Genomic DNA, 72,089 nt, shown 5'->3' with positions numbered 1-72,089 from the left:
GCCTCATTAAGCACAGCAGGGCTTCCTTCTGAGTAAACATGGATAGAATTGCAGTGCATGAGACTCCGGCAGGGTCAAACCTAGCTGAAAGAATGAAAATCTACTGGGGACTTAGTGGCTACTTACCTAACTGCCATTGTTTATTGTGCCAAAGTTGCCCGCTTTTCCAGCATCCAAGGGATCAAAGCAACTTAACAGCGTGAAATGTAAAAGAAGCAGCTATCAATAACAGCTAATTAAGCAAGAGAATGGCATGGACAACAACAGTGTGACTAATTACTTTAGCCACAGTTGTGTGACAGTCATCTCCCTCCCCCAAGAACGCTATGGAAAGACACTGTCCCCGGAACATTCTGGAGAACACAAAACAGTGGTCAGAGCAGTTTCCTTCTTGGTATCAGTGGACATGCCAGGCCAAAGTATTTATCTTCTTGTCTTATCTCTAGTTCTTTGAATACCCCGATGGACATCATGAAGTCTTTGGGATAGAGAGATGGCCACTCTCCCAAATAGAGGACACCATCATGAATAATCATGAGGTAAAGGCAAAAAGAGTACAAAATCTATGGTTGATTCAAATTATGGGTGCATTTCACCACATGGCTTCCATTCATACTGATTGCATGAATTATCTTCATTATCCTTTGCTATGGTATATCTCCAGACTGTGGCCCATCAGATATTGTTGAACTACAACTTCCATCATCCTTAACCACTGGCCATGCTGGATGGATCTTGGAGCTCTGGAAGGCATCAGGTTGGAGAGGCTGGTTTGATGTATGAAATTGCCTTTGCCATACTTTTAGGGAACCTCGGGATACTCTCATATAGCATTTAGAATTAAACTGGGGTGGGCCCTAGCTGGCGCTCCTTCAGGAAATGTGATTCCATCCAACTCATAGACATTACATTGTAAGAAGGTGGCTGAGGCATAAGGCAGAGCAAGAAATTTACTCTGGATTTGTAGTTTCACATTCTAATAATTTTCAAAAGGTCTGCCATCTCTTCTTGAGTTACAGTAGGTGCCCACAGCATGTCATTTCCGGCAACAACTGAAGACATTTTTGTTTCGACAAGCTTTCCCAGCTGTTTAAAAATAGTTTTAGGTCTCTGCCTTGAGTATTCTTTTAAAACTTATCTTTAGCTTATATGGGATGTGATTCAAGGTAAACTAATTGTCTGGCTCTACTTCAGCAAACAGTTTTCTGTTTCTATCGAACCAGCTTTGCAGAATTTGTGGGTCTCTGTATAAACTGAATAGCAACACCATACAAGTTTTATATCCCCCAGAGCCTTTATAAACCTACATTGCATTGTTTTTATTGTTTTAAAACCCATTTTTAGTTTTTAATATGGGATTTTCAATTGCCTCAAAATTTATATGAAAGGGAAGTCGTGAAATAATTAAATAATAACAATTGCCTGGCTCTACTTCAGGAAAGAGTTTTCTGTTTTTACCGAACCAGTTTTGCAGAAGTTGAGGGTCTTTGTATAAATTTAAAAAACAACAATAAACATGCTATATGTTCTCTGTGGCTTTTATAAACTCTTCAAGAATGTATTGAGTACAAAGTTACTTGAATTACTCCCTCTTCAACAGTCTTAGCTTGATTTAAGACCTACAGGATAAAGCAGCTGTATGATCTTGAAGCCACCGCATCTGTTTACTATCCTTATTTATTCTTGTTTGATTCGTGTTCTAAAAAATCACTTCTGAGAAGTTCTGAGCTGTGTAATTCCAATCAAACACTTAACAAGCCTTGGGGCACTTAATTCTTATGACATACTTTGCCTCCCTTCCCTTTGAAAACTTCGTTTTGCCATTGGCTGTTCAGTGGAGGCATTAAATGTTCAACTCTGTCTTAAGCAGCAATACACTGGATACCTTTGTTCATTGTCCATAAGGCACATTTATTGATTTGCATTTCTTAATTAAAATAGGAGAGATCTTTCCCACCAAACTAGTTTCCTAGCAACATAACTTCATTTCATTAGACTGGTCTGCAATTTTGCCCAGACTGTGTCCTCAAAAATGTAAACTACGGTAGTTGTTTCCTCCTATTAATATTTTTAAATGTAAAGCTCCATTTCCAAATCCCCATTACCTAAGTTACATGGTTTGTTTATTTTTAGTGCTGTGACAAAAAGTTATCCTGCATTTTTTTCATCCATTCTTAATTGATTAATGAGAAAAGAAGTTGCATTCAAAAACAGGAACAGAAAATGTCAGTGAAATTCTGGAGGGTTTTGGTGCTGCTTAACTTATTTGCCAACAAAGGTCCGTATAGTAAAAGCTATGGTTTTCCCAGTAGTGATGTATGGAAGTGAAAGCTGGACCATAAAGAAGGCTGATCGCCGAAGAATTGATGCATTTGAATTATGGTGCTGGAGGAGACTCTTGAGAGTCCCATGGACTGCAAGAAGATCAAACCTATCCATTCTGAAGGAAATCAGCCCTGAGTGCTCACTGGAAGGACAGATCCTGAAGCTGAGGCTCCAGTACTTTGGCCACCTCATGAGAAGAGAAGACTCCCTGGAAAAGACCCTGATGTTGGGAAAGATGGAGGGCACAGGTAGAAGAGGACGACAGAGGATGAGATGGTTGGATAGTGTTCTCGAAGCTACCAGCATGAGTTTGACCAAACTGGGGGAGGCAGTGGAAGACAGGAGTGCCTGGCCTGCTCTGGTCCATGGGGTCATGAAGAGTCAGACACGACTAAACGACTAAACAACAACAAAACTTATTTTTGAGGTGACCAAGGAGAGTTTGTGAGCCTCCATTGTTGTTACAACAATGGCCACACTTTTAACATGGGGGGGGGGAGGTGCTGGTACTGCAAACCCTTGAGTACCCCAGAGAAAAAGCTCTGAATCCTTCCTGACCCAGGATTTTTACAGACTGGAGCTAACTGAGTTGTCCCACATTGGATGCAACAAACCCTGTGACCAAACACAGCAGAGGCCTTAGACATTTCACTTTCTGATCCAGAGTCTTGACTGTACAAATATGAGATCCAGCGTAAGGCATGCCTGGCAGTGAAAGCAACATCTGCCTCAGAGCTTTGCTCTGGTTTTATCTTTAAGTAACATATGTTAATTAAGTAGGTCAGACAAATGCATTAAACATGCTCACCAGTTCAGCCTCAAGTGACAAGCAGGCAAATCTGTGTAGCAAACCTACTTGCACTGGCTAACAAGAGAGAAGTCGCTGAACTAGAAATAACAGGAGTTCAGATCAAATTCTTCCCACTGAATGTTGCAGAGACGAATGAATATGCAAGCACTTGAAAATCTAGTACCTGTAGGGGACTTCTATTATCACTCACAAAGAGAGGTGTGGGAGCCTTCAGCGCAGTCACTGCTGAGATAAGGAAACTCTAACAGACCATTTACGGCTCTCCGGAGTGTATGCTGGCAGCTTAGCCCCATCTAAACCAGCACTACAGGAAGATGAGCTGTAAAATGAAGGTCAAGATCTCCTGAAGAGAAAGGACATCTTTTGACCTCTGCCCGCCTCACTTTCCACATGTTCCTTGCAAAGGAAATGAATGGCTGATTAGGAAGTGAAAGGCCATTAAAGATTTCCGTGTCTTTTTATTCCTTTAAATTGTAACTGTGTTTAGGTAGTTGTTTACTCTGTTTCTGGCATAAGAAACTTCCACATTATAATTCCACTTTATTCTGCTTAGCAAGTATGCTGCTTAGCATACTTTCATATTCTGAACTTGTGCACTGCAAAGTTTAATTTTTATGCACACAATCTTACACTTTGACCTCCTTACTTGGAAACAAGTTTCCATCAAATCAATGGGACGTCTTCCAAAAGAAAGATCTTAAATCCCGCTAAAGTTGGGGCCTTTCTGTTGGATATTTACTGCTGTCAAACCAACTATTAATGTTTGGCCACATAGGTACATGAAGGGGCTGAGGATCACAGAGCTGTAAACTTGCTAGAGAGAACTCTGTGACTTCATTTCCCTTTTATGCCCTGACAGGAAGAGGCATAACTTAATATGCTCCTCCCTGCCTAGGCACACTATATTTTCCATCATGTCTATAACATGAGAGCATCTGTAAGTCTGAGCTCCATCTCAGACTCCATTTTTAACCTAGACTTTAGTATACATATGTTAGTAACTCAATTAGCATTTTAACCCTGCCTACATCAATCTGCTGTTATTCTTGAAGACGTAAACTTAGTGAGTAAATGTTATTCACTCCTAGTGCTCCTAGATGAGAGAAGTCACAGGATCAATCTCCCCTCCAGAAGAACATTTTAATTTTAATTTGACATTTTAATTAAGATCCTAGGACATTTTAATTTGACATTTTAATTAAGATCCTAGGAGAACCCAGGAGTCAAGGCACCACCATGGCCTGTATTATAATTATTAAATCCAGAAATGGGATAAAAAGAGGGGACAAAACACTTGATACAGTACTTTAGGAGTCTTTACTTCAAGGACTCTTCAGAGAATGCTTTTCAACTCCATCCTATTCATTGCTGCTAGGCTCTCTTGCCTACATTCTTTGAATGTCAGAGTAAGTGCTCCTAAGGCCTGAACTTGCACCTCGACCATTAGCCATACTGGCTGGGGCTAATGGGAGTCATAGTCCAAAATGTCTAGGGGGCTACACCTCATTTAATGCTTTAATTATATATTGCCTGAATTCTGTGTGAACCACCCGGAGAACTTAGCTGATGGAGCAATCAGCAGATGTTCTAAATAAATAGAAATACAATAAATATCTTACGTGATTGATGTGAGAATAAGGAGTGAAGTGCTCTCGGCATATTACAAGTGCAATGGCAATTAGGAATAAAAATAGTGTTATGCAAGCTGAACAGATGCTAACCAACTATTGATAGCATCCCTGTCCTAGAAAACCTGCCCTTTTCTCAATGGGGGCAGCATGCCACCCAGACAGAAGGCGAGGAGAAAACAAGAGCCATCTTTTCTGAGAATAAATGAATAGTGCTGTGGTTGAGGTTCCAGGCAGGGTTGGTAAATCTAATGGTCATCATTTTAAACCTCTCTTTCTGTGGCTTGAGTGATTTATGTTCTCTGTTTTTCAAGCTCAGGGATGGATGGATTTGAAGAGAGATCCTGCTGCACTCACATGGAAGCTTATTCCATTTTCCTGTTAATTTCCACCCTATATTTGAGCTTGTGGGAAAGTTGTGTATAGTAGGAGAGGATATATTGATTAAATATTATCCTTCCTAACTCATGCTAGTGAATCATTCATACACACACACACACATACACACTCATTCCCTGTTTACATAGCAAGAAGCTATTTGCAGATTCATTTGAATCTCTTTAGTTACGCAGTCCAATCTGGCATGCCCAGATTGGAGTATATTCCTGGTAAGACCCCTTTGATTCCCTCCTAAAAGAATAAAGACACAAGAGTCTTCCTTATAAGTAATGACAAGTTTACTCACATTCAGTTCACAGTATGATCCCTGAAGGCAGGCTTAGCTTGTAGTTAGAGATATAGTGTGGATTACATCCTTGTAAGGATGGGCCCATGAGCTGCTGGCAGACAACACCAGATTCATCAGGAGCAGGAAGGGAGTGCATCAAGAGAGAGAAATGGCTGCTTGACTGGACCTTTTGTGGGGTCTGCAAGGGTCACATCCACCTACCTGGTCACATACAGGGGGAGGATGCTCCAGACCAGGTGTAATAAGAAACTCTACCTTGACTGGAGTTACTCCAGGGAAACAAGGAATATTGTATTTGATTGCTCCAGAGCTTTCATACAGTGTAATGAAATACAACACATGTTTAGCACACATTTCTGTGTCGTTTGATTCCAGAAAATAAAAGGTCTGTTTCCCGCACCCTTCACCCAGAAAATCATGGGAGTAAAGTGATGAAGTTTGGGGCAATATACCAAAATACAGTTCTTTCCTGCTGTTTTCATTGAGGGGGGATCATGGGAGAACAGAAGCAGGCAAGTGTGCAAGGCGTGAGGGAGTAGCAAAGTTGTCCAATGACATTCGCTCTTGTGTCATGCCACACCCATGGGTGGGAATGAAATTTAGCACAACGTGCCAGTAGATTGGTCAAAAAGCCACAGTTCCGTAACACAACAGGTACTGCAGGGTGAAACGAGCATTAGAAAATGGGGCAGAAGTGCTGCTATTGTACTCAAAAATACTAACGCAATATTCCCCACATCTGAATGCTCCCTTGTCTGCCCACAAAATATGCAACTTTTTGTTCCTGGCCTTCCATCCAGACCAACTCTTTTGCAGTGTTTAATGTGGGTACTGCTTGCAGCATTTCCGCAAAGTACAAATCTTCGTGCAGTGTTCTACATAAATGGGAGGAGATATAAGAGTGGGAGAAGGAAGATTATCCATTGGGGATGGGAAGAATCAGAGGCTTGGTGATGGAGAAGCCTTGGGGGCAGGTCATGATCACAAGGCATAGGCTAACCAGGCTTTCAGGACCATTCCTTCGGCATCCCTCTCACTTCTGCTGTCAAATCAAGTTACAATAGAGAGAACTAGGGTACATTACACAGTAGACATGGATTAAAAAGGGTTTCTTAGATTATCAGGACTATATATCAGGGACTCTCCTGGGGATGCTTTCTTTCAAACTACATTCAAATACGAGCAACTCTTAGATACTCAGTAAGAAAGAATCTCATTAACCGTACATAAAGCCCAGCAATTCTAAGGGAAGGTTCCCAGCGCCTTCTTTTAAAAATTGTGTATCTGCATGAAAAATGAGTATTTCAATTCATGATTAAATAACATGTACAGAGGAATATAAATGGCACTATTAAAAGGTAATTTAGATTAGCCTCAGTTGAGCATTTGGCTTGATTGGACTGTTATATCTTGTCATATATATTTAGATAAAATAGACTAATCAAACAAAGAGCACAACTGAGGCTGTGGCAGAAATGAGATATTTTCGGTGTCCGAATAGCTTGTGAAATGCAAGGTCTGAATGACAGACCCTATAATATGAAAGTTGCAGGTATCATCCTTTTTGCAGAGAATGCCATGTGTTCAGGTGATTCCTAAGAAACATCCTGTTAATCATCTAGTTTGTCTGGGGATGGGTTCCATCCTCATTACTGAGTCCTGTCCTTGAAGCCAAATCAATGCATTCAGAACTGTCAATTCCTCTGGTTGTTTTTGAAATCTGATTTCTTCACAGAGCACTGTGCATAAGTAGTTTGCGCCAGCCAACTCATTTTTCCCTCCTCCACATTACCCATGAGAATGTAAGCACTGATAACATGTTACCAATGAATAAATAAAAGCTTGACGGGATTATTGTACAGTAATTCGCATCAAGTAGGGTTGCCATCTTTCAAAAAGTGAAAATCCAGACACAAGAGTTGTTGTGCTTTTTTCTTTTGCCTTTTTTTGCTTTTTTTTTTTTTGCAAAATCTCAACAAAAAGAAAGAGTTTTCCAGCTAATTTTAATGAAATTCACCAAAATCTACACTCTAGCATCTGGCAACCCTTTTCATATGAGGTTGCTTCCACTTGCAGACATGAAAGCTTTTTTTCTGTTTTTGTTTTAGGGGGCCTTTTGTTGCTGATTGCACTTCCCGCTGCAGTTGCCAGTTTCCTCCTCCTCCAAGTCAGTTATTTGTTTGTTTGTTTGTTTGTTTGTTTCTACCCTGCCCATCTACCTGGGTTTCCCCAGCCACTCTGGGCGGCTTCCAACAAAGTATTAAAATACAGTGGTCCATCAAACATTAAAAACTTCCCTATTGGGCTGCCTTCAGATGTCTTCTAAAAGTCTGGTAGTTGTTCTTCTCTTTGACATCTGGGGGGAGGGTGTTCTACAGGGTGGGTGCCACTACCGAGAAGGCCCTCTGCCTGGTTCCCCGTAACTTGGCTTCTCACAGTGATAGAACCGCCAGAAGGCCCTCGGCATTGGACCTCAGTGTCCGGGCAGAACGATGGGGGTGGAGATGCTGGGCTGAGGCTGTTTAGGGCTTTAAAGGTCAGCAACAACAGACTTGTGCTTGGAAACATACTGGGAGCCAATGTAGGTCTTTCAAGACCGGTGTTATGTGGTCTCAGCGGCCGCTCCCAATCACCAGTCTAGCTGCCGCATTCTGGATTAGTTGTAGTTTCTGGGTCACCTTCAAAGGTAGCCGCATGTAGAGCACATTGCAGTAGTCTAAGCAGGAGATAACCAGAGCATTCACCACTCTGGCGAGACAGTCCACCAAGCAAAAGCATCTTGATTCAATTGCATTCATTCATACATTTGTTTAATGAATTTTTACCTCACTTGTCAGCCAGAAAAGCTCCCAGAGCAGTTTACAAATCCATAAAAATAAAAAATGGGGAGGTACGGAGAAAACAAGCAAACCCAGGCACCAGGGGAGGAAGTCAACTTTGTGCTTTTTTGATGGTTCCCCCAGTGCTTGCTAGATTGAATTATTCTGACCCCTCCTCCATGCTCTTCTCTTGACCCCGCAGGGCAGAACTGAGCAAGGCATGGGGTATGCCTAGGAGGAGAGGGGAAAATCCCTGTTGCATTTGCGGGACCCCCTGCACTAGCATCTTCTAGGGCACTGGGATAACTGAATGCAGGCCTAAATGCTGAATGTTGCAAGGTGGTTCTTATGACCAGTTGGCCTTGTATTATGCTGGCAGGTAATATACACAAGATTTCTCCATGCTGGTCACGTATCTTTGGAACTCCCTTTAAAAACCACCTTCTGAGGACATTTTTATTCCACTCTGCATTTATTTGACTTAGGCTGAAATTTATTTCTTCCTCGATGCTGCTGGACATTAGCAGCTAGTTTGGTGGCAGCAGCAGAACTCACCTGATGTCCTATCAACAAACCTTCTAAAATATTTATGCCTGTCAGTCTCCGTCCTGACTCTGAATTGATTTCATGTATGCGTTGTTGTTTCCAACTGTTTTAATATTTGCAGCGTTTTAGAAAATTGTTTTGATATGCAGTTAATTTAATTATTTTAATAGATGTCGTTATATTGTAAATGGCTTTGAGATGCCTTATGGAAAGCAATTCATAAATGAAATTAATAATAGTGGTAATAATAGTATGATCCAAAACAGTTACAATGGTTGCACATTCTACTGTCAAAAGTTGGAATAGCTCAATGCCCAGTTCACAAATGTCTGTTCAGTGCATTCTTTGTGTTATGCCAGCGCAAGATTGTTGAAAATTACTGCCAAGCTGAAAATGTCCTTGGAGATTTTTCTCTGGCAAACGTTCCTGCCTTTCAGGAAGGAGAAAGAGCTACGTTTGTGAGGCCTTGCCCTACTAGTGAGCGACTTGCCTAAAAAACACAAAGACGTTAGAGAATTTCCACAATGAATAGTAATGCCTTCCCCTGCACTATTCTGCCCTTCGTGGGATTGTTGTCCCTTTTACATGGGAACTTAGTTTATCATCATAAACCCATCCTTAGAACTATAGGCTCAGGGACAGCCTTTTCCATCAAATGAACAAGACTAGATAGCCTGCAGCTGGATTTGCAGCTGCAACCTACCACTTAAGAAAAGGTGCCGTCAGACAGAAGAATGCAACAAAAAATATGACTCCAGCTTTCATCGGAAAGACCTAAAGTAAAAATATGTAGAGAAAAGATTACTGGAACTCATGTCAAGGGGGTGCTGTCGATGAAATAAAGCGCCTTTCTGCATTAGGCTACATAACAAAAAGAAAAGAACAGGGAGGAATATATCCAAAATGTATTGCATTTTGGAAAGGTGGGGTGAAACCCTGAACTAGTGATAGAAATGTTTTGACAGCACTCTTTCCCCTAGGGATGTGGGCTAAGACAGTGATTTTTTTCCCCAATAAAAAATAGGTGACAGAGCTCACCATGAAGTTGTTACAGTAAGTCACCAGGCGACTCAAGGCAGCCCTGAATAGACACTGGTTTGACAGTAGCCATGTTCACTGCCCACAGAGGTGCTAAAAACTATGGCAAACTAAGCGGGGGAGTAGGAAAGGGGTGGAGAAGCTACTGCCCACTCTCCTCCTGCTCTCCTCCCCTGGGTCAGGCCTGACCCGGGGGGGCGGAGCTGCACCAGACACAAGCGCTGGAGCCAAGGCACAGTTCCTTGTGGCACAGAGCCAGGGTCTGATGAAGGAACCTGCTGTGGGGGGTGCCTGTTTGCGCCCCCTCTCAAAATTGCATCCGGGGCCCCATGGCACACACATACCCCTCTGAGCAAGCTGTCTCCCTAGCTGGTTTGGGTCACCCCTGTTTCTGGTGCAGGACAAATAAATGCACCCCTGCTTCCCTTGTCATCTTAGATTCAGGCAGATGGCTAGGGAGCCAGTATGGTGTAGTGGTTAAGAGCGGTAGTCTCATAATCTGGTGAACCAGGTTCGAGTCTCCGCTCCTCCACATGCAGCTGCTGGGTGACCGTGGGCTAGTCACACTTCTGTGAAGTCTCTCAGCCTCACTCACCTCACAGAGTGTTTGTTGTGGGGGAGGAAGGGAAAGGAGAATGTTAGCCGCTTTGAGACTCCTTAGGGTAGTGATAAAGCGGGATATCAAATCCAAACTCTTCTTCTTCTTCTAGGGCAGCTCAGAAGTACCTTCTCACAAATGCATGTGTGTGCAACAGTAGATGCCTGGCTGGAAAAATTAAAGCCTGCCACCACTACACAGGAGATGCATTGAAGAAAAGAAAATATGAATTGGAGTCACTGATCTATAAAAAGAAGCCAGCTTCCACTTTGACTTGAAATGTTCGTTTTGGGCTTCTAAGAAGTACAGTGGTGCCCCGCAAGACGAATGCCTCGCAAGACGGAAAACCCTCTAGACGAAAGGGTTTTCCGTTTTGGAGGTGCTTCGCAAAACAAATTTCCTATGGGCTTGCTTCACAAGACGAAAATGTCTTGCAAGTTCCTGCGGGGTTTTTTTCCTTCCCCCCCCCTTTTCCCCAAGCCGCTAAGCCGCTTATCAGCTGATCCGCTAAGCCGCTTAACAGCTGATCCGCTAAGCCGCTAAGCCGCTTATCAGCTGATCCTCTAAGCCGCTAAGCCGCTTATCAGCTGATCTGCTAAGCCCGCTAAGCCGCTAATAGCGCTAATCCGCTAAGCCACTAATGGGCTTGCTTCGCAAGACGAAAAAACCGCAAGACGAAGAGACTCGCGGAACGGATTCTTTTCGTCTTGCGAGGCACCACTGTATCAAAGGCAAGAAGTGGGCAGGGGGAGTCCTGACCCACAACGGCGCCCACCTGAGAGGTGCCGGAACTGCACTCCAGCATGCTCCAGTTGAAAAAAAGCACTGGGCTAAGGAAGGATTGCTGGAAGATGTATGGGACAGGGTGGAGTGGGGTGGAATAGTATAACATATACAGTCATACCTCAGGATAAATGTGCTTCAAGTTAAGTATTTTTGGGATGCGCTCCGCGGTGACCCAGAAGTAATGGAGTGTGTTACTTCCGGGTTTCACCGCGCGCGCAGGCGTAGATGGTCAAAATGACATCACGCGCATGTGCAGAAGCGGCAAAATGCAACCCGCGCACATGCAGATGCGTGGATGCGGGTTGCATTCACTTCAGGATGCGAATGGGGCTCCGGAACGGATCCCGTTCGCATCCCAAGCTACCACTTTATGATTGAAAAATGTCATAGATCACTGATTCAGAAGGGGATTTTTTTTAAAGTTCAGTGGGTAATGCCATAACCCACCCTTCACCGACATGGCAACCTCCAGGTGATTTGAACTAAGACTCCCATCAGCCCCAGACTAGGGCTGGTGGCCGTCGTCATCTGAAACACCTGGAAGGTTGGCGAAGGCTGGCATAATTAAACGCCAAAAGGTGCAATACCATTTAGCTCATCACAGGCAACTGTTCTCAATCAAATCCACATTATGTAAGAATGCTATAGCAATGATAATCACGGCTCATCATTTTGCAGCACTTACAGAACGTAAATTGCTTTACAATGCCGCTCATACATCTTTAGCCCAGCGACGGAGTCATCAATTTTCCTGACATTACAGATGTAGAACTGAGGCTGAGACAGAGTGAAGTTGAAGTGAGACAATGTAGCAATTACTGTATCGGTACCCAATGCCTGGGCCAGGTAAAAACAAACAAACAACCCAACTATCAAAGCTGAAGTAAAGCTCTCATTCTGCACACCAAGGATGGAACACTTGTGGTCCTCCGGATACTAATTAGACTCCTGTCAGCCCTAGAAAGGTCAGTGGTCAAAGACGATGGCAGCTAAAGTCCATCTAGAAGGGCCATAGATGCCCCATTGCTGCTTTAAACATTTACCTGAACACAATGGAATTTACATCTGAGCAAACATCTACATTCATGACTTGAAATATTTTGCCCTGTGTAAGGGCCTTCCATACTGGGATTTCAAGAGTCTTGAGGGATGCTACTGTAATATCTTTTGAATTATGGTGCTGGAGGAGACTCTTGAGAGTCCCATGGACTGCAAGAAGAACAAACCTATCAATTCTTAAGGAAATCAGCCCTGAGAGCACACTGGAAGGACAGATCGTGAAGCTGAGGCTCCAGTACTTTGGCCACCTCATGAGAAGAGAAGACTCCCTGGAAAAGACCCTGATGTTGGGAAAGATGGAGGGCACAAGGAGAAGGGGACGACAGAGGACGAGATGGTTGGACAGTGTTCTCGAAGCTACAAACATGAGTCTGACCAAACTGCGGGAGGTAGTGGAAGACAGAAGTGCCTGGCGTGCTCTGGTCCATGGGGTCATGAAGAGTCGGACACGACTAAACGATTAAACAACAACAACTGTAATATCTCTTCAGGTGAAGGATATTGTCCTGCTCATTAGATTCCCAGAGGCATTTAGTTGGCCACTGTGAGAACAGGATGCTGTTCTAGATGGACCTTGGTCTGGAGCTCTACTTACGCTCTCCTCCCACTCTTTTTCTTTGGGGGGGGGGAGCTCAGGTGACTAAGAACATTTGCCATTGGTTATTGTAGCTGATAGTCACATGGAGTCCTTTCTGGGGGTACTCAGGGGTATGCAGTACCAGACCTTCTTTTTCAAATGTGGCACTTATTGAAACAACTTCATGGTGAATATCAGCATCTTTTTTCTTCAAAAAAAAAAAAAAAAGCACTGGTTACATGGAACTCGGGGAAATTCAGTGAACCACTGGTTTGGTCAGTTCTGATGCTTTAAAAAATCCACTTTTTGCCTAATCAAGAGAAATACATTACATTCAGAGATTTGGCTTAGCTAAATAGAAAGTGAAGATAATATGTATCAAAATAAATGTCCCAAACTGTCAAAATGCGCCTTTATATTAAGATATGACTTTAAACACATCTTAAAGACATGTGCACCGAGTTTGATAGCTTGCTTTTTGTGGGTGTGAGGCAGGTGCCAGGAGGGAGCCAGCAGCAAATCACGTTGTGCAAATGGGAGTTAACTCTTTATTAGCAAACACAAAATCGACACAGGAGTTTCAGGTATAATGAGCACAGCAGCTCACCTCCGGAAGGTCTTGTGTCCAGGAAGCAGTAGCTGAGACTGAAAATCCCTGCATCCCCACAGCTGCCTAAGTCCCTTCCTCTCCAGGGCTTTTCCCAAGCAACTGGAGACTGGAGGGGCAGAGGAAGGGGTGGACCGCCCTGGGTGCCCTCACTGAGGGGGGTGACATTCGGCGCACCACCCGCCCATGGCTCCCAAGCCTACCCTGAGCCATCAGGGTAAGAGGGGAGCTGTGCTGCTTTGCTGGTGGCATGCCCCCCCTTTCCCCTTCATTTTGACAGCTTGGGGGAGGCTTGGGAGTCACGGGTGGGCGATGGGCTGAATATCTGACATTGGGGCTCGCTCCGCCCCTGTGGGTGGCTCGCTTCACCCCTGGCTGCAGGGTGCGTGTGCCATTCCGGGCACCTGAGTGGCTATCCCGCACCTGGGAGGGCACCCTCCATGCCACGCCCCCCTCAGGAGCGTGCCATGCCCCCCCTTGGGAGTGCATTCGCCCTGGGCAGCACAGGCATATACTCCACCGCTGACTGGAGACTGCACCTGCACGGTGCCAATTCTGCCATCCAATTCTCACTCCCCCACCTTTTTTTTTTTTTAAAAAAAATTAGGCTTATGCATAGGTTCCCAAAATGGCAAGCAAGCCAATGGGTTTCAGATAGCCCCTGACAATATGTCAAAACGGTGAGTTTGAAAGAGCCACAAAAGCAGTATGTTGTTGTCGTTTAGTCGTGCCCGACTCTTCGTGACCCCATGGACCAGAGCATGCCAGGCACTCCTGTCTTCCACTGCCTCCCGCAGTTTGGTCAGACTCATGCTGGTAGCTTCGAGAACACTGTCCAACAATCTTGTCCTCTGTCGTCTCCTTCTTCTTATGCCCTCCATCTTTCCCAACACCAGGGTCTTTTCCAGGGAGTCTTCTCTTCTCATGAGGTGGCCAAAGTATTGGAGCCTCAGCTTCACGATCTGTCTTTCCAGGGAGCACTCAGTGAGCTGATTTCCTTAAGAATGGAGAGGTTTGATCTCAAAAGCAGTATAGAATAGCCTATTGCAGACTATTGTAGCTCTCTTCTTCCCCCTCCACTCCTTAAACGTGAAATCTCTTAAGATTTAGGACAATTTGCATGCCACCAACTGCCTAGGACTGAGAGGGAGCTCTCTTTGGAAAATACACTTTGCATCACAAAGGTGACGACCCCATTCTCTGGAGGGAAGCATCCTATTGATTTTTGTTGTGCTCTGGTAAGCAGATCAGGGGCAGGGAAGGACTGTTGCTTACCTTGAGGAATTAAGCTTTTGTTGGACAGCAAAAAAGTGGCAATCCATTATGTATAAGATCCTTCAAATCGGTACTGCAAAATTGTGCAATAAGTACTTTTGGGAACATTTGCTTTTCTTCTAGAGAATAGGACAGAAAAAAGCAACCTTTTTCATCTTCGACAGCCACGCTGATTTTGATAATATTTAAGGCCTGAGGGGAGAACTCTAGTGTTTTAATAAAAAGGAAAAACTTGTCTAACATGTTTCGTTTCCCTTTTTTTTCAAAGGGTTGTCTTGAGATCACACGAAGGTAGCATTTTTCTCTCTGCTTTGTTTCTATAAGACCAGAAGGGCTGGTATTGGGACCTGTGCTTTTTAACTTGCTCATAAACAATCTAGAGCTGGGAATGAGCAGTGAGTTGGCCATGTTTGTGATATTAAATTGTTCAGGGTCATTAAAACACAACTCAATTGCAAAGAGCTCCAAAAGAACCTTTCCAAACTTAGTCAATGATGAGTAAAATGGTGATTAATATTATTATTATTTATACCCCACTCATCTGACTGGGTTTCCCCAGCCACTCTGGGTGGTTCCCAACAGAATATAAAAAACACGAAAAAACATCAAACATTAAAAACTTCCCTAAACAGGGCTGCCTTCCGATGTCTTCTAAAAGTCAGATAGTTGTTTATTTCCTTGACATCTGATGGGAGGGCGTTCCACAGGGCAGGTGCCACTACCGAGAAAGCCCTCTGCCTGGTTCCCTGTAGCTTCACTTCTCGCATTGAGAGAACCGCTAGAAGGTCCTCGGCGCTGGACCTCAGTGTCTGGACTGGACGATGGGGGTGGAGACGCTCCTTCAGGTATACTGGGCCGAGGCAGTGAATACAATTCAGTGCACACAAGTGTGAAGTGATACGTGTCAGGGCAAATAATAATAATTCTTAATTTCACATATGCACTTATGGGATCTGAACTGGTGGTGTATGACCAGGAAATGAGATTTTGGGGTCGTAGTGGGTAGCTTGGTGAAGATGTTGATCTAGTCTGCAGCAGCTGTGAAAAGGGGAAATCTCATGCTAAGCAGCATTATGGAAGGAAGTGAAAGTAAAACTGCTGATATCATAATGCCGTTATATAAATATATGGTGCAACCGCATTGGGAATACTGTGCACAGTTCTGGTTGCCTCACCTGAGAAAGGCTATAGTAGAGTTGGGAAAAGTTCAGAAAAGAGAATCCAAGGATCAAGGAAATGGAGGAATTCCTCTGTGAGGGAAGGTTGCAGCATTTGAGACTTTTTAGTTTAGAGAAAAAGCAAGTAAGAGGTGACATGATGGAAATTTATGAAACGATGCATGGCATGGAGAAATGGATAGAGAAAAGTTTCTTTCCCTTTCTCATAACACTGTAACTTTTTAAAATTATTGGAAAGGGTTTAATTATAAAGAAATAAGCTGATGCAAAGAAAAAGAGAAGAAAATAAAAATAAAAAGGCACAAAAAGGTGCAGAGGGAAAACCCATATATGAAAAAGCACCTAACTCATACATTCTTTTATAAATTTGATATTATTATCCCAATGCATATGTAAATATTAATAGTCTGCTACATTTTCTAAAACTTATTCCAAATATTGCCATATTTATCCAAACAAAGACTAAGCAGTCCATTCATAAGTTGCAAGGGTTATCATATTGTCTATCCATTTAGGAAAGGGGAACATATCCTTATTCTTCCACTTCATCAATATCAGTCTCTTGGCTACCATTGGAGCGCGTAGAATTTGTTTTCATCACACTAGAACTTATGGGCAAACAAGGAAGCTGAAGGTTGGAAGATCCTTCACAGATAAAAGGAAGTACTTCTTCATGCAGCGCCTAGTTGCATTTGCAGCCACAGGAGGCTGTGATGGCCAACAACTTGGATGACTTTGAAAGAGAATTAGACAAATTTGTGGAAGAGAAGGCTATAAGCCATGTTTCCAGCTGCCAGCTGCTGCAAATTTCAGGTGGGCAGAGTGTTTCTGTGTTCATGTCCAGCTTGCAGGCTTCCCACAGGCACCTGGCCGGCCACTTGGAAGACTAGATGGGCCACTGGCCTGATCCTGCAAGCTCAAATTATGTTCTTTTAAAAATTACATACATCAGACAATCCAGCTACAAAAGGATTCCTTGTTTACCCTAATCAGCAGTCACAGGTTGTATTTTATGCTTGTAATTCTGAAATTGCTTGACAGAGACAAAAACGTTTTTAATGTTTAGAATTAGATATGCAAATATTTGAGCAAATCTGATGCGAACAGGTGTTGGTGAGATGGATGGATGTCTCTTCATGTGCAAATATTTACAGCTGTCCCAACTTTGCAGCTGAGCATTTATACTGTGCTTCTATTTTGGAATAGGCCAGCCAAAATGGGGGCTTCAATTTGACTCTCTCTCTCTCTCTCAATATGTTTCCAAAGCAAACAAAGTCTGTTAACATTTTTTTTTTGTGGGGGGGAATCTAGGCAACCCCAGACAGAAGATTAAAATTCAAAAATGGTCATGCTCTGAATTGTGCAGTCAGAGCCACTGTTTAGAATTGTTGTTAAGCAGCAACAATGTGGTAAATTAGTCATCCGCCATAGAAATGCTAGAAAGAATGTAAAAACAGAATAACAAAAAATATCAATGGTCTAAGAAAGTATTCCCCAATCAGACGGCCTCCAGGTTTTTTGGACTACAACTCCCATCATCCCTGACAATTGGCCACAGTTTGGGGAAGCCTGGTCTATGAATATGACATAAGAGGAAACACTGAAGTAAATGATTGCTTCTTTCCATCCTATTCCCTTCTTCAAAGGATGAACTGTTCCCTTCCATCTTTCTTTTGAAATGTGGGCATCAGAACTGAAGAGTATTCTAGTAAAGGACTCCAGCCCAAGAGCTACTGTCAGTCAGATGGGACAATATTGGGCTAGTTTGACCTGGCATAAGGTCGCTTCCTGTGCTCCTGTTCTGTGAACATCACCATACTCACTGCCAAGCCCAACACTGAATAGAGTATGGTAAGTATCTCATTATTCTTCCTTGTAATTCCCCTACAACCCTTTGCTTTTGTTTCAAAGACATTGTAACTTCTTACCATTAATGATGCCCTCAACCCTCAGACCTTCTCTGTTTTTCCTTGGTAAACAAACATTCCCAAAGCTGTTATTGTACCTTGGCTCGTTCTGATGAAATGCAGGGCCTTGCAGTTACCCTTATTAAATTTCATCCCATTTATTTCTGCCCATTATCCCAAATTATTGAGAGTCTTGAATTATGCTCTTGTCATCCAAAGTGCTTGCAATCCCTTCCAGTTTCATAGTGACAACTTTAGTAGTGTGCTTTCTGATTAAGCTTCACTGGACCTGTAATAGAGACTTGCTATATGCCGTTTCTTATAATCATAGACGCGGGTGGCGTTGTGGGTAAAACCTCAGTGCCTAGGACTTGCTGATCGTATGGTCAGCGGTTCGAATCCCCGCGGCGGGGTGAGCTCCCGTCTTTCGGTCCCAGCTCCTGCCCACCTAGCAGTTCGAAAGCACCCCTAAGTGCAAGTAGATAAATAGGTACCGCTTTATAGCGGGAAGGTAAATGGCGTTTCCGTGTGCTGCGCTGGTGCTGGCTCACCAGAGCAGCTTCATCACACTGGCCACGTGACCCGGAAGTGTCTGCGGACAGCGCTGGCTCCCGGCCTCTTAAGTGAGATGAGCGCACAATCCTAGAGTCAGACACGACTGGCCCGTACGGGCAGGGGTACCTTTACCTTTACCTTTATATGCCGTTTCTTATAATCATAGAATCAAAGAATTGGAAGGGACTCAGAGGATCATCTATTTCAGCCCCCTGCAATGCAGAAATATGCAACTGTCCCATACAGGGAACAAACCTGCAACCAGCTGATGGATGGTGAATTCAACCTTGCTTTCTACAAGGATCAGCTAATGATTAAATTCGCTACAGGGAACTCAGTCATGCAGCTGATCCACCTCCATCTCTACCTGCTCCAAATTTAATGTCATGTGTGACATCAGGTGTGGAGTAGGTGGGCATGGTTGGTGGGGGTGGGGGTAGAAGAACCTTACAAGCCAGACTGAGACACAATCTGGGCCAGATTTGGCCCTTGGGCTGGAGGCTCCACATACTTGCCTTATAAGTTAATAGCAGCACTTTGCTTTGGACTCAGAAATATATTTGCAGTTGTTGCAACTGTGTATTATGATCCAACCACTTTGTCCCTGTTCCTAGTCTTATCTGCTGTATTTTGCACCAGCTGTAGTTTCCAAACTGTGTTCAAAGGCATCCCCACATATAGCAATTTATTCCTAATTTATTCTACTAAACAGAATGCCTGAGATGTGAATGACTGGACTCTTCCATTCCCATGCACATTGCAATAATCTAGTTCATAGGAACCAAATCATTACACAAGGTACATACATCCATACTAGCTCCTTGTTGCTAGCTTCTTAATTCTTGTTTTAAATGCAACTGCTACATCGACAACATTTGCCCTTTGGTTCGCTGTCAGGATCCTGGACACTGAACTTTGCATCACACATAGGATCCTTCTGACATCCTCTGGCCCAGAAGAAAAGATTCTCTTTTACAAATAATTGCTCAGAATTTCCTTGGAGCGAAACGCAGGCATGAGCAGGTTCTGTGGTGCGCTTAATACTCTACTGTCTCCTCGGCCAACTGTACTTTGATATAATTCCAGATGGCAGTTTCATACTTGCTCCTTTATGATATCCAATCCTCATTGTGCAAGGTGATTATATTACAAAAAGAAAATAGCAGTTGAACAATTACATCTCAATTACACATGTTTATTGAGCGACAAGGGAGTCATCACTAGCTACTTCCTGCTCAGTTTAGCTCAGTTATTAGTGATAAGTACCACAAGAGGGATTTCAAGTGTATGTCAAATAACCGATCAGCTTTTGTGAAAATGACAGCCCAGAGTTCCATAAATGTTCCCCTGTTGGAGATGTTCATAAGAAGAAATGTGGCCAACTAACAAAAACAACTTTTTTCTCTTCAGTTATTTCTGCTTCCTTTTCCCCATTGTTGATCACAAGCAGAAAGAAGAAGGAATCAACATTTTAAGCTAGCAATTGCCGACGGGCAGAACAGGATGTTGTTGTTGTTGTCCTTCTGTAGTTATTTTTGCTCTATTGGAAACACAGCAGTTTAACATGGCAGCCTGCTCCTCTGCCTGTATGCGGGCTCTGAACAGGGGGGAAAGGGAGGGAGAGGGCGGTAGGCTGCTGATTATGGATGAAAATTTGTCTATGAGCTGACTGCATTGCAAAGATCTGGAGGAAGGGAAGAAGGAGTTCCTATAGACCAGTGATCGGGAACCTGTGGCCTTCTAGATGTTGTTGACTAGTGGAAGGAGAACTCTGTTAAGAACTCCTGCAGTGACATTGGTCACCAGGGGAATTCAAAATAATAGGGAGCATTGGTGATGGTAAGTGTTGGTTATTTAGTGGAGGGGAAAATACATCTATCACATATGGTGGTAGTGCCAAAAGGTGAAGGAATTATAACCTACAGCAAGAAACATAATTAGATAAAATTCCTAAATTGATTTTGCATTAGATACCTGGGTATGTCTATTCTCTGTTGAACTAAAAATGACATCCTTATACAGGGCAAAGGTTGCCTATATCCTAACCATGACAAGGATTTTGTACACTGAATTAAGGGGAAAACCTCAAAAACTGAGGGCAGTATCCACTGCAGGAGTTCCTTTAGCGCGAGCAGTCTTCTTCTGCCTTAGGGTTAGACTCACCCCCCCTCTTTCTATCACGCATGTGTGTGAGATACACACACCACAATACACAGTTGATATCATTAGAAGGCATTTATAAATAGCCAGGATTGACGTTACAAACAAATGCTCCCCCGCCCAAAAGTATCATACTATATTGTTTTAACTAATTAAACTATGCAAATCCATAATTCATAGTTGGTAGTGTTCCATATCTTCTGCTGCACTCCATAAAGTTTTGCCAGTTCACAAAGAATTCATCTAAGCACAAGTATGCAGTACGGTGCTACCTCGGGTTAAGTACTGAATTCGTTCCGGAGGTCCATTCTTAACCTGAAACTGTTCTTAACCTGAAGCACCACTTTAGCTAAAGGGGCCTCCTGCTGCTGCCATGCCGCCGGAGCACGATTTCTGTTCTCATCCTGAAGCAAAGTTCTTAACCTGAAGCACTATTTCTGGGTTAGCCGAGTCTGTAACCTGAAGCGTATGTAACCTGAGGTACCACTGTACCTGTGAGAATCTAGGCCAATTTCATAGTTCTTTCCTACCAAATAGAGTGTGTTCCGTCATAATTGAAATAAAACAGTGAAAATACTGGGGTTTATACAGGTTCTATTCTGCTGTTCGATATCTCCAGCAGATTTTCTTCCTCTTTGATCCCAGGCTTTATATCTTAATCTTCTATCACCAGTTCTTCTTGATCCCTGTCCATCTCTAATTCTTCTTTCTATGATGTGTATTATGAAAGAATCTGAAGGGACTTGAAGGTCATTTTGTCCAGCCCTTACTCAGATGCTGGGCCCTCCAAGCCCAACACCCCTAAATTATCCAGATTAGTGGACCACAAGCAGAAAGCAAACCTGAGTAGGTTGCACGATATCAGACCTCCCTATAGGATAAGTTCTTGAATGCAACTATTTTCACTTCGCTTGTTAATTATTATTATTTTCAGTTCTAACCATCAGCCTTTACTCTGCACATAACAGAACTCTGCTTTTGCCACTGAGTTTCTTTGGACAACAGGCAGGCCCAGCCATTAATTCAGCATGTGCTATTTGTGTTAAAATCGGAGAAATCAATGGACATAACATTTGAGTCAATAAAAAGGAACCCAAAAAAGGGCAAAGTAATTGCTCACATTTTTGCTTGATCAGGAAAATCAGCATGGAGAAACAGAAATGTTTTTTGTGGGACAGCTCAAGAACAGCAGACAGAGACAAAAATAAGGAAAAAATCCTAAGGGAACTTTATATTATGTTTGCTTGAATTTCACGTAGGTTAGCTTCATCAGTACCCAAAACATTGCTGAAGAGATTTATGTCTCTGAACCTGATCAGTAACCTTTTAAAAGCTCCACTCACACATTATTTGACCAAAGAACAGAGGAGGTAGCAAGTGTCACCATACTTTCCCTCGTTGTGCAATTTCTCCTGGTCCCTCTCATCTTTCAGGTGAACATCTATAGCGAGGAGCTTTCGGTGTCTGGCTTTTCAGGATTCTGAATCATACAGGGAGCCTCCAACAGATACAAAATTGAGGATACAAAACTGACTTGTGTGAGTGCTTGCAGCGTGTGGAGAGGAGTTATCACCCACTCTCCATTCATCAAATGATTACTCTGATAATCAGGGAGGGTACAATTTGCATCCCCACCAGAATACTGGGATGGATGCAGAGTTTTAAACCTCTCTGCCCACCTTGCCCTGTGTCTTTTTCATTTTGTGGTCACCACCAAAATCTGGGGTGAAATTTTGCTTAGGCTTCCAGACTCGGGGATAGCCAGCCCTGACCTATAAGCACCAAGGATAAAACCCTATTAAAGTTATATAGACCCCTGAAGTTCCTCATCTCTCTATTCTGCTAACAATAATAATATTTTTTATTTTTATTTTTTGCATTTATTAAACCAGGGGTGTGAAATTTGTTTTGGGCTAAGAGCGGTATTAGCATGGCAGGAAGTGGTTAGGAACCACATTCCAATAGTGGACAGGACCAAATCCAAAAGTGAGTGGAACCACACCCCCCCCATCTTAACAGATTCACAGACTCATAAACACACAGTGACAGACATTAACACACAAAACTACATGTCCTGGAAACAGAGGCAATATATCTGAGTCAACCCACTAATGTTTCTCCTTATTTGTGAGTGGATGTATTCTTAAGTGCCTGCATAGTCCTGGTGGAGTAGAAAAGTTTCCCTGCTTCCTTTCCACTTTTCTCCATAGACTTTTACGAAGAAAGTTTGTTCTTTTAAAACAGCAGATCAATGCAAATATAATGTCAGCACACAGCGGAACTGTAAGCCTTGCTTCACACCTATTCAAAGCCTCAGATTCTAAAATGCAACCGCATCACTAAAATTGCATCAGCGACTTTTTGTATATTTGCAAGGAGCACAAATCTACCTTTTTGCTGAAATGTTTTATCTCTGCGTTCTGTTCCTGTCGCAATAGATCTCCTTGTAGAAGCTGCAACTGCACAACCTCAGAGCCCTTTCTCCTCTCAGCTGCCACCAACCAGGAACAGATGACAGGTGGGAGAGGACTCAGCAGGTCAGAGGATATCTTGAATGCCTCTAACACGCAAGCTTCTAACTTTGTTTTCACAGGTTTAGCTCAGTTTACTCTACAGCAAGGAGCAAGGGCAGCGTCCTTGGGCAAAATATCCCTTGAAAGGAGGCAAAGTAACAGAGAGAGTGTTTCATGGAGGAAATGAATCTGTTAAGCCTTCATTTAAGCAGAGCATTGGCAGCACATGGTAGCCTCATAGAGAGGCCAGCCTGGAAACAGAACATTTCCAGCATGAATTAAGTTCAGTAGAGCAGCTCTAAATGTCTGTTTCTTCATTTGTGTCAAGCGATAGGCATACAGATGTGCCTCATCTTCTTACTTACATTGTAAGTATAAAAATTGTGGAATTGTGGCCACTTTAAATTGTACAACTATCAGAACTAGGAATCTTATCAGAGGGAGAAAATCCATAGATCTCAGTGAGATACAGCAGATTTCCTGAAAGAATGTCTCTTTTATAGCCACGATGGCTTTGACACTTTCCACATTGTGCATTATAACACCAGCTTTGATGGTCTTCTGAAAACCAATGCTATTATGAGCTGCTATAAAATTTAAAACTACAGTGGTGCCTCGCAAGACGAAATTAATTCGTTCTGCGAGTTTTTTCGTCTAGCGAATTTTTCGTCTTACGAGGCATTCGTCTTGCGGGGCACCACTGTAATAGCATGGGAATTTAGGGCTTCTTTCCCTTTACAAAGGTTATAGAACCATTTTAGCTAGGGAGGGGGCAGATTTTTATTGGACATCTCCGCCTCAAGGGCCAACGTTGACAGATGGATGGGGCAACCCACCTGCCATTCATATGACATCATTATGATTGACAGGTGTGTGGCCCTGCTCAGCTGCCAAAATCCCTTGCGTGGGGTTCCCAAGTGCCTAACAGCCATGTCACCCTCCCTGGATCCCAGGGCTGGGTTGGTGTGTGGTGGGCTCCCTTCGCCCTCCGACCTGCCCCCCTCCCCCAGTGCCAATAAAGTACACTCTGCTGCCAGGTAGCTGTGGTTTCTCATGGGCCAAATGAGATTACAGGCCAGAGCTTCCCCAGCCTTGGGTCACAGCAACGGAACCTTTTCCATCGCTTTTCCAGGTTGCAGAAAAACAGTGCGTGATGACTGCAAAACAAAGGGCAGACGTGAGCTGGTACCGTTTGCACCAAATGCTCCAGAACTCTTTGACCCCATGCTGTTGTCTTTTTCTCCCTGAATGATGCAGGTGGGTTTTCCTCCTCGCCTTCTCATTCTTCAGCCTTGCTTGCTCCGTAGCAAGATCTAATAAATCAAAGAAAATCCTCGCAGCAACACGCCAACATAAACAACAGGCGCACAGATGGTTTTATTTGCTCGGATTGCTGTCATTTGCGGTGACATAATTAGAAGTCTGTCAAACACTCCAGTCTGAAGAACGCCCTTCGCTGAGAGCAGATTTCACTCAAGGAAATGTGCTTGGTGTCAGGCTGCAAGCAGGACTGTGGCTGCATACACCCTATGCCTTTAAAGAACGCACAAGACACACACACACACACACACACACACACACACAACAACAACAACAACAACAACCCCAAAGTATTCTGGGCACTGTAGTTTGTTAAGGGTTACTGGAAACTGTAGTTCTGTGAGGGGTAAACTACAGGGCCCAGAATTCTTTCAGGGGAAGAATGTTATCTGAATATGCTTTAAAGGCTTACAATCTCAGCAGTTTCTGCAGCAAAATGCAAGCAAACATCCATTAGCCAGCAGACTGAGGAATGCTTTTATTGTGTATGTTTTGGTTTTCCAGTCCATTTGTAAGGTATCTTGAGGATCATCAGTTGATCAAAAGGCAGAATATAAATCTTTTAGATAAAATAAATGGGGGCTATTGAAAAGTAACTTGATCTTTTGAGCTCTGCTTCTTTCATTTGTTTTTAAAGCACAGCACCGAAAAACAGGAAACTTTGACCTCATCAGTGCTGTACATTTAAAGTACTGTTATACCATGGCTTCCCCCCAAAACTCCTGCCAACTGTCGTTTGCTAAGGGTGCTGGGAGTTGTTAGGAAACCCCTATTTCCCTCACAGTACTACAGTTCCAGAGTTCCCTAGAAAGATTGGTAATCCACTTTGCAAATTGCAGCTCCAGTGTGCACATATATCCAACCGTCCAGTCAGTGCAAGGATTTATGCTTCTGCAACAGGACTCCCCTCTCCCCAAATCTGCTCTGGATGGCTGGAGAAGTCCGAGAAGAGATTTAGGGGGATCATGAGAGGAGGAAAGTCGCATTGCGCGAGTGCAAATTCTTGTGCTAACAGGACAGTTACTTAATCTCATATTGAATACAAGCCAGACTTCCTTTCGCCATCTGCAGTCTCAATGAAAATGCCTCCTGCTGCTCTAATCTTAGAAATTAGTGCTCGTGATCCCATTAGGAGCTCTTTTTCCTAATGCTAATAGTGGTGGGAGTGGGAGAGGAAAAAAATATATATTTTTTTTGCCAGAATTGGCAGCTGGGATAGAGAGGGAAGGGTTATTCTCTCTCCCCCTATGGTTTCCGTGAAAACCGCCCATTCCTATTCTTATCCAAATAGAGACCCCTGATGTAGAAGCCAATGTCACATTTAGTATCATGTCTAATTTGACTCCCAGACAGGCGGGAGCAGATGAGCCTTAGGTGGAAGGATGCACTCAAGTTTTCGCAGGCGGATACAACTTGCGCTCCTCTCTCATGTCAGGAGCGCCGGGCAGCTCATTAAGATGGCTTTGTTTTGAAAAACCAGGCATGCTAAATTGGCAGATCCCTACAAGTTCAATTCATTACTCCAAAAGGCAATCATTCTCAGTCTATTCAGTCTATTTAGGGTAGCATAATACAGGCGTTTATACACTGCCGAAAAAGTTATTTGTACTGATTTGGGATTCATTATGAAGTGTTGTGTAGCCTACAACAATACTGATTGTGGTTTTCAGCCCTCACAGTGGAGTGGTGGGGGGAGAGAAATATACTTTCTTAGAAGGAGCAATGAGTAAAGCAAGCAAAACCAAGCCTTGGGGAGGGCTACTGGTAGTCGGTCTTTGGCTCCTACATGTTGCATAGCCTTCCATTTATCATAACAAGAAAAGCATTGTGCTATAGGCTTGGCATAATTGTGCATCTGCCTGAAGGGTAAAAGCAGGAAGGGGAGACAGACTGTCATATGATCAATGTACTTGCAGTTGAATACCGTATACAGTGGTACCTCTGGGTGCGAACGGGATCCGTTCCGGAGCCCTGTTCGCAACATGAGCACAACACAACTTGCGTCTGCGCGTCTTGCGATTCGCCGCTTCTGCACATGACGTCATTTTGAGCGCATGTGTGAGCAGCGAAACTCGGAAGTAATCCGTTCCATTACTTCCGGGTTGCCTGAAAGAACGTAACCTGAGCCGAACGTAACAAGAGGTATGACTGTATATGATTTTGCTCAACTTCCTTGCTCTACTGAGAATCAGAAATGTTTTCCCATTTTAATAGGATGTTAAAATGCTAAAATTGAATCATCTGGAGATCTAAAAGCATTCATAAACTATGTACAGACCAGACCAGTTTATTCTACATACTAGTATGACTGTACTAATAAAATTAGTTCAATATTTAAGTATCAGCCTTGTGCAGTCTGGTAGCTGTTGTTTTTTAAATCTGTGCTAAATGAACATTGATGCTTCTCTGTAACAAAGGGTTTCTGCAACCGTCTGCCGGCATGATTACCCTCGAGTCCATTGCGAATTGATGGATTGCTGTCTAATGAGAGAAGGTCCTCCGCCTTAAATCACAAAATGAGTAAGAAACGAGGAACCATTTCCAATCCCAGGTTGCCGCGAATAAAAGCAATTGGAAAAGGAAAAGCTCAAATCCACAAGAAAATATCAAGAGGAGGTACAATACAACATGAATATAATTATTCTAGTCTTTTGATAAAAAAAATTAGACCCTCCCATGAACATTATTATACATGCTGGCCCTCCTTCCCTCTAGAGTAGTATTACATCTGAGTTCGAAATCAAACAAAGGCGTCATAGAAATTTCTCTGTGAAGAAATCAAGTGCATTTTTCTGTTACAAAACACAAGCTGATTAATGTATTGTTGGTGCAGTCCCTAAGCCTGCAGTGCCAAACATCTCTTGCAGTGGAATACTTAGCAGTGCACACACTGAGAATTATACGTGCTACTTATACAGGGATGGTCATTTGATGAGTGAAAGAAGATTTGCTCAGTTGACTGCCCATTTTTTTTTAAAGGATCATTGTTATGACAACAAAGAAGAGAGTAATCGACAGGTTTGGTACCTGAGAACTACAAAATATGAATCAGACAAGATCACTTTGCCAAAAAGCTAACTTTAGCCAATTACAGTGGTACCTCGTGTTATGTACTTAATCCGTTCCAGAGGTCCATTCGTAACAGGAAACAGCTCATAATATAAGCCGTGCTTTCTCTAATGGCGCCTCCTGCTGCCACTGCACTTCCACTCGCATCCCGGGACAAAGGTTGCAACAAGGGGCATCTACTTCTGGGTTAGCGGAGCACGTGACCCACAGCATTCGTAAGGGGAAATGATATGTAACACAATGTACCACTGTACTAAAACCACACATATGCACACAGGAAAAGCCTTAGGATGGCAAACATACATAGCTGTCTTGTGTTTTATCCTCACAAACACCATGTGAAGTACAGTACTGGGTATTTGAAATCTGAGTCCCTCAGTTCATAGCACATCTTATCCACTTAAATATTTATTTACTTGATGCACATGTACTGAATTTGTGAAACTTTTAAGGATGGATCTTTGCACTGCTCACACAAATTATTCCATTCTAGCATTACACCTGAGCCAGCAGAAATTCCAAGGAAGGTGTTATCTATTTATATGAATGTTATTATGAACACTAAACTTCACACTGTGTTCCCCGTCTTGGGCGTTTGGATGTGCCGGAACAAAATGTTGTTCTTCTATCCACTTGTAGTCTGATGAAAGCCTGTAACATTACAATGAACATCTGAATAGATAACAGGTCCTAACATACATTTTGATAGCAATTTGCCCTCCTTCAGAATTTGATCTCCTAGAATTTGATCTCTCAAAATTCAATGGCTCTGTTGAAGCTATTATAGTATTGAATGAAGGATACTAGTGCTAAGAAGGCTGTTAAAAGGCACTAAATTTAAATATTCGGCAAGCCTGGTTATTGAACAAGTTTCCCATTCTAATTACAGCTGTTTGAGACAGCAATTCTGAAATTCCTCACTAAATCAAGCTGATCCTGAACATCGCCGTATATCCTATTCCTCTCTAAATGCAAGCCGTTCTTCAATGCTAGTAAACCCAAACCACTAATCCTGGTTTCAAATCAGTTTTAGATCACTTTAATGGGATAGATGGGATGCATAGGAGAAATCACACTTTTCAAGCATGTATGGGGGGGGTGGAGAGAAAAAACTATACATTTGAGAAAGCTCAAATATACTATATCAGTATAGGGTTCCTTTATTAAATTTAAAATAAGAACAGCCAAGGAAATTTCACACCTCAAGCTGAGCAACTAAAAATGGAATTGGAAGAAAATTGCTTCACACAGAGAAGTTTCAATGTCTTATTCAGTTCAAAAAGAACAGGTAAGCTTTAAAACTGGGTATTTTTTAGGGATAGGGGTGCTCCCCTCCAACATTTCCAGGCATACCTCTTCTATTCCTAGCCTTCCAGCGTTGGGCAGGAAGGTCTGAAGAGAGCTTCTAAATGCAGTTGCCTGAACACATTTAAAAGCTCCCTTGCAATTAGGAGTCTGGATGATGCAGGGTACTTGGATCGTAGGGAGGCTTCTAAGTGTGTCGGGATGAATGCACTTCTTCAGATCTTCCAATTCAATGAAGAAAGGTGAGGAGTGCAGTAAGTATGCCTGGAAATCTAAGGTAGGGAAGGGGATGCATGTACCTCCATCTTTCCATTCTAAACTTTCATACATTCTTTTTGAATGCTTGGAGATGGCTTCTATTGGAAGGATTTTCTTTGGACAGTTTCCATCAAGGCTTGCACATAACTGCTGGCAGATCTCTTAGCAGAGGATCGGGGAACCTTTTTCATAGAATCGTAATAGAACTGTAGAGTGGGAAGGGACCAAGAGGGTCATCTAGACCAGCCCCCTGCAATGCAGGAATCTTTTGTCCAACTTGAGTCTTGAACCCATGACCCTGAGATAAAGAATCTCATGCTCTACCACAGGCATAGGCAAACTCGGCCCTCCAGATGTTTTGGGACTACAATTCCCATCATCACTGACCACTGGTCCTGTTAGCTAAGGATCATGGGAATTGTAGTCCCAAAACATCTGGAGGGCCAAGTTTGCCTATGCCTGCTCTACCATCTAGCATGACACCCCAGGGAGATCTCCCATGGGAAAATCTCAGGTATTGTGGCTCAGGACTGTAATACCTCAAGGACTGCCTCTTTCCATATGAACCCACCCGGACTCTGAGATCATCTTCTGAGGCCCTCCTTCATGTGCTTCCTCAATATATAAATTCAATAAATAAATAAAATGTAGGAAATCTTCCTGGGACCTCATGCCAGTGGTGAGCAGGGTTGGACATACTCCAGTCTGTCTGTCTGTCTGTCTGTCTCTCTCTCTCTCACACACACACACACCCTCCATTTCTCTCTTCCCTTTTTCTCATTTTCCCTTCCACCTATCACATCTCACCCCTTCCCACCACTTTCTGTGTTAGGGGGATTTCTGGGGAACGCACACACAGTGAGAGGATTAAGGGTTTTGTGTAACTTAAAGGATATAACTGACACCATTCATGATCTCCCTCTCATTAGGAAGTCCATGGTGTTTGAATGAAACCCAATGTAAACTGAAGCTTCATTTATTTATGCCTGCTGAGTAGGCTTATCATTTTCAGAAACGTTCTTCAGAGTGACCTCAGCCGGCCTGTGAAAGACAGCCAGGGACATCCTCACCAAAAGTCTTTGGTTGATTACTATCAGCATATTTCCTGCTGTCCAAAGTATTACATTCAAAACCAACAGATACAAAATACAAGTAATGAGTGTTAGGAATACTGTAAACATTTATTTGCATCACTCACACAGATCTATAATGTACATCCAGTTTACAAAGGAGAGGGAACACCCCTCTGACACGGGTAGTTAAGTTTGGCAATATATCTGTTAAATGAAAGAGTAGGCGCTGAGAGTTCACATAAGTAAGTTATCACACTTGACACTCATCTAAAAAAATTAAGTTGGTCAAGAAACCCACAAATATATCTCTGTTAGTGTTCTGTGGAAGGGAAGATCACCATACAGAATTAACATAAGCAGAAAATACCCTGTTTTAAAATAGGTTTTAAATTTAGTGCACATTTCCCATAGACTCCAAACTTAAAATATTTCTGTATATACAAAAGGTACAATAAAATGTTACAGTGTTTATTGCAACAAACTAAGGATGCCATAATATAGATCACTTGTATACACCCAACCCTGATATTGGCTTCTTATTCCTTCTGTACAGCCTTCTTTCGTTGCTCCACAATTGAAATATTCTCCCAAAAGGCACATACTTATCTACAAAGAAAAAAAAAATATTTTTTTAAGTAAACACCATTCGATTGAAATCTTTTAACACAAAAAAACCCCAAATCTCCTCAATGCTGCACCCACTTGAAAGCAACAAGAGGATTTCATGTATATTATATATCCAGCATTTAACATACTTGATTCTTGCAATGACTCAAAAGCTGAGTTCAAATTTCCCTCTACACACACCAAAAAGCCCCTACCTTAGTCACCAAGCCACCACAAAAGAAAGAATGCACTTTTGAGAATGCACTTTTGAGAAGAGAAGGGGAAACGTGCATTTTGGCATGGATTGGTGGGGGGCTGTGACTATTTCTCCTGTGGCTTCTAGGCTGGAGCTCCAAGCCCAGGGCCTCAAACCCCAAGACTCTCCCACCACAGCTGTGAATAGGAAGACTTCTCTTCAATTACAGTAGGGCTAGGGAACGTGTAGTCCCAACAATACGAGTCCCATTACCCCTGACCATTGGACTTGCTGGCTGACACTGATGACAGTAGGAATCCAACAACATGGTGGCGGGGAGAGATGTCCCAGGTTTCCCAGCCCTGATTAACAAGGTGGGGGATGACTTCATATAACAGACCAGTAGCACCTTTCACTCAGTGGTACACATCTACTCCAGCCAATTAAGCTGACATGTTTGTGTTTTGAATTGTGGTCGTAACATTTTACGATGCAGAAGTTGCAAAATGCAATGCTTTTCGTTCTCTTATTTCTGACCTCAATCATCATGATTAGCAAGCTAGACATTGTTTTCTAATCCATTTTTTCTGATGATGATGATGATATTTAGTAGTACAGTGGTACCTTGGGTTAAGTACTTAATTCGTTCCGGAGGTCTGTTCTTAACCTGAAACTGTTCTTAACCTGAAGCACCACTTTAGCTAATGGGCCCTCCTGCTGTGCCGCCAGAGCATGATTTCTGGTCTCATCCTGAAGCAAAGTTCTTAACCCAAGGTAGTAATTCTTGGCTAGCAGAGTCTGTAACCTGAAGCGTATGTAACCCGAGGTACCACTGTAGTAGTAGTATTACTATTATAACCTGTTGTGCCCCAGCTACTCTGGCAGATTCCAACACATAAAAACATAATAAAACATCAAACATTAAGAACTACCTATAGAAATGTATCTTACTGAGATACTGCATCCCATTTTACTCCCATTCCCCCCCAATCTTTTCTTGCCACCAAGCCGCTGTCCTTTAAATCAATCTCTTTCCACCCCCCTCTTGCAGCAAAAAACACAAGCTTTACAGTTCCATCCTGTCATGAAATCGTAACTACCAGAGCAATAATATTCAGTCCACTCAGCAATTTATTTTTGGTACACAGTGCAATTTTGAGCATACTTTATCTACACAACACACAGCTAGCTATTACTTATAGGATGCAAGCAGTTCAATAAATAAAGGCATTATTGGATGTTAAGATATTGTTTAAGTATCTTTTAGAACCATCTCATAATGGCACTCAGGAGAAGAACTCAGTTTTCCAAGTATTTCTCTTACTTCAACATTTATATCCTTTCTGCACTTGCAGCATAATGCTTCTGTGGACATTTACTTTTTTCATGTTTATAGCAAATAAAATAAGTTGCACTGTTTTTAACTGTTCACTGCTGACACGACTCAAAGTAGTGCAGCTTTTGACCACATCGTGTTATAAAAAGGGACTTTAGGAGATGACTTGCACCACTTAGGAATGCTAATGATTAAGCAGTATATTAATGCCTTGAAGAGATAAGGGTTCCATTTGCTTCTGTGTTTTTAGATTTTGCAACACTGTAGATAACTTTATCAGCATAGCACTGAGAATTTCCAACTCAGGCAATGTCGTATTCATTACTTGTATATATATTTGCAGCAAGGCGTAACATACTCTATGGATTACAAGCAGATAAGAGAAGTCTGTTCGTAACCTTGCCCAGACAGCTTTCAAATCTGTCATTGTGACCAATGTTGCATACGTTTTGGAAGCATAAGAATATACGAACAGCCATTTATAAGGTTGCTTCACAACAGTTAAACATAGTTATTAGTACTCAAAACATATACAATGTAATTCAGGAGCTTCTTTTTCCCTTACTGACTTAGTAAACCAGTACCTGGGATCTGCAGGCTGCAAGCAGAGGCTTCCATGACAATGATCCTGTAACCAATGCTATTTCAGCCCCAAAAATGGCTTGTCAGGGAGAAGGCAAGGCAAGAACCTTTCTTCCTACACCTAGTTTTATTCAGAGAGGGGATATTTTGCTATAGAGGAGCAGGGAACACCCAGGTGCAATGGGACAGTTGTAAATTTGCCATAACAATGAGAACAAATATTAAGAAGAAAAAGGGGGGGAAATCCTTGTTTTGAAATAAGCACTGTCTTGGCGGATACCTGAATGTGAGCCTAGGGCAATTGCTACAAAGAGGTCTCACTCCAGCTATTCTTACAAGGCAGAACAGGCCAAGAGTCAGTCCCCTCTCTAATAATTAATAAGCACGCTAATTATTTTAAAGATCTGGATGTGTTGAATCAAGATATGCAGTATTCTTCAGGAGATTGGGGAAAACGTCCCAGCACCCAGTAACTGGGTAGCAGAGTTACTTGATGGCTGCTTCTCTGCTACAAAGCATTCATGGGAGAGAAACAGGGAAATTGGTGAGAGCTGTGCATGCTTAACCCTTTGGCTTAATTCATACCTAGAGTTGTTTTTCCATTGTGAGGTTTCAGGCACATGCTTGCAAGCTGAAGCAGCTCAGGGATGCGAGTTTCAGGGAAAGGGTAGCTTCTGGAAGATGTGATACACATCTCCTTCCCAACATTTCTCATTGCACTTTACAACCCCCAGAGATTCTTTGCAATGGAGAAGTAGCGGCTGTTATGGCTAGTGTTACTGTAGCGTGTCAGGATTCCTGAACTTGGAATTGGCATGACTAATATACAGCAAGGGTATGAAAATTTCAATATATGCAAGGGTGAAACACAAATTAAACACTCAAAACAGAACAGCACATACTCGGTTTGGGAAGAAAAAAAAATCTTGGAAAATATAGCCTGCAAGCTTTGGGGCAGATACCATGATGGAACTGTTTCTAAACCTGAAGCAGCAAAGCAACCTCAATTTTTTTATAAAAGCAGAGGGAACCATGAATTCTAATAATGTTTATAAAGTACTTTGCAAAATTAGGAAATGAGACAGCATGTATAAGAACTGATGGGGAAATAGGGCATTCAGGCAAGTTAGCTATATTCCAGAGAGAGACTTGGAAAAGATTGCCCAATTTTGTTGAGAAAACAAAAGCCAAAGCACAGCCGTAAAAGCGCAATTATCTTACTGTGCTTTCCCATGGGAAATGAGCTGTATTCATATCAACAATGAACAACTGATTGTTGCTATTCCTCTAATATTGAGTATATTTCACTCAATTTCCCCCATTTTAGCATACAGAACTGTATTACAAGTAATTATCAACTAGAAGTGCATCTATCTAAACTGTGTTGTTTTTGTTTTAAAAAGAAGTTGTTTCTGTGTCTCGAGACATATACACAAAAATAACAACCATGCACTAGCTCAAAGATTTAGATTTAGACAGAATCTCATTTTTGCCTTCCTGTGCAATTTTAGTAGAGCTGGCCAAAAAATGTTGGTAGGCTAAGAAGCTGATCCTTTCTTAAATCAAATAGTCTTATTTGAAGCTTAACTGCTAAATAAATAAACAAACTCAAGTAAAGGTACAATTTGCCATGAAGCTGTCCAGTCTACGGCAATATCCACTGACACAACAAACACAACTCCTACTCTGCCCAACACCTTAGTACTGAAAATAATGACATCCAACTAGACAAAAACTGTATGCTAGAGGCCAGTTTAATAGTGTTCTATGTTTTACTTGCTTTTTAAGGCAAAGTAATTTTTAATTCTGCTGATTCTTTTAAAGAATTTTGTTAATATTTTAAATTTACATGTCTTCTGTATAAAAGACATGAGAAAGCTGCTGACATTTGTCTAATAAAAGAATTATTTCAAATATCACTGGAGATGGGAGTGTCAACACAGCTTTACATCTACAGTGGTACCTCAGGTTACATACGCTTCAGGTTACAGACTCCGCTAACCCATAAATTGTGCTTCAGGTTAAGAACTTTGCTTCAGGGTGAGAACGGAAATCGTGCTCCGGCGGCATGGCAGCAGCAGGAGTCCCCATTAGCTAAAGTGGTACTTCAGGTTAAGAACAGTTTCAGGTTAAGAACGGACCTCCGGAACAAATTAAGTACTTAAGGTACCACTGTACATTTCAAAACTAGGTTGTTACAAGTGAAATCCCATGCCACAATAAATCCAATTAGTCTACAACACACAAGGAAGACCTGTGCCACCTGAGAGACTAACACAGCTACTATTTAGGAAATGAAATACTACCAAGAATATCATGTAAGGATAGAATCCTTAATTAATTAGACATGGCCATTATTTCTGGAGTATAATAGCTTACAGAAAGCCTGGTATGCGTTACGACTTTATAAGAACAGGGACATAAAAAATAGGCAATTTAAGTATTTAAATGAATCAAATGCCCATAGCACTAAAACAGCACCATGTAAAGTATGCTACAGAACAAAGAATACAAATGACTTATTCCTAAATTAAAAGTCACAGATCTAAGATTCTCATTCATAAGTTTGGGGATAACTATTTCCCTCATGTCTGATGTTGGCAATTTGGGCAAGGGAGGCTGCATGCAAGTAGGTTTGCCAACTGTGCTTGGAATGCCCCAAGACAATATTACACAGATGTACCGTGCCTTCCTTAAAAGAACAACCAGTGCCTCTGGTCACAGAGGCATTTTTATATCTTGTTCAAAACATCCACTTCATCCATGGATGAAGAATGAAATACATCACGCTTGGTTTCCTGTCATATACAGTGGTACCTCGGGTTACATACACTTCAGGTTACATACGCTTCAGGTTACACACTCCGCTAACCCAGAAATAGTGCTTCAGGTTAAGAACTTTGCTTCAGGATGAGAACAGAAATCGGGCTACGGCGGCGCGGCAGCAGCAGGAGGCCCCCTTAGCTAAAGTGGTGCTTCAGGTTAAGAACAGTTTCAGGTTAAGAACGGACCTCCGGAACGAATTAAGTACTTAACCCGAGGTAGCACTGTACTGCATACTTGTGCTTAGATGAATTCTTTGTGAACTGGCAAAACTTTATGGAGTGCAGCAGAAGATATGGAACACTACCAACTATGAATTATGGATTTGCATTGTTTAATTAGTTAAAACAATATAGGAAATAGGAATCCGTTCCCTCTTACAACAAGGAGAACATCCTAAACTCTGTCTACCAACCTTCGAGGATGATTGGCATCAAAGAGTGTTGTGTCATCGTCATCATCATCTTGTTCCAATGGTGTCAGCTCTGTATTTTCTATGTTTGTGTCCAGAACCCCATACCTCCTCGTCTTTCTGTTTCTTCGTCGAAGTCTGAAAAGTGTGAAAGGTTACAATTTATTAACTGAATCACACTAATAACAAAAGAATTAAAATACCGCTCTGAAGGAAAACTTAAGAAAAACTAACATGAATTCAAGTGTACTAACAACCATCTGTATAAGCATTACATTATTGTAATTCACATGCATAAGCAGGATGCCCAATTCGACAGTCAAGCACTGAAAAACTATTGATTTGTATAATGTGATTGCACAATTTTAGTTTGCTTCAAAGAAAATTCAGCTTAATTTAGCAAACAGTATGAATAATCCTGCATTTTATCTTGCCAGATCTTACTCCCTTAACTGCAGAAGTCCAAAAAGGAAACAGGGAGGGATGTGCTCTTCCATCTTTGAATAAGAAAACACACACACTCACAAAACACTTCTCAATTTCAAGCCAGAAGCTCCCACCAAGGCACAAGAGTGGTACCTCGGGTTACAGACGCTTCAGGTTACAGACGCTTCAGGTTACAGACTCTGCTAACCCAGAAATAGTACCTCGGGTTAAGAACGTTGCTTCAGGATGAGAACAGAAATTGTGCAGCGGCAGCAGCGGGAGGCCCCATTAGCTAAAGTACCTCAGGTTAAGAACAGTTTCAGGTTAAGAACGGACCTCCAGAATGAATTAAGTTCTTAACCTGAGGTACCACTGTACCAGAATATCATATTGTAATTTTGGGGAAATAATACAATATTGCTACTTTAACACTCAGCCAATGTAGCTATTGACTTGTGCCCAATATGTTTCACATGTTGGTATTTGAGTATTTTTTATGTAGCCAGAACAACATCTATGCACAAGAGAGAGGTATCAGATGTTTCTGGGGAACCCCAAGTTTTGAATGTGAAAAAAGCCCTTGGGGGCAGAGAAGCCCAAGTGGAGGAAGACAAAAATAGTCTAGTGAGGACTGGGGATGTTGACAAAGAATGATGAGGACATTGGATCAGAGGGGAACAGAATAGAATATTCTGAAGATGACTGAAAAGGTGAAGAACAGCAGGACCTAGTTCTATGACCCTGTGATGGAGCTGTAAGACTGCAAACAGGTCAAAGTTTATTTGATTTGATCTATTTTACAGAAGCTTAATCATACTCAGATGTTGCAGTCTATACCAGAGATCTTACTTAAGCCACTAAATCAAAGAGAACAAAATTCACTGAAAACTTGTCTGAAGAAATTCCAGTAAAATGCCAACTGTCAAGGAATTGCACAATCATGTGCTTGGTGCTGCCACCTTATGGTAGGGCACTGGCAAAATAATTTCCTGATTGATTTCTTAGCATATAAATGCCGCAATCCGATGCACACTTACTTGGGAACAAGTTAAAACAAACTTTCATTTTGTTCTCATTCAGAAGTTTCATGCTACAAGTATGCTGGGTGTTTTATGATTCTAATCACATCCATATTCAACAACCAAGTGAGGCAGGATTTTGTTCTCGCTTAACAAATTACAGGACCTAAAGTGAGTTACTAGTCCAAGGCTGCCAAAACAAATCTTAGCTAAAGATGAATCGGATGAGGGGATCATTTGCCAAAATGCAAACTATAATGTTATTGCAAAGCTGTTAAAGAACAAGATGAAGGACTGTGTTGCTTGTTTCCCACTAAATACAGTCTTATGCAACAGCCTTAATTTCACAGTGAACAATATATGACAAATGGTGCAAGGCAGGCTTAAACTTTTTATTATGTAAGAATATAAGGCCAGATGTCAAACACAGTTCAACAATTTGGTCAGAAACTATCTCTATATGCTTTTCGCAAATAGGATGATTGTGAGAAAATCTGTAATTTAAATGTATCATTATAAGTCTGATGACAATCAAATGCAGAACAAGAGTTTAAGCATTTATGAAACTCATTCTGATGAAATGCATGCATTACACAAATGAACATTTTAAGAATACATTTGCCTGAGTTATGTGAAGAAAATGTAACTTCTCTCTAATGTAATTTTTGTTCTTGAAGCAGAAAAATAAGTTGAAACAATAAAGCAGCCACTTCATTTTAAGTATTCCTTTTCTACAGAATATTCCTTGAAAGTGAGCACACTTCCATGAATTCACAAGATGTAGATTTAATATCCAGAACGTTGTCAGTTGTCCTTCAAAAGGCTTACTCTGTAATTTGTGCAAATGCCATTTTAAATTCTATCCAGGTTGCCAATTTTATGCTGAAATACATTTTGGACATTCTGCTTCTTTATTTAGAATATATCTATCTTCTGGTTAATGCAAAATGAGACTGACGCAACATGTGACATGTACCGACTTGTCAGTCGTTTTTCTCAGAGACTACTGTCTTTACAGAATATGATGCTTCAAATCATAAAAGAGCTCTGCTCAACAAGCCCTACAGTCCAACCTCCTATTTCACAGTTTATGGTTTTCTTATCCCCTTTCTATTTTTCCTGTTATATTTTATGTATTAATTTTTATTCTGTAAGCAAAGTTCAAACAAAGGGCAGTCAATTAATACCTATAATAAAATAAACAAACATTTTCAGCAGATCCTTTTGGAATGCTAAGAGACAGGATATGAAATTGACAGCTCTCACCGACACCCGTATGTTGCATGTTATCAGCATGTTGTTCACAGGTATACTGCTGCTGATCGTGGAAACTCTACTTAACCCTATCAGGACTAACACTTGTGGATAGATGTATTCTCCATGAACTTGTCTAATCCCCTTAAGAGCAAAGTCAGGTACTATAATCACGTAGTGTAGCCGTGAATTTACTAAGTAAATTCTACATGGCTTAGAAAAAGGTGCGGGGGTGGGAGTGGGGAGAGAGAATTCATAAGGTTGAAAAATCAATACATAATTTCATAATGTGTTGTCACACCATCCTTCTGAAGGCCATTGCTAAAGATAAGCAGGCCTGGTCTGGTTACTGCTTTGAGGGGTGAATTCCTGGGAACTACATGTACCCTGCCTTTAGCTCCATAACATAAGGAAGGTAGGATACAGTAACAATATAAGATCTAATCAAAATAAATTTTAAATACATTGGTAAACCTACACATGCACACGGGCTCTACCATTTCAGACTTATTATTATTATTATTATTATTATTATTATTATTATTATTATTCCAACTGTAGGTGGATTTGCATGATTGCATGGTCCTTAGCAAAAATAAATAAATGCATATACATCACACAAACACACATGCATGCATGCATATACATTTATATACAAAGGAAGTTATGCTACAAAGTGCCCTGCTTTTCTATATGGAGGAGTCAATAAAGTTTGCACCAACTTGGCAGCCAAGCCAAAATCTGTGGTCATCAGACTCTTTCTTCAGTGCATGTTTTCTCAGAAGTTACTGCCACTGAGCTCAATATGGCTTAGATACATGAACCATGTTGCAGTCAGGTTGGGAGGCTATTGAGGAGAGGTAGGACCTGTTGGCACTGGGCAGCTGAGGTACACAGAATGCCAGCCATCACTCAAATGGCCCCTCTAACCCTTCCTCTCCAGAACACGGGAAAGGATGGGATTTGGTTTGGTATGGGTGCGGAGTGCCTGGCTGCTCACTGTCCAAACAATCAGCTCCAACCTTCCTCTCAAGTTGGAAGCTGCACCAAGACAAGTAGCTGTGTTGTGCCTCCAACATGCAGTGTAACTAAGGGGTTGGGCATCACAATGTTCCCTCTAACTCCAAACTGCAAGGCAAAGATGGGGTTTAATTATGCTCACCAGATAGCAGTGGAAGTGAGTGTGGAGCATGACCATAAACTTAGGCCAGATCCTGAGCATGTTCGGCTCAGTCACATGACTCGGCAACCCAGCTTCAGACTATTTTAAAGGCTTATTTTTACTCAGCCAGGCTTATGCAGAGCCATGCTACTGAGTGCAGCTTGGATCTGGGGTAACATTTTGTGGCTTAACTAACACCAGCATCTTGTGCATCTAGATTACCCTCTAGGCTGTTTTCTTCTTCTTCAAAACATAGAAGTTACTTCAGATCCTTGATATTTTGGTTACCCTTCTATGCATTTTTCCCAGATGCATACAACATCCCAAACAAAGTCACACTATACCACAAAACAAATTAGTTCCCACACAGGACTAGATTACAGAGAAGCGCTTGTTTCATGGTTTTAAAAGCCCACTGCTTACTTGTTTTAGATACATATACTCAGGAAAACATGCAGTTTTTTATATAGATCTACCTGCGTACTATGTTAATCCAACACAAGTACTGCTAGTTTCTCAGGGGTTGTGCCCAGTCGCTGGCCTTGAGTCTACAGTGGAATCCTGCTAGTTACGACTTCTCTCTCCAGTCTTGTTTAAATACAAAATGATCATTATTCTAATCAGCTGTCCCTTTCACTGGGTGCAAAAGCTGCCCAGATGACATGCAGAAACTACCTTCCAGAAACACATATGATAGAACTTAAGATAAGGAGTGCCAGGCTTGAATCAGGTACACCAGTGGCACGTGCTCTATCAGATGCACCAAGGTAAACAAGGGCCAGGGGAACACACGACAGCCTAAAGGGGATGTTTCGCAGGTGAGTAAAAAGAGAGGGCCATGGGTCATAGAAGTGAACAGTTGGAAGGCACCCCATGGGTCATCTAGCCCAACCCCCTGCAGCGCAGGAATCTCAGCTAAAGCATCTGAGACAGATCCAAACTCTGCTTTAAAATCTCCAAGGAAGGAGGGACCACAACCTCATAGTTTTCTCTGATGTTTAGTTAGAAGCTCCTTCCTTGTAACTTGAAGCCACTGGTTCGCATTCTACCCTCTAGAGCAGAAGAAAGATGAAAGACCTTGAGATAGCCTAAACCTTAAAGACCTTTAAAGCCTAAACCGTCTCAGCCCAGTATACCTGAAGGAGTGTCTCCACCCCCATCGTTCAGCCCAGACACTGAGGTCCAGCTCCGAGGGCCTTCTGGCGGTTCCCTCACTGAGAGAAGTGAGGTTACAGGGAACTGGGCAGAGGGCCTTCTCGGTAGTGGTGCCCTTCAGATGTCAAGGATATAAACAACTATCTGACGTTTGGAAGACATCTGAAAGCAGCACAGTTTAGGGAAGTTTTTAATACTTGATGTCTTATCTTGTTTTTAATATTGTGCTGGGGGCCACCCATAGTGCCTGGGGAAACCCAGGCAGATGGGTGGGGTATAAATAAATAATTATTACTATTATCATTATTAGAAACTTCTTTCTTGTAACTTGAAGCCACCCTCCAGAGCAGGAGAAAATGAAGCTTGCTCCCTCCTCTCCCACGTGGAAGACCTCGAGATGGCTATCATTGCAAGCGGGCTTGGACTAGATGACTTCTCGGGGTCCCTTCCGTGATTCCAAGATGCAACAGGGCTGAGAACGGGAGAGGCCACCCTAGCCAACCTCCCTCCCCTTCTTCTTGAAGGGGGGAGGGGGACGAGGCTCCCGTCACTCAGTTTCCCCCAAAGCCAAGTGGAAACGAGGAGGGGGAGATCCCCAAACCCTTCCGAGATCGACTGATCGATCGATCGCTGGGTAGACAGATTACGGGGGTCCCTCCTGCTGCCCCAGGCTCACCGCACGGTCCGGATGACGAAGTAGACGATGAGCGCGGCGCTGGCCAGGACCAGGACCGAGAGGGCGCGCTGGGTCATGAGCTGGTTGCGCTCAGGCGGGGCGGGCACGGCGGCGGCCACGCTGCCCACCCCACTCGCATTGCTGCTCCGCGCCGCCTCGCCCACGGGGGAACCGCTGCTGCTGCTGCTGCCCAGGGCGGGCGCGGCGTCGTGGCCGCCGGGCGCCGCGGAGGCAGAGGATGACGACGGCGCCGGCGAGGGCGGCGGCGGCGGCCTCAGGACCCCCTGAGCCGGGAGCGCTTCCCCGCCCCACAGCGCGGCCAGCAGCAGCAGGAGGAGCAGCCCCGGCCCCAGCCGCCGCATGGCAGCCCGTCCAACCGTGCGCCCGCTGGGCGCGGCCTAAGCGCCGCCGCGGGGCCTGTCAGGAGAGCAGGAAGCAGGAGCGGAAGTCCTCATCTTTCCCCTCACACGGCGCGGCCATGGAAGTCTCCCGGCCGAGACTCCCGCCCTCGCGCCTCAGGCGGCCTGCTCCCACGTGACCAAAAGGGCCGGTTATTCGTGCGCAGGCGCAACAGGGCCCTCGGTCTCGCCTTTCGCCCGGGAAGCTCGATGGAGGAAGGAGGAAGGAGAGGCGGGTTTTTTTTCTTGTCATGTCTAGCAGCCAAAGAGCCCCACTTGAAAGAGGGGCCAGGGATGGGGTTTTCGGGGACCCAGACAAAACTCAAATGCCTCCCCCGGCGATACAAGCGCCACCCGTTGTTGTTGTTGTTTATAAAAAACAGCAAACCCCCCCCCCCAAATATTGCTCCCTATTTGCAGGTGGGGGGATGCCAGATCCTTAGCCAAATCCGCTAAGTTCCTATCGACGCCCATGGCAAGTCTAGGTTGGTACACAACTTGTTCATGTGTAGCCAGTTTGTACATATGATTTAACGATATTTGGAATTTATATTTATAAATACCGTATCAGGTTTAATGACAAACAAAAATGCAATTTATTCTGACAATATTTTATATTGCCCATATATATATATATATATATATATATATATAAAACCATATATATTGAGCATATTGACCATATATATATTCTTAATGATATATATGTGTGTGTGTGTGTGTGTGTGTATTTATATATACTATTGACACCAACTGTTTTTGTCAGCTGGTATTTCTACCTGAAGAGCAGACAGACAGAAAGAAAGAGCGATGTCTGCAACCATAGGAAAGTGGCCGCCGAGAGCGCCTTTCCTTCGGCACAAATGCATAACGCAAACCCGTCTCCTGACACCCAGGATTCAGGGCCAAGCTCCAGGCACAGGCTGCCATAAACCAGTTCACACTCTTGTTCACCTAGGCCCGTATTTCCTGTTCCAGCAGCGGCTCTCATAGGAACACTGGAAATTGCCTTCCACCAAGGCGGACCATTGGCCCAGCTGGCTCAGTGTTGTCTACACTGACTGGCAGCGTTTCTTCATGGTTCCTCTCTTGCGCACAAAACACCTCCCCCTTCAGCTCTTTGCTCACCCAATGAAAGATCTGATGACCATGTCTACTTCTGAAGAAGTAGTATCTGTGTATCTGAAGAAGTGTGCATGCACACGAAAGCTCATACCAAGAACTAACTTAGTTGGTCTTTAAGGTGCTACTGGAAGGAAAAAAAAAAATTTTTTTGTTTTGACTATGGCAGACCAACACGGCTACCTATCTGTAACATGTCTACTTCATTGTTGTTGCTGCTGCTGCTGCTGCTGCTGTTGTTGTTGTATGCCACCCCAATCTCTGAGCGGTACAAGATTCAAGGAGTTCCAGGTACTCATCCCGGGTCTGAGTTTCCTTTTGGAAAGGAAACACAGCAGAGACTGGTGTCTATAGGATACATGACTTACTTACACACATACTGTATCTAATCTGAGTTTACGATGGAGCCTTAGCATCTCAAAAGGGTTTTGCTTTTCCCATAGCCACAGCCTCGGATTCAAGCAGAAATCAGTCATGGCTTTTTCCTGTCTTTTCAGCCTGCAGCTTTTTCCTCTAAGTCAAAGCTCAGGCTTTGTCCTACTAACTATATAAGAGAGGGAGCCCCCCCCCCCCATGTTGATGTAATTTTGCCATCAGCATGGTGTCATTTTTCACCATGAGAAGGTGGGGGTGGTGTTGGAGTTATACTACCTTGGGCAGCAGTTAGAAATTGGCCAGATTTTGCTTCATAATTCTACAAATTTATCAGTATTCCTCAACATGTACATGACACTGTTTTATCCACACTCCTCTTGGCAGTCACATAATATGCCTTTTTCTTATGATGTGCTGATGACATTATTTATACTGCTCTATTTAAAGCATATAGAATTGGGCTATTAGTTACAGACTACTGTGCCAATTGATGCTGATTTTTACCCCGTAAAACTAGTCCCATCAATTATAATGTTTTATGGTTGGAGTGTTGTGCATGTTTTAGAACTTTTACCTTTCCAGTTTCATATTTGCATTTGTGTTATTCAGCAAAAATAGGGTGTGCTGTTTGCTGCTTGCTTGCTAGATTTTTATATAGGATATATAGATTTATTTATTTTATAATATTTATATATTTTATATATTTTGACCATATAGTCAAAATAAATTGCAGTTGTTTGTCATACAGTGTTTCAGGAAAAAACAGTTGGACTATCCATGCTTCCTTGAAAACTTAAGTTCCATTGTGTTCAGTGGGATCACTCTCTCAAGTAAGTGTTCGAAGGACAACAGTGTGAATGCAGTGTGTGAGCCTTGGACTTTTGAAACCTATGCCCCATCTGTACTATACATTTAAAGCTGTATTATTCAACTTTAAACAGTCAAGACTTCCCCCAAAGAATCACCCAGAACTACAATTCTCAGAGTGGTTTAATAGTCAATCCCTCTTCCCTGGGAATTCTAATAATTGTTTCTCTGTGTAGCGAACGGGGATGTCTTAGCAATTCTCAGCACCCTTAACATCAAACTGCATTTTGGGGGAAGTCATGACTGTTTGAAGTGGTGTGATACTGCTTTAAATGCATAGTGCAGATGGGGCCTCAGATCAAGATTTTGCTCTCTCTTTTTGTTGTTAGAAACTGATCTACTTTTGAAATTAAAGAGAACAGAATGGAATATACAGAAATGGAGGCTTTCAGCAGTCACTGGAATTTAGTGTTTATTAAAAAGGCTGTCTGGCACTCTATGTCTGCCACTCTCCTTCACTTACAATGGAAGCTGTGGTCCATTTCAAATGTTTTACATGACAAAAGGGAGACAGATCTTGAATTTCGGTAAACGGCACTGAAGCTGCTAAATAATGTATTAAAATTAAGAATTTACTTGACGGTTACTGTGGAGAAAAAGATTTTTCCCCAGTTCCCAAAATAGTTATTGTAGGTGAATGGTGAGAATTTACATGACAGTTCATTAGTTGTAGGTTACATTTGTCTGCCTGGGCAGGAAGATTTTTATCTGTATATTAAGCAGGATCCTGGAGAAGAAGGGCACTTAAGAACTCTGAAAATAATGTGTTTCTCAGTTCTTTTTTTATAAGCTGAACCAAAACTTTACTTTGAGCTATTTTAGACCAGGAGGCATCAAAATGGATGTCCTTGCCTCTCAGACTTCAGCCACAAAGCATAGTGGCTTCCACTGGATGACGCTAACTGCCTTGCCAGATAAGGATATGTCTAGTCCACTTTCTGCTTCCGAGAATGGCCAGCCGCATGCACTTGGAAACGCACAAGCAAACCATCATGTTTCCCCATACCATAGCCATTCCATTGCCAATAGTGGATGTGTTCTCCATTTTCCCCTTCCCTTTTAGCTTGAGCTGTGCAGCCAAATCCTATGCATGCCTAATTATAACACAAGCACTGAGTTTAAATAAAAGGAAACTAAGAAGCCTATAACGCACAAACACTACATGGTGCACCTTTCTTTAACAAAACTGGAATAAATAAGATTTGGGGTGGCATTCAACTAACTTTTACTCGGAGCAGATCCACTGAAATTAGTGAACATGGCTAAGTTAGGCCCATTAATTTCAGTTGGTGTAGTTTAAGTAAAGGTTGGTTGAATAGCCCTTAGATATTTAGAAGTGAGGATGAATGGGTCATTGATATAATTGAACTGCATTGTGTTGGTGGATTTGGGAAGCCTAGGTTCAAATGGTTGTTCAACAGTGACACACCCTGTATTGCTTTAGCCAAGTTGTGCTCTCTCTGTTGTGCAGGCAAGAACTGTGAATCAAGCTGTACTGAAAACTGCTATAGAAATGGATAAATAATAATAGTAATGGGAGTACTCATGGTTTGATCTCAAGATGAAACTGCTGGGAGGGCTTACAGTGAAATGTGATTAATATGGATTTTGTGATAAGCCTGCAGCAGTGAGTTCAGAATTATGATTATGATATAATATTAGCGCTTGGAAGTAAGAGGAAGAACGAAATAATATATATGAGTCGCAAGTGAATGTTGCTAAGTTCAAGCTCCCAAGCCTACTATTTTTGCTCAAAAGGACCAAAAAGACAATGAATAGGTGTACACTTTAGAGTACAAACATAATTTATCCAATTGCCTGGAGGGCGTCTAAAACATTTGAATAACCAGAAGGTCAGATAAATGGGAGAGCTATTTAGACAGATTGTCATTGACATGAGATTGCTTGGGGGACATGCAGAAACTTCAAATTATAAAAGGCTTAATAACATCACGTATACCATAGTCATTGCCATTGCACATTTAGAGGATAAGAGTCTAGCATCCTGTTCTCATTGTGACTTATCCTCCATTGGTCTAAACCTCTTTTAAAGCCATCCAGTTGGTGGTCTTTGCTACATCCTGTGGGAGCAACTTTCATAGTTTTAACTATGCGCTGTGTTAAGAAATGCTTCCTTTTGTCTGTTTCAAGTCTTTCGGCTTCACTGGATGGGTCTGGCCTCTAGTATTACCATACCGTCTGACCTTTTCAAGCCTGAAACTGGGACTTGCATCTTCCAGAATGCGCTCCTGGGTGAGTCACATGACCCACGCCTCACTCTTGCCTCAAAAAGGTGATTTTTTTCCGGAGCGAGAGCACAGTGCAAGAGCCCAAGATCATAGCACCCAAAATGGCCACCGTGATCTCGCATGAAAATTACTAAGATCTGTTCTAAAGCATAAGAACTCATTTGCAGCTTCCTTTCTCTTGAAAACGGGTCTCATGAAGGAGAATATTCTAGTGGATTTTGCCTTAAGTGGATTGAAATTGCAGGAAGGCTGGTTTAAAGATGTCTATCGGAGCTGCCTTTCCCTTTGTTTGGACTGTTAGGACTTACACTGCACCTGAGACATCATTGTTCATTTTAATGCCATTCATGTTAAAAAGGCTTGGAGCATAATATTCTTCTTTCTTTCTCCAAACCTTTATTAGGCATTACAGATACAGACCATCTTAAAGCATCCATATACAAAATTTTTGAAATATACACAAAGAAGCAGCCATGTAAGATATATAGTGGTACCTTGTGTTACAGATGCTTCAGGTTACAGATGCTTCAGGTTACAGACTCCGCTAACCCAGAAATAGTACCTCGGGTTAAAAACTTTGCTTCAGGATGAGAACAGAAATCACGCTGCAGCGGGAGGCCCCATTAGCTAAAGTGGTGCATCAGGTTAAGAACAGTTTCTGGTTAAGAGTGGACCTCCAGAATGAATTAAGTTCTTAACCCGAGGTACCACTGCATAGTAACATAAATTTTCATTGGCGTGTCTTTCCGCTAAACTTTGCCATTCACCACTCTATAAAAGATACTATTGACAGAAATGCAACCACCCTTGCAGTTACCTCCGGGTTAATATCAGACAGGTAGAATCTGATGTTTTCATTATGCCATGATGTTAAACTACTCAAAAGGGGGGATAATGCACATTTACATAGCTGGTTGTACAGTGGGCAATGGAAAACAATATGGTGATGAATTTATTTCCTCGGATGTAGTAAAGAAAAGAAGCGTAGTTATATATGCTACGAAGATTAGCCGCAAAGCTTTTATTTAAAGATGAAGAAGGCAGAATGATAGCGATAAAAGTAGTATATCAAAGAGAAAAAAATGGTCATTGTGGGAATCTATGTACCAAATGAAAAGAAAGCAGAATTTTAGGATAGATTGTTGGATTATAGCGATGAAAAAATTTTATTATTAGGAGATCTAAATGAAATAACATCACTTGATATGGATAGAACAGCACGAGAAAGAGAAAGCAAAGAAGGGAGATTTCCGTGAAAAAACCAGTGTCCAGAGGTAAAAACTTGGATTTGCTTTGATTAAATTTGCATACCACAATATGGATTATTAATATAGTACTAGAAATGAAGAAAGGATAAAAGGAGCAGTTTAACAAATAGATAAAACAGACCCGCTTAGAGGAAGGTGGAAGTCTTTCGGAGAAGAAAAGGAATTAGGATTAAAGAATATGGTGACATAAGTCTGTATGTAAGAACTTACGGATTTGGGGTTGTATGTATGTTTTTGGTATGGTTATTTGTTTGTTTGTTTTCTAATATATCTTCTTTTGTTTGCAATTGTCATTTTATTATTTTGGTGACTTTACTGTTTATGTTTGTCTATTAAGTAAGAAAATTAATAAAAAGCAATTAAAAAGAAAATAAGAAAACAATAAGTGATCCTGTTATCAGTTGTATTTAAAACGTAGAACTTCAGGTAGCAGATTTTATTTACAGCTGACTCAATGGTTTGTTTCTCAATATCCCTTAATCTAATTTGGATATTGTGATAAATATATTGATCACTAGAATTATACAATAATTCCAAGTCAATACCAATAGATCTAATTTTGCTGTGTATGAGTTGGAGCCATCCTTAAGTAAATGGGAACGCGGACTTGAAGGTTGGGAACAAAAATGGCAACACAGCCAGTATTTTATAGTGCTAGTCCACACCCAATATTTCATCATGTGCGTATCTAAATCTGCAGAATTAAGAATATAATATATTCCGTAAAAAGGCTGTCTGATCATCATATACATCAACAAAAGTTAATATTGTGTGCTTTATTACACACTGGCTTATTGTATTAGGAAAGATACAAAATCCTGGCAGCTTTAAACTGCCAGAATGCATCACTTACATTTATTTAAGTTCCTGATTCCTGGCACTGTGGCAAGTTGCCACACAGTGTTTTCCCCTATCTGATTTATGCTGCCATGAATTCAGTGCAAACCACCTTTCAGAGAAGGTCGATGACACAATAAGGATGGATAAGGAAATTTTCACACTGGCGTTATTTATCTGAAAGACGCAAGGCAGCATGTTGTTCATGATGTACAATAATGAACGGCATTCAGAAGTAAAATGGGGATTATATTGTCCTCATAAAATAGGAAGAAAGGAGGGTGAAGTGAAGGGGTTAAAACTGAAAAACAATCAAAGAGAAAGCACACTCAAAAGTTTCAGAAAACAAGTAATTAGACAAAAGTGTTGTGTTGCTGCCATTGCCCCACATATGTACTAGTGGTGCTTAGGACTGATGAGGCCCAGGAAATAAGAGACAGAAAACAGGAGATTCTGCTTATTCACATCACCTTATCTGAGGCTGAAAGCCACGTCTGGTCTCCAGAGGGGATCCAGTCCGTGCCAAAAGTTGGTCTTGAATTAGTCATGGATCACCTTCACTTGGGAGCTCCAGAATGTAACTATTCTGAGCAGGATTTGCATTTGGTGCCTAAACAGTGCTAGAGTCAAACACTGCTTCCAAATAACAATTGAGAGCACATGGTTTGCGAGTTCATTTGCAATAGGGCTTGCATTCATCACTATTTAAATACAGGGCCAAATACAAGCCCTACTGCTTTCTAGCAGGGGATCCACCTGGTGTCATATGGTATCACGTGATTGGCTGGTGGGGAGGCAGGGATAAACAATTTTGAATCCAGACGTCTGGACCAAAGTGGTTCCCTATACCAACTCAAATGGGGCACTAAATAGGTTGATTCCATGCAGAGATAAATATGAATGCACTTTTTTGTGTCCATCATTATTGAGCAATAATCAAAGAAATCTCAATTCATTATGCTTTGGACAAAATGTTTTAGCTGGCAGGTCTCTGGGTGGCCTCGCCATTTTATTTTCATGTTTTCTTTGCCCCTATTCTTCGGTTTTTGTCTTCGTTGATGGTTTTATTGTACTTGAGAGAGGATCAAATATTCATTTAGAACTTTAGGATATTCAAGGCTCAGAGTAGCTATTATAAACAGTGGGCAAAAAGCAATCTATTAGTCTGTGGTATCACATGACCAATGCTATGTATATTGAGGGGGCGGAGAAAACATGTTTAAAAATTAATTCTATTACCCTGCATGCCACCTTCATTTTCCTCTCATGCATGCATTTATCAGGGCTTCTTTTCAAAAACAGCAGTTACTTAAGCTTCCCTATCTAGCAAGAATTTATCTTTACCCATCAGTGCCGATGTCTAACTTCCATCCGCACTAATGATGGGGAGGGTATGGTTACCCAGACTCAATGAGGCAATAAATAGTTAGATATCACTATTTACTTGAAAGGTTTCCAAGTAATATATATTAATAGTATTCTCTCCACCAAAGGCAAGTGTATTTTACATGAACAGCTGATTTAAAAAGCAGACACTGGGAGAGAGGTAGACTCAATAACTGGACATGAATCTATGCTGCATGAGCATCAATTAACAAGAAAGTACTCTTTTCTTAACCAAACACTCATTTGACCTAGAAGCTTCATGGTTTTTAAGTGGTCAGAACATCAGTATAAATATTTACAAGAATACTTTTGGAGTTACCATGTTGACCCTTTGTCAGTAGTCAAGATTCGACAGACAGCACACCTACAGGTTTGTAGCTCCATTACCTGGCTGTAAGGCAGTGCTTCCTTTCCCTTGTAACATTTCTTTGAAACTACATGTGAATACACATCAAAGAAAGCATCTAATGGAAGCAATGACCCTAAGATTCTGTAGTGTGAGATAAAACACATATTTATGTGCAGGGAGGTCACTACTCCTACCTCCTTATAGTCCCGCATGCCACCCCAAAACTGGCTACAGAAAGCCATTGGTGTGAAGCACAGAGTCCTTGATTGCATATGTGGAGACTGGCAGTCAGTCATTGTTCTCATGGCTGCTTGAAAATGTTATTTTATATTATGGTCAAAGACAGGCAAAGACGAGAAAAACAATCACAAATGAAAACTGCCACTTGCAGGTCTCTGTCACGGAATGTGCTTTGGGTCTGTTAATTTCTGTTGCTCATTGTCTACTTTTCCCCATTCTGAGCCAATAGGAACACAGGGAGCTTCTCTATACATGTCAGACTGTTGATTTATCTAGCTTAGTATTATGTGACTTACAGCAGCTCTCCATGTTTTCAGACTAAGGAGTCTTTCCTTGTGCTACCTGGGTGTGCCAAGGATTGAGAATCTTGAACCAGGCCTGGAAATTGTAAAGCTGTTCTCCATTTGATCCCAAATGGGTGGAGCAATCCAGTGGGGTTGTGTCTCCTGGCCCTGCCCCATCTATCACTGGCCCCTTGGTTCATGTTTTGGGGTCATAGGTCTGAATAGGGTCTATATGTACAGGCTTCCTTCTGATTAAAAAATCACAGGAGAGCTTGCATGCACAGAACAGACTCCCCATCCTTAAAATGTCCCCCCCCCACGCATGGTTATGGGCAACAAAGCTGGGGGACTGCAACAGTGGGACAGGGATGCAGCCCCCCTTCTGCCTCAATGTGACTACAGTCATGCGCAGAATGCCATAAGAGTGCCAGTGAAATGAATCATGAATAGAATCTGTACATTTTAAAATAGCATCCACAGCACCATCTTTGTGTTTTATTTTTGGGGGAAGCACCCACAATGCACTTTCATCAGTGAGACATCAACAGGAAATAGAGAAAGGTTGCTGTGCACAACAGTTTGAAATGGTGGAAGAGAATGCTTGGTACCGTAGCTTCAGGAACAGGACCCCCATGCAAAATGGTCACCGCCTGTATTTAAGAACATAAGAAGAGCCCTGCAGGATCAGTTCTGGGACTCATCCTGTTCTCACAGTGGCCAACCAGATGCCTATGGCAAACCCCAAAGCATGACTTGAGTGTTTGTGATCTCCCACAACTGGTATTCAGAGCTGTCCTGCCTCCAACTATAGAGGCAGAACATAGAGGTAGATGTAGAACCATGGCTAGTCGCCATCAAATAGCTCTATCCTCCACGAATGCAATAGATTTGTAGTCATCACCCCCCTGACTGATATGGTCAGTCTCCCAGTCATTCTTCCAAGGGTCACGCTCATTTCACATCCAATTTTTCCTTTCCTTTGTCATCCCACAATACATGTTGAAATGCTGCAGTTCCCATTAATAAGGAGAAAAACAGAGCCAATTGTCCAGAACACATTTAAGCTTTCTCCTTTTGGAATACCCCCTTATGCTGTTATAATAACTGCATCAGAACAATGGCTGTGCAGGAATTTAAGTATACAGGTCATAATACATATACATAATATACATAATACATATGGTGCAAAAGATCAAAGGTATGGGGGGAAGACTTTCAAAGGAGTTTGACATTTACTGTTTAATGACTGTAAATGTGATGACTGAGATCATATCACAATCTCCATAATCAAACATAGGTAAGAGCAAATATTTGACAATGGAGCAAATGGCTATATTCCTACAAATTGATTTTTAAAACCTGAGCAAATGTATTTCCAGGCAGCTGACAAGTACTGACTCCAGATGGCGAGGCACACACTTCAGACTCCGTAGCTATGAAACAGGTTTATGGATTTATTTTCTTTTTAAATCAGCATATTAGTCTAAGCCATTCTTCTATGAAACACACTAATTGCCAACAGTTACTAGTCACATTTTCTGCATTTAAGTGCTATTATAAAATAAGTGTCTTTGGCTACATGCATATTTTCATGGTTATGTAGGCCATAAAAATATCATTAGTAAAATTGCTACAAATATGGTTCCTTGTGGCACTTCTTTTTTTATGACAAAAAAGCGGACACAATCTATTTTTGAATGAGAAAGAAGAATTCCATTGTTTGAAACTGACACTACATTTCATTGACAATTGCAGATAGTTCCCCCCCCCCAAAAAAACCCTATCTTCTATACAAATAAAGACCAATATAACATTCTTGGATGAGCACATACCTGGAGGCGAGTGCCATTGGACTTAATGGGAGTTAGCTCTGAGCCGACACAGATAGGATTGTGCTATAAAAAAACCTGATGACTTTCATCTGCATGCCATTAGGCCTAGACTTTGCTGAGCTGCTGCCTAAAGAAGCATATTCTTTTCTCCCAAGTTCTAATTAGAAATGCATTAAGGCTTAACTCCTCCGTTGTTCACAACCTGTGGAAATGATGTCAGAAGGATCCCGGCTCCAGGCTGTCTCCTAGAATTATAGCTGCTTGGTGCTTGACAGCTACAAAATGCCTTTCCAGGCCCCAGACCTGGCCCAACAGCAAAGCAGCTGACTGAAGCAGAAGTCTGTCTGAGGGAGATTGCTGTGTGACTCAGTTCAGGAAGGATATTGTATGTATATCCAGGTCTCACCATGGTATAGTCCCAAAATATCGTTTGGATTTGGAGATGGTGGTGGGAACTCTGTGTGTGTGTGTTAGTGTGTGCGTGTTTGAAGATAAAATTGGCTGACGCTGAAGCCCTAGATAGGAGTTTGCACATAGTCACAGGCTTTATATGGTATTTGGATGGTGATGCTTTTGAATTATGGTGCAGGAGGAGACTCTTGAGAGTCCCATGGACTGCAAGAAGATCAAACCTATCCATTCTGAAGGAAATCAGCCCTGAGTGCTCACTGGAAGGACAGATCCTGAAGCTGAGGCTCCAATACTTTGGCCACCTCATGAGAAGAGAAGACTCCCTGGAAAAGACCCTGATGTTGGGAAAGATGGAGGGCACAAGGAGAAGGGGACAAGATGGTTGGATAGTGTTCTCAAAGCTATCAGCATGAGTTTGACCAAACGGCGGGAGGCAGTGGAAGACAGGAGTGCCTGGCGTGCTCTGGTCCATGGGGTCACAAAGAGTCGGACACAACTAAATGACTAAACAACAACAACAAGCAGACTTTCTGTTGGGATGCTGTTCAGTTTTTGCCGGTTTCATAAGAACGTAAGGGAGTCCCGATTGATCAGGTCAAACACCCATCCAGAACATGGTCCTCCTGTTCTCACCGTAGTCAACAAGATTCCTATGGAAAACCTGCAAATGGGACCAGTGGTGTTGTGTGGGTTGCCAGTGCCCGGGGCTGCGTGGAGGGGAGGAGGGAAATGGATGGAGTGCACATGAGTATTCAGCTGCCTAACAGCATCCATGTAACCCAGGAGATCGGAACCGCAGAGATAAGAAAAGATGGGTTGCTCTGTTGTTTGGAGAGTCATTTCCTAGTTTAGATAGAGAAGCCGTTTTCAATGGAGCCCAGCTACGAAAGCACACAGCTGTACTGAGGCAGCACCTGGTGTTGAAATTTTGCGCCCCTAACAATTTTGCAACCATCCCTGTGCCTCCCCCACTATGCCACTGAGTGGGACTTGAATAGTGCCCTTGTGATTCCCAGCATATTGCCTCAGACAATGGAGACACCATTTCAGGCTACACCAAGGCCTTTTGGGAGGGAGAAACACAATGGCCGATTCTCTGCGTTTTGAAAACAAAATGATAGTTGCTTTTCAAGGGGAGTTTGAGAAGCCTCATTTTGCGCGAAGTGATGCTTCAAGAACTGCCTTCTCTTGATTCCAGGACAGGAATGAATGTTTTTTATCGAGTGATTCATGTTCGCTTTGCTTTACATCCACCTGGGAAAGATAGAAAATGATTTTCTTGATTTAGTCAGACAGTGGAAACAAATGGCAACTTTCTGCATGGATGCAATTTTTCCAACGTCCCATGTGAAGGTAGCTCTAATTATATAGGGAACAAGCAGTGTCTGTGCTGAAAGTTACCAGTTGCAGTTTCCTTTCAGCTGCAGAAATTACCTGAAGTGCATCTGGTAAAAACAATGCAGTTTGCTGTTCAGCAGAAAACCAAACCAAATCTTATTTTATTTTATTTTATTTTATTTATTACGTTTATATACCAGTTTTTCTTTCAAGGAGCTCAAGGTGGTCACATGGTTTTCCTCCTCCCCATTTCCTCCTCACAACTGTGAGGTAGGTTAGGGTAAGAAATTGTGACTAGCTTAAGGTCACCCAGCAAGCTTCATGGGTGAATGGGGATTCAAACCCTGTTCTCCCAGGTTGTTCAACGCTCTAGCCATTATGACATACTGGTTTTACTTTGTTATGGCATGGAAGAAACAATATGAAACTTAATGAGAAACCTTTCTAATCTCATTCTTATTTCCCATGTGATACCAGTCAAAATAAGCAACATGGGAACTGACTTGTTTATTTCTGATCAGATCATGGAAATGTTATGCTAGAATAGTTTTGGTTTACTGGAAAATGCAATGCTATATTTCACTAGTAACTAGATTAAACTCCACAGTGTATTCAGCTGTACCACACAGCAGCCCCATACTTTATGACAGCTCCCCCCCAAAAAAGTATTGATCTTTATTTTGATATTACTGCGCAATAGAGGGATCAATGTAAAACCATGGCGATCAATAGACAGGGTGCCGTACATTCATCCCTGCTATTGTTCATTCACATATCTGGCGGAATTTTTCTATTCATCAAAGCCTGACAAAGAAAGCATGATTCCTTTCAAAGATGTGCTTAGAGATATAGCAGAACACAAGCCATCTGACGGGGCATAAATCACCCGCTCTTCATCTGCATTCGCTTGCCCATTTTTCAGCCCGAGACATGTTTTGATAAATGGCAGCTCACGTCCTTAAACTGGCATGCCGGTGTTGAAAAATTACCGTTACAGTGGTACCTCAGGTTAAGTACTTAATTCGTTCCAGAGGTCCGTTCTTAACCTGAAACTGTTCTTAACCTGAAGCACCACTTTAGCTAATGGGGCCTCCTGCTGCCGCTGCACCGCCAGAGCACGATTTTTGTTCTCATCCTGAAGCAAAGTTCTTAACCCGAGGTAGTATTTCTTGGTTAGTGTAGTCTGTAACCTGAAGCGTATGTAACCTGAAGCGTATGTAACCTGAAGCGTATGTAACCCGAGGTACCACTGTACAGGAAAAGCCTGTATTCTTATGAACACCCTGCAAAACTCCCTTGGAGGTGGGATGCAGAGAAGGTATCAGACGACTTATAACTCAAATGTATTCCATTGAAATGGCACATTGTTTCAAATAGCCTGCTTCCCCTCCAAAGAAACAGGCTTGCCACTATGAATGGATGGCTCAGGGAGAGATGCTTGTGGAGAGAAATGGACTGACACCCTATTAGGGTCCTGATCCAAGGTGATTTCTGCCACAAAAAGGAAATGCTGGCTCAAGCAAGATGGAGACCAGTAATCTGAGGGCTCCAGAACTGACTGGGAACTATGGCAAGGTCAAGATACTAGACAAGGGCTGAGGTGTTAATTCAGCATTCTCTAGGTTTAGGACCACAGTTAGCAAACCTTCACCTGAGATGAAAGGAACAAGTACTGTCTCAATACCTAGACTAGGTTGTCAAAATCAGACACTAGCACGGAACACCAATAGTACAATTTTCAAAACAGCAAGAAAGCCAAGCAGCCCAAAGTTAAAATGAATCAACAAGTTAAAACACATGAAACACCAGGAAAAGTCTGTAACCTGAAGCGTATGTAACCTGAAGCGTATGTAACCTGAGGTACCACTGTATTCTGGTCAACCGGATCTGCAGTTGAAAATAAATAAAATTGGGGAGTTTTTAAATATATAAAAAAACAAACCATCTGCGATAGTCATTTCATGCCATTATTCGCTTGTGAGCTCGGCGATCATTATCTTAACAGGCAGTTCTAGAACATCAAAACTTTGCAGGTCACATTGGGCGAGGCCCTCCTTTAGATGCAACATGCGAGCAATCTATAGACAAGCAGAGAGCATAAAGAAGGATTGATCCACACCCCTAAACAAGGCAAATTAGACCACTCTGTGGAGAAACTGGAAATAAGGATCACAGCAATGGTGAGCAGTAAAAGGGAAAGTGTCAGGTATAATTGCTTAGCATTCTGGCTTTCGGTGGTGCAACATTAAGAGGAAGCAATTTCACTTGCCTTTGATAGCAATGCAGCGCATTGTGGCCATACCAGGAACAGAAAATGCTTGTCGTTAACAGCATGCCAGCTGTAACAGTTATCTCTAGTGGCATTTCGCAGGGCCCTCTGGCACTCCAACTATCACACCCGGCTGCCATTTCCCAGGGCCGTGCCATCCAAGTATGTCAGTGTATAGGGAGGGAAATAGAATTTACTGCTCTCTGTAACTCCACAATGAGTCTAATAATACTAGATGGGGCCAAAGGCACTCTATTCGATTGTAATCTTTGCACTTTATTGCAGTCAGGAGGTTCTGGCTAATAGGGCTGCCTTAACCTGGATGCTTAACCTGGATGGTCAGCAGTTCGAATCCCCACAATGGGGTGAGCTCCCGTTGCTCGGTCCCTGCTCCTGCCAACCGAGCAGTTTGAAAGCACGTCAAAGTGCAAGTAGGTAAATAGGTACTGCTCTGGCGGGAAGGTAAACGGCGTTTCCGTGCGCTGCTCTGGTTCGCCAGAAGTGGCTTAGTCATGCTGGCCACATGACCCGGAAGCTGTACGCCGGCTCCCTCAGCCAATAAAGCGAGATGAGCGCCGCAACCCCAGAGTTGGCCATGACTGGACCTAATGGTCAGGGGCCCCTTTACCTTTTTAACCTGGATGCTGGTCAGTGTGGGAACATGTTGGGGGTCTGGCCACACTGTTGCCGTAAGCCAGAGACCACAGATTCCATACCCTCCAACATTTCTCCAATGAAAATACAGTCGTACCTTGGTTTTCGAACAGCTTAGTTCTCAAACGTATTGGCTCCCAAACGCCACAAACCCGGAAATTACTGTTCCGGTTTGCGAACTAGTTTTGGAAGCCGAACGGGGCTTCCATGGCTTCCGATTGGCTGCAGGAGCTTCCTGAAGCCAGTCAGAAGCCACACTTTGGTTTCCAAACGTTTTGGAAGTTGAATGGACTTCCGGAATGGATTACGTCCGACTTCGAAGGTATGACTGTAGGGGTGACCTATATTATTATTATTATTATTATTATTATTATTATTATTATTATTATTACTGAATAGGAAATCCCTATTTTCACCCGATGATGATGATGATGATGATTATTATTATTATTTTATACCCCGCTCATTAGACTGGGTTGCCCCAGCCACTCAAAACATAAAACCTTAAACCTTAAACCTTAAAAAAAAAACTTCCCTATACAGGCTGCCTCCAGATGTCTTCTACATTTTGTATAGTTAATTATCTCCTTGGCTGGGGGTGGGTGGGGTGGGTATCACATATTTCCGTGCCCTCTAACGTTTCTCCAATGAAAATAGGGATTTCCTAAGGAAAAGCGGGACATTCAAGCATCAAATCAGAAACCGGGACAGCTCCTGTAAATTTGGGGCTGTCATTGGAAAATAGGGATACTTGGTCGGGGATTCCCCTGATTCAGTGTTAGAAGATGCTGGTCTCAATAATTCCGAGATTAGGCATGTCTTAAAACTTGAGGAATTCTGAAACTCCTCAACAATAAAAAGTACTGTAGGTGTCACACAGGTATAGGTGTCCTTCCTAGACTCCTTTGGGAGAAAGGGCAGGACAGAAATGTAATAGATAGATAAAACCTATCTGGATTTGTCTCTCTTCTTAAAAGCCAAGTGGAGGTGGCGATGGTGCCACATAAGACCTACACTTTGGAATTCTCTGCCTATTAATATCAAGACTTAACTGAACTCTTTTTGGTGCCTGCAGAAAACATTCTTTTTTAGTTGAGAGCTGGACCATAAAGAAGGCTGATTGCCAAAGAATTGATGCTTTTGAATTATGGTGCTGAAGGAGACTCTTGAGAGTCCCATGGACTGCAAGAAGATCAAACGTATCCATTCTTAAGAAAATCAGCCCTGAGTCCTCACTGGAAGGACAGATCGTGAAGCTGAGGCTCCAGTACTTTGACCACCTCATGAGAAGAGAAGAATCCCTGGAAAAGACCCTGATGTTGGGAAAGATGGAGGGCACAAGGAGAAGGGGACGACAGAGGACGAGATGGTTGGACGGTGTTCTCAAACTACCAGCATGAGTTTGACCAAACTGCGGGAGGCAGTGGAAGACAGAAGTGCCTGGCGTCCTCTGGTCCATGGGGTTACGAAGATTCGGACACGACTAAACAACTAAACAACAACACTCAGATCCACAGAAAGCTGGTGTAATTTTCATCTGTTTTAGCATTTTAACTTTTGTATGTTTTAAAGTATGGTTGTGATCTTTTTCTTGATTTTACTGTTTTATCTTTCGTAAGCAACTTCGAGTGGTGTATAAATTTTATGAAATAAACAATAAATAATCCACTTCCTGCGTTTGCTAAAAAAGTGTTCAATGTTACTTTTATACTTATGCCATCTAAACAAACTTTCATTGTTACCTGGTGATGTATTTTTGAATAAAAATCACATCAGTTAGCACTTTCCTAATAAATGGCATGTATTTTATTTGTTTTCCTCCGATGTCATTCCACCCAAGCTATTGATCCAAGAATTTTAAAAAATAAGAAGTGAGGAAAGTAGACGTTTCATACTTAAAAGAGGCTCTTTTTCACAGATTATCCTCTGGTAAGATGCTTGGGTGCCTGCTGATGAGGGTGGCTGAAGTCATGTCCCTCCATTATTATTCTGATGAGGCTTCCAGGTACTGAGAAGAAACTATTGAACGGTCCTGGATCTCCTTTGAAAACTTGCATTTCATATTACATCCCTGAATAAAGAAACAAGTGACAAGATAAGTGCAGTCTACACAAAACACACAAAGACGCCCTCTCCTATTTGACACTTAAAGTAAAGCCATACTGGGCATTTTTAATAGGGATGAGCTATACATGTTGCCACCTTGGAAGATGTTTCAGAAAGTGAAGAATTTTGTAAATCGACTCTTTGCTGCAGTAGGCCACAGGGAGCCTATTAAGCCAATTCTTGCTCTCTTACCTTGCTATCCTCACAGCTTCTAGGCCATATACACAAATTTGATCTGCTAGTGTGCAGAACTGAGCATTCCTTGTTAGTGATGCCCATGCTGTGAGATGTCTTCCCCAGCAAACTTTGTGTGGTCCTCAGTTTGTTTTCTCACATGTTAAGGTGTCTTTATTTCGGAAGGCTTTTCCTGGTGTTTCATCTGTTTTAACTTGTTGATTCATTTTAACTCTGGGCTGCTTGGCTTTCTTGCTGTCAGGGAACTGCCATCAGCTCAGAGGTGAGGGGTGGAAGGGCAGTTGGGTTGCAGGGAGCCTCCAAAGATTGTGAGAAGCAGCACTTCCTCCGTGGAGGAGGGAAGCCATGGCTTGAGTGGGGAAGGGGTTCAAGGCTCGGAGGATGCAAGGGAGAGCCGCAGCATCAAGCAGGAACAAAGCGGGGGGGAGGCAGGTCCCCCTCTGCCCACACCTTCTTTGCGCAGTCGGTTTACGCGCAGAGAGGGGAGGCATAGGGTGGGGGTCAAAAGACTACTCTGCTGGGGAAAGTTTAAGGATCGCCCACTCCCAGATTCTGCTAGCGAGTGAGCAGACATGGAACTGAGTTAATCTGCATTGTGAACATTTTGGACAGATAATAAAGCCTTGAAAAGACCCACGGGGAGTCTTGCCTGTTTGCTCTCGAGCAACCACACCGGCACACATAACACTTGCTGTTTTGAAAATTGTACTGTTGGTGTTCCATGCTATTCAGAATGCTGAATTAACACCTCAGCCCTTGTCTAGTATCCTGACCTTTCCATAGTTCCCAGTCAGTTCTGGAGCCCTCGGCTTACTGGTCTCCATCTTGCTTGAGCCAGCATTTCCTTTTTGTGGCAGAAATCACCTTGGATCAGGACCCTAATAGGGTGTCGGTCCATTTTCCCCCACAAGCATCTCACCCTGAGCCATCCACTCATAGTGGCAAGCCTGTTTCTTTGGAGGGGAAGTAGGCTATTTGAAACAATGTGCCATTTCAATGGAATACATTTGAGTTATAAGTCATCTGATGCCTTCTCTGCATCCCACCTCCAAGGGAGTTTTGCAGGGTGTTCATAAGAATACAGGCTTTTCCTGTACAGTGGTTTCCAGTCTAGGGAATGCTTTCCTCAGAAAGCCCTGCCTGACGCCAGCTTTGTTGAGTTGGATGAGACACTGATAGTTGTCTAGTCCAACTCCCTGCAATGCAGGAATCTCAATGACAGATGACCATGCAATCCTTGCTTTAAAACACCCAGTGAAGGAGCGTCTACAACCTCCTGAGGGAGAGCGTTCCACTGTGTAACTGCTCTTACTGTCAGAAAGTTCTTCCTGGTGTGTAATTGGAATCTCCCCCCCCCCTTTTTTTACAGGCATTTGGGCAGCACCAATGACTGGGTGTTTTTATTCTGTATTTTTTGTAGCTCTGTATTTTCAGAATACAGTGGTACCTCGGGTTACATACACTTCAGGTTACATACGCTTCAGGTTACAGACTCCGCTAACCAAGAAATACTACCTTAGGTTAAGAACTTTGCTTCAGGATGAGAACAGAAATTGTGCTCTTGCAGTGCGGCGGCAGCAGGAGGCCCCATTAGCTAAAGTGGTGCTTCAGGTTAAGAACAGTTTCAGGTTAAGAATGGACCTCCAGAACGAATTAAGTTCTTAACCCGAGGTACCACTGTACTTACTCTATTTTCTTCTTGTAAATCTGTCTGGAATGTATCAAGTCTAATGGCCTCAAGGCTGAGTAGAATGTCTGAAAACATGCCATTTGGATGAACAACGTTGTAGTTACAGATAATAGGACACAGGCAGGATTTCCACTGAAATAATGGTAAAGCCTAAATGAAACTACATTAGCCTACATAGCTTAGCTGGTTAGAGTATGGTGCTGATGATGCCAAGGTGGCAAGTTTGATCCCCATATGAGACAGCTGCATATTGTTGCATTGTAAGGGGTTGGGCTAGAACAGATGATGCTCAGGGCACCTTACAACTCTTCAATTCCATGATGGTGACAACTAATGTGAAACCACACGAAGGCATCCCTTAGAAGCAAAAACAAAACTAACTAAATATTTTCAAGCGCTCACTCCTAGGGTTGGTTTGTTTTGTACCAGCAGGAGAAGTCCGTCACATCCCATACATGCTTCCATCCCTACAGTGGCCATAGCTTTGGAATCCAGCAGCGTTGGAATATTTTGACAAAGACCCTCTAGCAATCCAGAGCCCTTTCGTATCCAGCAGTTCTTTTGGTGCGGGTGGGTTGGTAAAACTGAGGTGCCAGTACTCACATCTGGAGAGATGTGCCATGGGTGCAGCACAAAATGCCTGCCATAGGCAGTAAAATGGGAAAAAAAGATGTGAAGGTAAAAGTACTCAGTACTAATGAATACTATCACAAAAAAGCCCAGATATTTGTTGTCCTATGAGCCCTGCCTCATCCGTTTGAATAGAGGTGGCGTTCCTTTCACCAGAACTGCCAAGTATCCAGCACAAACAAAACCAAGTTCTCATGCCAACTTATTTGAGCTCTGTTGGGTTGGGTATTACTTAAAGGTAAAGGTAAAGGGACCCCTGACCATTAGGTCCAGTTGTGGCCGACTCTGGGGTTGCGGTGCTCATCTCGCTTTATTGGCCGAGGGAGCTGGCGTACAGCTTCTGGGTCGTGTGGCCAGCATGACTAAGCCACTTCTGGCAAACCAGAGCAGCGCACAGAAACGTCGTTTACCTTCCCACCGGAGCGGTACCTATTTATCTATTTGCATTTTGACGTGCTTTCGAACTGCTAGGTTGGCAGGAGCAGGGACCGAGCAACGGGAGCTCACCCAGTCATGGGGATTCGAACCGCCAACCTTCTGATCAGCAAGCCCTAGGCTCTGTGGTTTAACCCACAGCGCCACCTGTGTCCCTTGGGTATTACTTACACATGCTTAAATCTTAAACATCTTTGACTAGCCCAGCCGTTTTGACTGCCATGTGTTCAATAAAACCATGCATAGGTGTGCCATCTGAGGCTATTCCTTGCATGGTGCTCTTCTGCAGCCATGGTGTGAAGCAAATTCAAATACACCAGCAAAAATGGAAGCATGCACAAATTCAAAAGCATGTGTTTAGAAGCATCTTATTCTCTGACTCAAGACACTCAGTGAGACTCATTGCTGAGACTGAGCACACTGAAATGCATATACTAATGTGGCAGATTGATGATTACTCATATATTGCTATATGCAAACATTGGGAAAATTAATACAGAACTTCTATGTTGCACATATTATAAATTTGTCAGGAATTGTTTTGCATTTAATAGCAATGACAAATTTGGCTTGCATTTTCTTGGCTAGATAAGAAATAGAGCATTTAGTTGCATGAAGCCATTTATCCTTGTAATCTTTTTTCATTAAATTGCAAATGTCTCTCTTTGCCACAGCTCTGCGTATTTGATTTATTTTAAAAGATGCAATATAAACTTTTAAAGATTAAATCTTCCATATGATTGTTCTTCCAAACATCTTATTTTTATTATCCTCTCTTTCTTCAAAATAAAGATTCCTCAAAGTTTTACTCACATTTTTTTATTATAATAACTGTGATGTGTCTTTTTCTTGCTGCTTGGACCCCACGTTCTAGCTGCATTTGCAGAAGATACTTCCACTTCCACGGTTTTGGAGGAATAACTGATTCCTCCATCTATAGCCCCCATACTCTCCTAAAAGTTTCTCAGATGAATCACAGGATTTTACACTGGCTTTGACCACCAGGCCTGCAATCACTCTTCTTTTCCAGGGTGCCACGGGGGGGGGGGGCTACCATCTACTCTACTTTATCCTTCCCAGAAGCAATTGATGTAAAAAGGGGGGGTGTTGGCTTTTGCTGCCCAACTCCACATGGGACTCTGAGTCCCCTAAGTCCATGATCGGTCAGAGAAGAATGGATGGAGGCAGGATTCATTGGAAAGCAAGGCAGATCTTTATTTTTTTGTTGCAACAGAGTTCCCTCCCGTTTTGAAAGGAGGGAGAGACCCCGAACAATGGTGTGCAAGAACATTTAAAGACTTTTGACATTGCCCAACCCCTTGGCCAAAGACCACCCTAAAAGCATCATACCTACATCACGGAAGGAGGTCTGGTATTCCCAGTGCTGGATTTATGTACAGGCTAAGTAAGCTCTAAATCTAGGGGGCCTCACCAGCCAGCCTGCTCCCTAGCGGGCAGTCTCCCCTCTCCCAAAATTGCAAAACTGATTTACAGGTACAAATACCAATGTGGAGTTGTGTTAGCAGTGGAATCTACAAGCCCAAGATTCATTTCCATTTGTGCATATCTTTTTAACCAAGCCTATGCTTTTTTTTTTCTGACTGATCATCTTTTTATTCAAAACAAGGCTTTATGAGACTGGATAACTGACACTTTTCAAAACTAGCCTTCCCTTTTTGAGAAATTCTGAAACATCATGGTATGACTAGTATGCTATTACTTAATTTATTTAGAAGGTATATAACTGCTATACAACACAGCAGAAAACCAAAAAGAAGAAGGAAGAAAGGAAAATACAATATATAGCAAAACATTATACATATAAAAGTCCAAGAAGTGATAAGCAACCAGCAACAATAATATCAGATCCGGAATGTCAAAAATTTATTTATTTATAAAGGCATGATGTCCTGAACATTTACTCTGAAGCCATCAAGTCACATAGTAAGAAAATTTTCACATAGCTGCTTAAGGAACAAACCTAATTATGGGAAGACAAAGAAAATTATGGCAGATTAAATTAAACTGGTGTAACCACTGAGCCTCTTGGGCCTGCTGATCAGAAGGTCAGTGGTTTGAATCCCGGCGATGGGGTGAGCTCCTGTTTCTCGGTCCCAACTCCTGCCAACCTAGCAGTTTGAAAGCACACCAAAAAGTGCAAGTAGATAAATAGGTACCACTCCGGCGGGAAGGTAAACAGTGTTTCTCAGAGCTGCTCTGGCTTCGGTGTTCCGTTACACCAGAAGCGGTTTAGTCGTGCTGGCCACATGACCCCAAAAAACTGTGGACAAACGGCGGCTCCCTCGGCTTGAAAGTGAGATGAGTGCCACAACCCCAGAGTCCCCACTGGAACCACTGGAACAACCCCACTGGAACCACTGGGAGGGGCAAATGCTGGCTGAACCGACCTCAACCTGGCACAGAGAGAAAAGGCGGGAAAGCCATCAAAACACAGAGAGCCAGCTCAGCTAGCATCACCATTGGAATGGGGACTACCTGTTGCTACAAGCACAGCACAGGGTGTGGAGGCATCACAACATACCTGCCCACTTCCGAAAGCTTACTCTGGCTGACTTGGAATGCTATCAGTTCTTCCAGCTAGACAGGGAAGTCATTAAGGAGCTCTGCCTCATGCAAGCCCAGGTCCAAGCCTGCAGGAACAAGGTGCTCCAGAAAATGTTCCTGGGTTTGCCCTACCTGGCCACAGGGGACTTGCTGAGGAGCTCACCATATCTCCCAGTCCTCCAGTAGCAGGTGCCATTCTCCCTTCCTGGACTTCATGGTGGACCTTGTGTTTGTGGAGAGTATTCCCTAGGTGCAAAATGCCTTTCACCGAGTGCCCTGAGATCTGTCTCCCGGGTGCAAATTCCCTGCATCATCTACATGAGGAGCTGCACTGTGGAACTGAAATAAGCTGAACATTGGCTGTAAATTATGCTGGATCCTGAGTGCTCTTTCAGAGTTGTGTGCGGAGGTGAACCTGGGCCCATTTCCTCCCCATTAAAAATGTGGTCTGAATTACACCACCTTTGGGCCAGTGGGTTGTCAGGTCACACATGACTGAGCTGAATGGAGTTCAGTATATGGTCCTGCCTGCCCGGCCCCACTCCCCCAGAATGTCCATTTTTCAGGGCTTACATCAGTGTAAGACTCAGCCAGGATGGAGGAGTTACATGGCATATCTCCAGCTGAGCTCAGGTTGGGGACTTATGGTTGTGTAGCCTGGCTGAACCAGAACTCAACTGGCTGAGCTGGAGACCCACTGGATTCTAACTTGCTCACCACGGTGGATCTTGGATTTCAATTGCTACCTCTGTTTAAACCTTAGGAATGCATTCCAGCCTAAGCTAACTTCCAAGTCACACTGAAATCAACGAGAATTAAGCATCCCTAACTTTCTTTGGGTTGCACCTGCAAACAACAGTCCTGCATTCAATTAGGAACCCTTAAGTCATGTTGATTTAAGTGGCAGTAACTCAAGGATAACTATGCACAAGATCACCCAATTTAGGTGTCTAAATAGTTGCTTAGTTTTCAGATATGCAAAATATCCATCACTCTCATTGATCCCAACTAATTTAAAACTCTGCTAGCTAATTGCCTGGAACTCTGATTCCCAATCAAAGAGTGCTTGTGTTATAAATAGAACCTATTTTGGAGTTCAGACCTAGTTGTGAGAGTCTTGCAAGTATGCAAGAGCCTTCTGAATTCTGTTAGAGTAAGGAACATCTAGAAATTGCTCCCTTTAGCCTCAAAATCCTTTGGTTTGAGATGAGATCCAGGAAATGTGCCACATTGTTGTGGTCTAAGAGCTGGTACAATGTTTTTGCATCTAGCCTAACTGTGGGATTAATTGTCATCTGAATGGCATGAGTGATGTAATGTTTTGGGAGGGGCCAAAGGTCACTAGCAGAATACATGCTTTGTAAGCAGAAGGTGTCAGGTTCACTGCTTGTTATTGATGGTTAGAAAAAGCACATGGGGCAGGGGTGGGAAAGCTTTGGACTTCCATATATTGTTGGACTCCAACTCCCATAATCCCCGGGCAACATAGCCCATGGTCAGGGCTGATGGGAGTTGTAGTTCAACAATGACTGGAAGGCCGTAGCTTCTCCACCACTGTCCCATGTGCTATTTTAAAATGGAACAACCGTAATAATAATGGCCCCAGACTAGAGTGGTGATAAATACTCAGGGATGGAGGATGAGATGGTGAAGTCTGGGCCTGCTGTACTGCCAGCTGAGGAACAAAACCAGGGGCATGGCAGTGATCCCAAGGCTGTAAGTCAGGAACCTCTGTAAATGAACTTGAGTCCTGCCTTCCTCCAAGTCTAATGCATCCATGGAGCCTATCAGCTCCCTCTCCACAAAAACTGCCCAGCAGAGCAAGGAGCACACTAGGTGAGAAGGCAGAGAAGCTGGGCCTTTGAGAAACCACCTGAGGTGGTGGCGGTGGCAGCAATCTGAGCAGAGGGATTCATAAAGACTTAGTCAACTCCTGCTTTTGTTGGAGCAAGATTTGCATTTTGAGGTGCTATCTGAGGTGCTTAAACTCTTGCTGCTTTGCCTCATGGGTTTTTATTTTGTTATTATTTATTAAATATATATACCACCCTTCGTCTGAAGATCTCAGCGACATCAGCGCCTGCTCCTATAGGCCAAGACAATGTCGTCCCCCACCATGTATTTTTTGAGGGGGTTGGGCCTCCTCAATACTCAGAGGGCATTGGCTCCACCCCATCCAATCCTCATGATGTCACACGACTGATGTCAGGACATTGCATTGGGCCCCCTCAATCAACTGGAGAAGATGACGCCTCTGCTCAGGGCAGTTCACAATATAAAAATACAGGATGAAAGCACAAAATAATTGGGAGGGATACAATATTTCCTCTCCCTTCTGAGGAGAGATCAGAACAGCTATAGTCACATACTTCTGAACTGTACTAATTTGGAATAAAATTGTGACTCTTTGGGTGAATGCTTACTTATACAACATAAACCCCAAAATGTTAATATTTTCAGGGTTTACGTATGTTTGTTTCAAGTCATTTCTATTGGGCATTATTCCTCCATTGTAAACTGAAGATGCTTATTTGGCATGTAAGAATTAACATCATTTTATTCCACCTTGGGTTTTTTAGCTTGGCTTCACCCAGTAGAAGGTTTGCAAATTCCAATGTCATATATAGTCAGCTGCTTGCAGGTGTATCGTTCTGATCTGCAGAGCCCCACAGAACTGACTGAAAACAAAGTTATATCCAACAAGGGGCACACATGAGAAAGTAGCAGCCTTAAAGCTGGTAGCACCCTCTGTATTTTTCATTGCCTTGTCAGCTTACTCCCTCCTGACAGCATGGTATCAATATCCTGTCCTTCTAAATACAAGTCCTGATATTAACTGTCAGCAATGTAGAATCCTCAGTAATGTATGTCAGAGATGTATAATCAAAAACTAAATCAGAATGTCAAAGTGATTGAATCGGGAGGTGTAAATTCTCATAAAACTGCAAATTCATCCTCCTTCAGCCGGAAAATTGGCATTTTTTGTTCACAGACTCTTTTAAGTGGCCATAATTTTTTGTCCATTGGTTTCTCCCCCTTCCTCCCACTGCTGTGTAGCACATCTGGTTTCCTGCTTATTACAGTAGGCAGGCGAAAGAGCACCAAAGGCCCTGGGGGGAAATAGAAGATACCACAACAGCCTCCTATCTGTAGACTAGGGTGTAGGGAGTGTGGGTTTGCCATATCTTGAAGAGCAAAAAAGTGGACAGCCTGAGCCACTGCCAGTCCTAACCAGAGAAAGGGGTGCCCTGTTCTCCTGCCTCTTTCTCAGGCTCAGGCTGGCAGCGGTCACAGCATGCAGAGCAGCCTGAGCCTTAAGCCTTGAGCCCGAGCAAAAACCCCCAGACATTTCTTTTAAAATGTAAAAATGTGCCCAGATGGGCATGGTGGCCCTCCAAAAGAGGACATGTCCAGGTTTTCCTGGACATATGGCAACCCTAAGGGAGAGCCTCAGGTTAGCAATTAGCAGCTTTAGTTACGTGACGGCTATATTCTACCTCTACTGTTGGAGGCAGAAGGAAGGTTATCTAGATTGTACCGTATGTTAACGTTAGGGCTGGGGAGAAATTCATTTCGGGTTGCATTTAAATGCAAACCTATATATAACATGTACTTCCCCAAGCTAAACATGTCTTAAAATGAAGCTATTCTTCTAAAATTATACTCCTCCAAATTATACAGTGCAGTTCTTCTGCCAAAAACTGTGTGTATTAGGAGAAAGTGTGCATAGGAAAATGCCTATAATGGTGAAAATAACACACAAGAATGCATTGTATGGGGGGGGAGTTCTTTCAAATGTGTATAAATTAGGCAAAATTCAGGTTGCCATATACCTGGGATGTCCCGGACATATCTGCAATACTGGTGTCAGCAGCAGTGTCCAGGCGGAAATTGGCAAAAATTTCCGGGAAAATCTGGACATATGGCAGCCCATGTCAGCAGTGCAGTTTTTGCCGATTTTACATAAAAACAGCTCAAAAATTTGGGCAGAACTAGAAAAAGCTCAACAACTTTGCTCTCCACCCCCCAAACAACACTTTTCTGTCCAGATTTTCACTGTTTCAAATATGGCCACCCTAGGCAAAATAGCACATAAAATGTGTATATCAAGAGAAATGCACACTAAAATGCTGATTTGTTTTCATGGGCATTTTTATTTTAATTAGATAAATATTGCAAACTGATGTAGAAATGTGGTGAACTGAAGACTGGACAAACGAGAAACAGAGAGAATGAAAATGACAGTTTTGTCCATTCCTAGCCCACATTTCTGTTTTTCTTTTTTACAGATTGGCTGGCAGCTTGCCATGTGGAAGAAAGCCTAGTGGAGTGGCACCAGCAGCCACTGTTGGTTTGTATTACAAGTAGAGCTTTCATTATATCTGGTCTCTCTCTTTTTTTTACACTGAAATGGTTTGGAGCTGCTGCAATGGCCCGGCCTACTCTGCCTCCGTCAACCGGAGATTTGTGTTCTATGTCACAAGCAAATAGCTGAGCATCTTCAGTGGCCAGCGCTATGTAAATAGCAAGATACAGGAACAGGGTATGAGCAGCTGGCTAACCTTGTCCAATTTGCAAACTGGGAAGGTTTCCAAGAGCAACACAAGTTAACATAATCAATGAAGGTCAAGGAATTGAAGCTGCTGCGTTTGCACACACGGTTTGTTGGCATAAAAATATGCAGACTCAAGTATAATAATAATAAGCTGCAGAGAGAATGTGTCAAGATAATGAAGAGCGAGACCAAAAGTGCAAGTAAACAAGGAGTTTCCAAGAGCATCAGGCTGAAGATTTACGACACGAACTAAACGCAATGGCTAAGACCTTGAATTTTGTTTGGACAAAAGCTCTAGGTGTTGATGTGACAACAATGGGGAGCTCTGGTTATATCAGTTTAACGAGGAATTGCAAGACTGAAAAGCAAGGGAAACTATGCAACGGGCAATATAGCAAGTCTTCTGTAAGAAGTACGTAATGAATAAGTGTTTAATGTCTTCAGAGCTAAGTAAAAACTGGTCCAGAATGCACACTTCTGAAAATGCCAGAATGGGAAACTCATCTCTGCTAGTGTGGAGAATCAAAAGTACTGTACAAAACAACGTGTTTCTCAGTTTTCAATCTATGTCTATTATCAGTTACTTATGCTTAAAGAGATCTAGGAACAATAGAACTATACATAGATAAGATGTGCAAGTCTGATTCAGCCTGTGACCCGTCAAGCCAAACACAGAAATCTAGTTACGTACTTAAGGTGGCCTGTCAGGTGTTTGACAATTTGCTTGTTTTTATTGTCCCAGGCAGGCAGGGAATTATATGTGGGCTGCCATATGGGGTTGGTAGCTTATGCTTACGTTAGTGGCTCAGCAGTTGTTCAGATTTGGACTGAAAGGACACTGTTGCTGCCTCAGACCCTACTGAGCACTAATGTCAAGGATCTACAAGGATGGCGTCTCCTTTCCCTAGACAGGCAGGATCATTCCAAACAAAGCAGCTACTCTTGCCTATATACAGAACAGCCATGGTGGCTTAAAAAAACACTGCAGGACATGCCCGCATCATATGCCTCAAAGATGTATTTTCATATTTACATTGGTTAGTTCAGATAGATGTTGGCAATCTCTTCCGATAAAGGATTAGTTCATGTTTTTAACTTTTATGTTCATCCACTGAGGGGCTCTATTTTGTGAATGTAAAGTCAAATTTAAATGCATTTACAATACATTCATATTTACAAATTATGCTTTCTGGCAAGCTCAAACAATGACATTTACGTCCAGTAAAACGAGTTTCCAGTTTTATGTAAGATTGTAAATCAAACGCAGTCCTGATGGAAGCAGAAGCATTCGTTTTATGTATAATACAATTTTAGGGTGTGACTCAAGGTGAGAAATCATTTACAAATACACTCATAATCGGGAATTATTTCTCAGACAAGTGTATAATGTAGCTTTATAAAATAAGTATAAAAGTATTGCACTTTCATAAACAGAAACCCCCAAATTCATTGAATAAGCTATTTCTGTACCTCCTTTGCAACATGACAAAGTATATATATTGTTACATGCCACCCAAATCTCTGTCAAGCGGCTGTGTGAGAATCCAGGGTTTATAGCCTCCTACCTGGGGTTGTGTTTCTGTTGGGAAGAGTGAGGTCTGCAATGGAAGGGGTGCAGAACAACACCTTTGTCTGTTAATGTTTTTGTTCTCAACTAGCCTGGGCAGGCTGGTTTGTACCAGCTGGCCCAGGAATTCCTTGTCTGGCACAGTTCTGCAGCCTGCCTTTCACATTCATATCCCAAATATTTGCTAGATTCTGGGATTCATTAATTTATTGGGTTTGGGGAGGGGATACTCCCCCCCAAAAACATATAACAATATTTTGCAAGGAGCCAGGGACAAATCACAGTTCCTTGCATCATGACATGCAATGAGCCTGTAGTTAAAATGCTGTGTGCACTCTGATCACATGCATGGCAAAATATTCACTGAACTTCCACTGAACATACCCTTCATGCCATCCTCTTGAACTTACTTGCTTTTGCTTGGTTCTGACATGGGCTGCTCCCAGCTTGAAGGGGTTTAGGTGGGTGAGTCTATTAAAGGTAAAGGGACCCCTGACCATTAGGTCCAGTCACGGACAACTCTGGAGTTGCGCGCTCATCTCGCTCTATAGGCCGAGGAAGCCGTCATTTGTCCACAGACAGCTTCTGGGTCATGTGGCCAGCATGACTAAGCCACTTCTGGTGAACCAGAGCAGTGCATGGAAACGCCGTTTACCTTCCCGCTGGAGTGGTACCTATTTGTCTACTTGCACTTTGACGTGCTTTCAAACTGCTAGGTTGGCAGG

General features: G+C 42.6%; 1 protein-coding gene and 1 long non-coding RNA gene across 2 annotated transcripts in view; one reads left to right on the top strand and one right to left on the bottom strand.

Annotated features, from left to right (window-relative positions):
* Positions 1–30,178: 30,178 nt before the first annotated feature.
* FAM174A (family with sequence similarity 174 member A) lies at positions 30,179–42,286 on the bottom strand. Its single transcript, XM_083577227.1, has 3 exons — positions 41,743–42,286; positions 36,054–36,188; positions 30,179–30,701 (listed from the first exon to the last, which is right to left on the bottom strand). The coding sequence occupies exons 1-3, from the start codon at positions 42,102–42,104 to the stop codon at positions 30,698–30,700; spliced, it is 501 nt and encodes a 166-aa protein (XP_083433353.1). The 5' UTR covers positions 42,105–42,286; the 3' UTR covers positions 30,179–30,697.
* A 3,361-nt stretch (positions 42,287–45,647) lies between these two features.
* The window catches only part of LOC310745114, a 26,886-nt gene continuing 444 nt past the window's right edge, over positions 45,648–72,089 (top strand). Inside the window, exons 1-2 of the long non-coding RNA XR_014539950.1 lie at positions 45,648–46,757; positions 69,532–72,089. The exon at positions 69,532–72,089 is cut by the window's right edge and continues 444 nt beyond it. This is a non-coding gene — a long non-coding RNA (uncharacterized lncRNA). The remainder of the gene's footprint in view (positions 46,758–69,531) is intronic.

Source organism: Podarcis filfolensis (genome assembly GCF_964270895.1).
Source record: "Podarcis filfolensis genome assembly, chromosome: 11".
NCBI classification, from domain to species: Eukaryota; Metazoa; Chordata; class Lepidosauria; order Squamata; family Lacertidae; genus Podarcis; species Podarcis filfolensis.
Note: the sequence above shows the minus strand (reverse complement) of the source record. Positions and strands in the feature narration are given on the sequence as shown.

Bases quoted from the DNA above. Each gene is read 5' to 3' on its own strand.
- FAM174A (XM_083577227.1), bottom strand. From the start codon at position 42,104: ATGCGGCGGCTGGGGCCGGGGCTGCTCCTCCTGCTGCTGCTGGCCGCG. The intron at 36,189-41,742 runs GTGAGCCTGGGG...CACACTTTTCAG, and splicing joins TTCGTCATCCGGACCGTGCG to ACTTCGACGAAGAAACAGAA.